General features: G+C 42.7%; 4 protein-coding genes across 5 annotated transcripts in view; 2 read left to right on the top strand and 2 right to left on the bottom strand.

Moving 5' to 3' along the window:
* Positions 1–7,424: 7,424 nt before the first annotated feature.
* Positions 7,425–20,777, bottom strand: LOC141008201 (NLR family CARD domain-containing protein 3-like). The gene is made up of 8 exons (XM_073480449.1): positions 20,653–20,777; positions 17,817–17,895; positions 17,434–17,662; positions 15,493–17,269; positions 15,223–15,396; positions 12,520–12,693; positions 8,279–8,325; positions 7,425–8,139 (listed from the first exon to the last, which is right to left on the bottom strand). The coding sequence occupies exons 1-8, from the start codon at positions 20,700–20,702 to the stop codon at positions 7,595–7,597; spliced, it is 3,075 nt and encodes a 1,024-aa protein (XP_073336550.1). The 5' UTR covers positions 20,703–20,777; the 3' UTR covers positions 7,425–7,594.
* An 11,649-nt stretch (positions 20,778–32,426) lies between these two features.
* On the bottom strand, positions 32,427–40,742 carry LOC141008585 (protein NLRC3-like). 2 transcript variants are annotated; one of them, XM_073481018.1, is made up of 6 exons: positions 40,701–40,742; positions 38,755–40,540; positions 38,485–38,658; positions 37,880–38,053; positions 33,615–33,661; positions 32,427–33,475 (listed from the first exon to the last, which is right to left on the bottom strand). In XM_073481018.1, the coding sequence occupies exons 1-6, from the start codon at positions 40,735–40,737 to the stop codon at positions 32,925–32,927; spliced, it is 2,769 nt and encodes a 922-aa protein (XP_073337119.1). In that variant the 5' UTR covers positions 40,738–40,742; the 3' UTR covers positions 32,427–32,924. The 2 variants fall into 2 exon arrangements, with proteins under 2 accessions (XP_073337119.1, XP_073337120.1); XM_073481019.1 differs by lacking the exons at positions 32,427–33,475; positions 33,615–33,661 and adding an exon at positions 33,695–34,265.
* A 21,716-nt stretch (positions 40,743–62,458) lies between these two features.
* On the top strand, positions 62,459–67,524 carry LOC141008394 (E3 ubiquitin-protein ligase TRIM21-like). Its single transcript, XM_073480732.1, has 2 exons — positions 62,459–62,522; positions 64,643–67,524. Exon 2 carries the CDS (start codon positions 64,645–64,647, stop codon positions 66,283–66,285), a length of 1,641 nt encoding a protein of 546 aa, XP_073336833.1. The 5' UTR covers positions 62,459–62,522; positions 64,643–64,644; the 3' UTR covers positions 66,286–67,524.
* A 328-nt stretch (positions 67,525–67,852) lies between these two features.
* Positions 67,853–71,773, top strand: part of cog5 (component of oligomeric golgi complex 5) — a 60,145-nt gene continuing 56,224 nt past the window's right edge. The window contains exons 1-4 of the mRNA XM_073480521.1: positions 67,853–67,921; positions 68,421–68,560; positions 69,658–69,715; positions 70,471–70,525. Of these exons, the coding sequence (XP_073336622.1) occupies positions 67,876–67,921; positions 68,421–68,560; positions 69,658–69,715; positions 70,471–70,525 (299 nt within the window). The 5' untranslated portion in view covers positions 67,853–67,875. The remainder of the gene's footprint in view (positions 67,922–68,420; positions 68,561–69,657; positions 69,716–70,470; positions 70,526–71,773) is intronic.

Raw genomic sequence — 71,773 nt, 5'->3', positions numbered from 1 at the left:
GGACTTTGATGAACACCCAGTCTCCTGGGTTTATTGGCCCTCCTGTTGATGCTGGATCTGTTGGAGGAGATACTGTAGACATAACACTCTTGTTCTTTATCATTTTTGACATGTAGTCAACAATTGTTTCAGTTAATCCTGAATCATCTCCCTTCGTATTTATTAGTGGTGCTCTGAATGGCCTTCCATATAATATTTCAAATGGTGACAGTCCTGTACTGTTGGGTTGGATGTGTAAGCTTAATGCTACAGCTGGTGGACATGCTACCCAACTTTTCCCTGTTTCCTCCATAGCCTTTCTTAGTTTTGCTTTAACAGGTCCATTGTTGCTTTCCACCAGTCCTGCTGACTGTGGATGATCGCTACAGTGGAACCTGAGTTGGTTTGAAATATTTCAGATAGTTATTGTATTACTTGATTCCTAAAATGTGGACCATTATCACAATAATTCTTCTCTGGAAAACCAAACCTTGGAGCTATTACTGTAGCTAAGACTTTGGCCACAGTTATTGCATCATTATTCACTGTTGGTGTGATTTCTACCCATTTGGAGAACATATCTATTATCACTAAACAGTATTTCTTTCCTTCAGCTCTATTTAATTCGATAAAATCCATACAGATGCATTGGAATGGGTACATGGGTATTCCCATGACTCAATATTGCAGCAAATCTAAATACATGTTTTGACAGAACAGGCTTTCCTCCGAGGCTCTGCCAAATACCTGTTTGTGTCTGTGTGGCTCCTTTGTTTTGCCACGTTTTTCTCTGTCTCAGGTGAGCTGTTTTGCACGTCTCTTAAAATGTCATGGTCTATATGTGTAGGCATCATTTTGGTATAAATGTCATGTACGTGTTGCTGAGTAGCAGCCGCTCGTTTTGCTTCCTCATCCGCTTTTTGATTCCCCATTGAAATAGGGTCTTTGCTTGTGGTGTGTGCGGTTCACTTGCATATTGCAACTTTTCTCGGCAGTTGAACAGCGTCTAGTAGCTGCAAAATAAGATCTTTATGTGTAATAGGTTTTCCTGTGAACGGCACCATGCCTCTATTTTTCCACTGTTGTGCAAACACATGAAGTGTGTTTGCACAACACAGCACAACATACTGGCTCTCTGTGTACACAGTGATACTTTTGGTTTTCCCTATTTTGCATGCCTCATTAAATGCAACTAGTTCTGCTGCCTGTGCAGAGAAATGTGATGGTAAGGAGCTTTTTTTAAAACCTTGTCAGATGTTACTACAGCATATCCACTGATATTTGTTCCATCTGGATTCTTTTTGCATGAGCCGTCTACAAACATCACAATATCAGCAGTATTGAGTGGTACATTGGTGAGATCTACTCTCCGTAATACTCTGCAGGCTTCATACCCAGCAGGGTTGGAATTACTCCTATTCCTAATTTTTCCATTAAGTCTCTCCCTAACAAACTAAGTGGCTCGGTGACTGTGTCCTGTTGCAGATTTTATCTTCATACCTTTACCGTGTTGGAGTGGCAGTCTACCACAAGGATTTACTCATTGAACACGCAAAGTGAAAACGCAAATAGAAAACTAACTTCCTTTAAAAGAACAGGGAAGCCGGTGGCACTACACAAACAAGCTTCTACTAACAGAAAAACACTGGAAGATTCAGTCTGCTGCCGCTCTTCAAACACACACGCAGCATGGACGCTGCTGGATGACCCACTGGCACCAGCCACAACTCTGGCCCCAGCTTTAATCATTCCCCTGATTAACAACTGGAGACAGCCATGCACAATCACCTGCTCTGGTGGGGGAGGGCAGCACCTGGAGGACACAGGAGCACACAGAGGAGAGCAGCCACACCCACACACAACCACACAACCACTGACGGCTCTTAGGCCGTAACAGTGTGTTTGTGCATGACCTGGTTTATTGGCTAGTCATGCCGGTAAATCACTCTCTCGTCTGGCTCTCCCTCCCCCTCCTCTTCCCCTCCAGCCTCCTTGACCTCTGCCCTTTGGAGCTCTACAGTCTCGAGCCCAATGTCCAAATTTGCCACAATTACAGCAGCTCTCATCTCCTTCAAATCTCCGTCCTCCTCCTCTTCCTCTCCCTCTCCAGCCTCCACGGTTGACATTGTCTCGGAAATACACATCAGTAAATGTATTGGCATAATTTTCATCATCGTCATCATCATCATCATCATCATCATCATCATCATCATCATCATCCATGACAAATACTTCACTTGCCTTCTTTATTCCACCTTTCTTGGCTTCTTTTCTCTCAGTACGTTCTCTGCGTGTGCTGCATGGTCGGTCGTAGCTTGTATCCCAGCAGTTCCAACACCTATTAGGTGTTTCTGTACAAACTGTGAGATCTCTGGCTTCATTCCATTCAGGAATGCATTTTTTATCTGCATATTGTAGGGACCGTTGTCAGCATTATCCTGTTGCATACCGCTGTTTGCTGCAAACACTATTTTCAGTCTCTCTAGGTAGATCAACACACCTTCATCTTGCTTTACCATGCACCTTAGTATTCTTTCTGCCTCTAAGGTGTTCAGCTGGAAACTTTCACGCAATCTTTCAAATTGCTCTCCCTGTGTTTTCCCTGGGGTGTGGAACACCACATGCTGCGTCTTTCACGTCACCCTCTGTCCACGCTCTGTACACTCTAACTGTTGCATCTTGCCCATCTCCAGCTCTCGGGTTAGACATTTCTATCATCGGATACGATTCTTCTATGTCAATATTTAAACTCACTGACTCGTTTGGAGGAGAGAGTGTAGGCATGGGAAAAGGGTTACAAGAATCATACCACTTACCCGACCTTGTTGCTGTTGGACTTCCTTCGGCCCTTTTCTGTCGATGTAGGAGAGGAGGGAGTAGGTGCAGAGAGAGAGGGAGGGGAGGGAGTGGAGCTGTGGCTTCAGCAGGAGGCGGCGGTAGTTGAGGGTTGAGGTACGGCGGAGGATCAGGATGGAGACCCAGAAGCACATAATCGTCATCTTCCTGTTTATCTTGGTTGGAGTACAAAACAGGATAAAGTTTGTTACCTCCTGAATCTTTTTCCTTTTCCTTTTTCTCTTTTTCTTCCTGTCTTTTCCTTCTTCTTTACGTTGTCTCACTTCCTTTTCTTTCTGCTTCTGCATTCCTCTCTTTCTTGCTTCTGCCTCATTTAACCAGGCCTTTACCTGTGTAACCTTCTTTGTTCTGCCTCTTCTTACTTCCCTTTGACTTTGCCTCTATTTTTTCTACCAGTTCTCTGCACTCTTCTGCCTGTAACTTTCCTCTAAACCTGTACTTCTTTTCCCACTTTTTTATATATTTTACATTATCTGGTGCTCTTTGGCCCATTCGTTTTACATCTCCTTCATATTGACCCTCGTCAGGTTCACAACAACATTTACAACTATTACAATTTCACATTTTGATCCCCCCCCCCCCCCATTTTTTAAAATGTCATTTTCAATTTTATTCATATTTTTATTTTAACGTTATTTTTTTTTTTTACCAGTCTTTTCATTTTTTTTCCTTATGAGTCCCTGACTCTTTCCTGTGGGGACTCTAACCCTCACTCTTTCCGAGTCGGACTCTAACCCTGACGTCTCTTTGTTTACTCAGGCCTGAGGTATTCATTTAAACCTTGTCCTTCCAAAGACAGATTATTAGGTTCCAGATCTAATTCTAAGAGATCCCTGCTCTCCCAAGTCCCTGACTTGCTTTATTTATTTCTAGAAATGTTTGTTTCTTACCCTCTTGATGATTTGAGTCCCTGACTCAATGCTTGCCTGGCTGGTCCGTCTCCCCTCATTTGGTTAGCCCCGTCACTGTCCCACTCTCCAGGGGACCTGGCCTCCCTGTCCAAACGAGGCTTTAGGAGCCCTGCGGTGGAGGTCTCTTCAGGAGTCTTTAACTCTGCCTTGCAAGGTCTTCAGGTCCTCTGATGTGGAGAGAGAGACAGATGTTGGGGCCCCACGTTGGTGCGCCAGAGTTTGTTAAAATAATTCTGTCATGAAACAAGGTCACAGGTTACAGGTTACAGTGCACGTTAAACAGGCTCTTTGAATAGGGCTGTGTAAAATTTTAATTCACATACCTCTACATGAAGTACAAACTTCTCATCACAGTTTCCCAGCTGAAGTTTGTGTGTGAAAGCAGTACAGGCCTTAAAGCAACATCATGTCACTGCTTTACCTTCAAATAACAGCTTCTAAATCACTTTGATGCTACACTGACTTCTAACAGGGTGAAGCCTCTGGGATTTTAAACAGTCTGTAAGGGAAATTGTCCTTGTTGAAGTTTGAGAGTTGCTGATTCTCTGAAGAGTTTCAGACTGGCTGTGATGAATCAGATCTCTTTCAGACCTGCAGCACAGAGAGAAGAACCACAGAGTGTCTGGACTTCTCTACAACAGAACCGTGGTTACATACTTTATGACAGTTGTTCACAAGCCTTCCCCAAAACAATGATCCTCTGATGTTTGTGTTGATGGTGTCTTCCAGCGGTCCTGTCGTCCTCTCTACCTTCCTGTTAACACCTCAGGTGAAGAGGATCTCCTCTCACATACTGATATGTTCTGATCCATACACTGATACCTCAATCCAAAACCGTTTCATTCCCACAAGACGCCAAAGTTTTATTTTCATCACAAATCTTCAAATGAATCAATAATATTGAGATTTATTTCTTCCTGATGTTAAACAGCGACCTGCCTTCTTCTGTCTGGTTTCAGGATCAAAACTCATTCTGAGCAGATTTTTGAAACAAATGTCGTTTTTACACTAAACTGGTCAGAATCTCACGGCTTCAACGTGTTTTCATTTGTTTTAAGAAAATGTTTGTGTCGCTCAATAACAGCCATAAATGAGTCCATTCAATGTGTTTCTGATTTATATAACTACAGTGTCAACATGTGAAGTTACTGAGAAACACTTCTAATCCTTCAATGACTGATTTATCATTTGGGAAACAAGTCATTTATATAATATTTATCATTGATTGTTCATTTCTGATGAAACTGAAGTGAAAGAGTAAAGATAAAGCAGCAGTTTGTGGGTGTTAGTGGACCGTTAATAACGAGGAAGAAAAAATAAACTGAGGCTTCCTCTGGTTCTGCTGCATCGATGTGAACTGTGAGTCGGACCATGTTACAGAATAACTCTGTGACTCAGTCTGACCACAGTAAATGTTTATTATCTCAGTGAATGATGGACTTTTCTTCTTCTCACTATTATATATTTGACACTGTTACTTTTTGGACATGACTTAAAGGGCCTATTTGTGAAAGTGAGAGTAATTAGTAAGAGTGATGTGACTGTGTGAGGCTCCACAGCAGCCTCAGTTCAGAGGTAAGAAGAGCTCTGGACGAGGACTCAACGAACACACAAGACACTGCTGATCTTCACTCAGTCAACATTTATGTAGAGCTTCATGCAACATTAATAGGGAGTTTTGGGTTAAATTTGGTTATCAGTAATAATTAATGGTTAGATTAGATGGACTTTATTTATCCCACAACAGGGAAATTCACTTGTTACAACAACTCAAGATGCAACAAGTACAGGAAAAAAGTCAGACAAATACACATAAAGTTAAATAGAAAAGAAACAGAAAGAATAAGATATTTACAAAAAACAGTGAGACTCATAACGGCAAAAAAAGTCATTGAGAGTATTTGCCTCTTGTCTCTCCAGTCCTGGTCTCCACCATCTCTCTCTCTCCCTCCACCTTTTCCATGAGCAGATATCTTCTTCAGTCGTCTCCAGACATCCCTGGTGTTGTTCTGCTCCAGCTGCTGCTCCAGTTTCCTCTTGTAGCTGTTTTTTTCCTCCTTATTTCCTGCCTGAGCTCCTTCTGGACTCTCCTCAGTTACTCTTTGTGCCTGATCTGAAAACCCTCTTGTTTTTGTCCAGTAGGGTTTTGATCCCAGAGTTCACGCAGGGTTTGTTGTTGGGAAAACACCGTACCTTCCTGGAAGGCTCAGTGTTCTCCACACAGAAGTGTATGTAGTCTGTGATGCAGTCTGTCAGGCCGTTGATGTCCTCCCCTTGTGGGCTGCAGAGTGCTTCCCAGTCTGTGGTATCAAAACAGTCTCTCAGTCTTTCACTGACCTCCTCAGACCAAACCTTCACTGACTTTTTCTGTGGCAGATTTTTTATTCCCCCTCCTTTCCTCTGACCACCCTGATGATCTAGAAGCCTTCCAGGGCCACAGTGAGTCTGGAGAGAGTCTGTTCAGCCACATCTCCATGTAGCACATGAGGCTACACTCACGATACTCTCTCTGCAGCCGGGTCAGTGCCGTTAGTTCTTCCATCTTATTAGGGAGAGATCTGACGTTTCCCATGATGACAGACGGTCATCATGGTTTATACCGTCTTTTCATCGCCCGACGCTTCACTTCAGCTCTGCAGCCTCTTTTCCTCCTTGAATGGCTCTCCAGCTGAAGTTTATGATAAATAGCAGTATGTAGACTGCTAATGTTACAAACTGACCATCCATGGTTCCTCACTTGCAAGGTGGGTCAGTGCAGCAGAAACAAAAAATGAAGAAATAATCTAAACACACTAAAAACACTAGAAAGACAAAGTAAAAGACAGAGCTGCTGTAACTGGCTGCCAATCTTGCGGTGCCATCTTTTGTTACATTATAGCATATACATTACAATATCAGGGATAATTATTAATTATGATGAATAATAAGATCCAGTTTACATTAGATCCGCTCGGGGCACCACCCTTGAAGAAGGAAAAAGAGCCAAGTCGCCAAATCATAAAAAGGTCCTAAACTGTTTTGAGTCCTTGACAGAGTCAAGGATGGCAACATTCACTCTTGTACAATATTAAATAGACAGCTTGAAGGTTCAAAAGTCTTGTATTCAACACAAAGATGAAAACACACTAACTAACTAACATGTACTATATACAGATATGTGAGTGTGTGTGTGTGTGTGTGTGTGTGTGTGTGTGTGTGTGTGTGTGTGTGTGTGTGTGTGTGTGTGTGTGTGTGTGTGTGTGAGACATGATACTACGTTAGAGAAGATGGTTAGCTGCATGCAAAGACCCTGAGCCTTTGTGAAGCATCATTCAACTACAGTCAAATTAGCCCTGTAGCAATGCAAACTACCAATAACCTGACCTGAGATCACAATAACACCCAAACAGTGAACAAACACGTAGATTCAACACATGTGCATTACATAAACCAGAGTTAAACAGTCCTGTGCTTAGCCGTGCTATGCTATGCTGTGTGCTATCTAGGCCGAGCTCAACGTTACCAATCTTTGAAGAAAAGGTGCTGGTAGTTCCTTGGCTGATGAGCAAAGCAGGAGAAGGTTGTAATTTCAATGTTTAACAACACTGTTCTTGCTGTGCAAAGTCTGATGAAAGACAGATGACGGAGGAAACTGGTCGCTCCTTTCCTTTGCAGGGACAACAGCTCAGTGCTAACTTGCTTCATGTTCCTTGGATTCTGCAGTTAGCTGGTAAGCTTTGCATTGCAGCTGCTGGCGCTAACTAAGCTGGAATACTACTATTTCCTAAAGATTGATGTGACTGTGATCCTGTACAGACTCAACTGTTCAGCACTGACAATGTTTCTGTGACACGAGGAGAATCTGCAGACTAAACACCACACAGAAACACTGAGGAACCAGGACTGGACCTGAATAACCCAAATCCAGGATAAAGAGGTTCAGTGAATGTGGTGTTGAAGGTGTGGAGGTGGATCAGTGAGTCAGAGGAGACTCTGTAGAAGGACAGAGTGCCAGCAAGACAGTCCACATACACTGCTACTCTACCAGAGGAGGAGGAGGAGGAGATGTCTGTTGGTCTGTCATTGTGCCAGACAGAGTAACGACCACCAAAGCACCACAGACTCCAGGACTGATCATTCAGTCCAAACACACAGTCTTCACTGTCTTCACCGTCTCCTCTCCTTCTGATTCTTCTGTAACTCACTGATATACAAACATTTCCGCTCCACTCGACCTCCCAGTAACAGCGACCAGTCAGACCAGTTCTACACAGCAGCTGAATCCAGGGGTCAAACCTCTCTGGATGATCAGGATATGACTGATGCTCTCTCACATGTCTCATCTTCCTGTTGTTGTCAGACAGTTTGATCTTTCTGTTGACTGTGTTTGTGTCGACTGTGAGCTCACAGGAATCTGATGGAGAGAAAAAGACACAACACAGCTGCAGTTATTAATGTATCATCAGTGTGACGATGACATCACAATTGTGACTGAGTGATATCACAGTGTGAAGCTGCTTTGTTTTCATGAATCAAAGTAGAAACACACTCACACTTCCTCAGACCTGGTGTCAACCATCGGACTCCAGCAGGCTCCACCCTGAAAGGAGGAGGGGGGTCAGAGCAGCACATCCTCTTTCAGCATGCAAACATGGACATGACATGACTCATACACAGAAACACAATATGTCCATCAGGCTGCTTCTCCCTGTTCTCCCTGAACCTCTTCACCTCTGCCACTCTCCTCACACACACAGTGAGCCACAGGATGTTGGTGTGTGTGAAAGAGGACGACAACATGTGAGAACACACACAAACCTCTTTTTGGATTTATGACTTCATCTTTATTTTATTGGATGTTGTTGCTGTTTCCTGTGGGCTACTTTACGCTTGCTGTCTGATCCAATGTCAACTTGTGCTCATGTTTGTATATTATAGGACTTTTGTATTTGGACGTCAGAACTTTTGAGGTCAGATTCCTGTTTGAAACTTCGAGGGCTTTTCTGAATCTCACCTGCACAGTCTGATTTTTGTTCTTGCTGTGTTTCTGCTGCTTTGCTTTACTGAGCAAATAAACAAATACAATTTATACGTAATAAATCCATCAGAAAACGTTGGACGTTGGTTCCCGACCTCTGCCACAAAACCAAGTGACAGAGACTCCCAGACTGTTTCCCTCCAGAACCTCACAAGTGTCACTGAACCTGTCTGTGATAGAAACAGCATCATTTCATGTGTTGACATGTTCATGTTACTATAGTTTGGTGCTGGATTGATATCTGATGTATATTACAGCAGTAATAGTTACTGTGAGGAGAACTTCATGTCATGTTTGATGCCATGTTTGATGTCATGTTTGATGCCATTAAAAACTTTCCTGCAAATGACAGAAAATGTCTCTTAGTTTGAAATCTGCTGTGGTAAACATGATGTGTCCAGATGTGACAGAGGAACATCTGACTATGAAGCCAGGAATCTGTCTTTCTTTCTGTCCGTCTGTGGTTCACATGTTTCCAGAACCGTTCATCTAATCTACTTTATACTTGGCAGGTTTGTTGCTGAGGACTCAAAGAAGTGCAGTGTTGACTTTGAATTCAATATTAGAATTTTTTAGGGCTGCGACAACTAACCCATAAAATCCATTATAAAAACAGCTGCCAACCAGTTTCACTGTGGATTAGTTGGTTTACGTTGCGATGCAGGCGGTGTGGCACAGAGCGAGCTGTTTCACTTCATAGTCAAAGACGGTAGAGCGGAAAATATGTCAGGAAAACACATTCAGTGCAGCAGTTCTAGCCAATGGCGCGCCTCTTTTTAGCCCAGGTGATGAAACAGGAAGCTACTCGGAGTTGTGCCGTCTCGTTTCTGAATCGGCTCCGTTACGCATTTGCAATATAGCGGAGGCCACGGAGGCAACAGGAACTACAAACGCTACAGAAGAGAAAAGTGTACGAGCCAAGTCATCAAAAGTGTGGCAGCACTTTATATTAAAGTGTTCAAAGAAAACAGCTACAAGATGTGCAGAGCTGCTCTCACATGGCAGGGTAGCACCACATCACTGAGCACCTGAAGAGAAAGCACGTCGGAGACACTACGGGTGAAGGAGACTCCGCACGGTAATTTAGTAAACCTTTCAAACCCATAACCTGCCTACACTGATCCGTAGTGTCTGTACCTTCAGTCACTTATTGTTCAGTATTTTTAATGAGCAGCAGTATTTGTTTGTTGGACAGGCTGACTGACACAAGTTTGGACAGGATGAACTTTTGGAACTGATGAACTTCATCCATTAGTAAACCTGTTGTTTCTGCAAACACAAGATTAGGGCCCGGCTACATTACAGCTTTCAATTTAAAAAGCAACGTTTAAGACAGAAACACCTTCCACCTGTGCTCTCAGGTTTGTGATGGATCAGTGTCGCCCCCTGTTGGGTAATTAGCTGAAGTACGGTCAGAGACACTGGAGTACATAAGAGGAGTTTTTACAATATTTCATGTCATAGTAAGAGATCGTCTGAAGTCAAGTCTTTATTTCTTCACAACAGAAACTTGTCTGTTCTGTTCAAATATATATTACATTTCCTTTTTATTCTCAGTGCATGGCTCAGGCTGCATTCACAATGTCCATTTATCACACACCTCTCTCAGAGTTGGACAGCAGAGTTGACAGCACCTCCTCAGATCTCGGCTGATTAGCTGGGCTGCTGTAACAGTTATTATTTATGGCTGCAGACGTTAGCTTCAGGTGAAAATGGCCAACGTGATTAGTGATTGTTGTGAGGAAGAAGTCTCGTCCAGTTTGGCTTCACAGCAAGTTCATAAAATCTGACATGTGTCCTGAGATGTCCTTTTAAAGAAATACTTTATTTTATCACTCTCAGATGATCTCTGCCTCCCTCCAACATCCCTCCTACATAAGTAACATTAGCTGGAAGTCCTCCCACAGTTCAAAACATGGAAGCAACGTCACAACGTAACTTTATTGTCCAGCTGAGGCCGAACAATCAACAATCAACATGAGCTGCAGACTCTCGATTCTGCTCTGTCTCTGCATCGTGATGCATCTTATAATGGAGACATTTCCACACTAATACATATACAATACTCTAATACATTTATGTTGTTTTTACAATTTGCGAGTTGTTTGAAAGTGAACTGAACAAGACTAAAGGGGAAAATGTAAGAGCAATGTTTTATTGTTTGAATAAAATACTGGAAATGTAAAAAAAATCAGCTTTTGTCTTTTTATGTGATTAATGGGTTATGAAAATAGTTGTTAGTTGCAGCCCTATAATTAGTGACAACAAACACTACTCTGTGTTGTGTTGTAGGGAGTGAGTCTCTACGGTATGTGACAGAGCTACGAGCACGTTGCTGCAGTCACAGTAAAGTGTGCGCTGATATTACTGTAGTCGGCCATAAAGTGTGTGGATAGACTCAGTCAGTAACTGAAACCATGTGTGTTGTTTGCTGCCACAGAAGAGAAATTTAAAGTCCATTGATGCAACGTTGTCATGGCAACTTCCTCCATTTAACACTTCCTTTACATCCTTCACAATAAAGGTCCTGCATTATGTTATTATTTGAAAGCTTTTATTTTGAAGCAGCAACATCAGCAAACATTAGATTTCCACCAGCAGAACCTGAACACGACTCCAGAACAGCTGAAAGTGAAGCTGAGTCAGCAGCTACGAGCCAGGCTGAAGTACATTACAACAGCATTAAACCAGAGGTCCACCAACTACTGTAGAGAGCTGCAGCTCTGCACAGGTCACATGTCATGTTAATCAATGGAGCCGATGATTGATCACTGAATGTTTTCTTTTCTTTTGTCATTTGATTTTGCTGACGGCGCAAAACACTGAAACTTTCCTGCCCCTGCAGGCTGTTATAACGAGGAACTACCCAAAACCGCCCAAACTCAGCTGGAGCAGCAGTTTCCTCATGACAGGAGCCAAGATGGCACCACTGACCCATCTTAAATTCATCTATGCACTGCTGCTGTTATGGTAATGTGATGGGAATGTTCCACCTTGTGTCATCTAACGTTGTTATTGGACTGTTTTATATCTTCTGTTCACTTTAAACTGATGCCACAGACAGTTGTTACAGTCTGTAGATCGTTTCACACTGAGGCACAAATACACTTCATTGATGATGTAGAATGCAGTTACTCCAGTGTTGATAAAGATCCATGTCAGAACCATTTTAAGTTCAAAGTCAAGCACTTTGGCAAAAAACTGATTCTCCAGTTCAGGGAAAGAGTTTCTATGACATTCAGTGATTCAATTCATTCATGTGTCACAGAAATCTTTTGAATTTGAGGTTCAGTATTTTCTGATCAGACATCTGACACAGAGGGTCTGTTGTTATTATTAATATCATAACACAGCGGTGACGTGGTGGAAATTAGATTTAATGTTAATGTTTTGATAACCCTCTGCAATCAGTGTGGAGTGTGAAGTAGTTTGGATGACGGTTCATCAAGCAGCAAAACCAGAGGCCAACAAATCAAACAGGCACATTTTGAACAGGCACTAAACTAGTCTGAAAAAAGAGGTGTAACTTTAGTGTTAGTGCCAAGACTCTCCTGGTCACTGATCTTCATCTTTTCTTCTCACCTTCCTCTCTTCACTTGTAACTCTTTGCTTCAAGCTATGCTGCCTTTTCTCCTGAACAGAACTGAACAACTGGAGGTGGAGTAAATGAATAGGACCTCCTGACACTGAACCATCTACAGTCCAGATACAGAGTCTCACACTGACTGTCTGTGGCTGCAGCGGGACTCTTCATACCTGAGAGTGTCCAGTCTCCAGCCTGGATCCTCCAGTCGAGCAGACAGAAGCTTCACTCCTGAGTCTCCTGGATGATTGTAGCTCAGGTCCAGCTCTCTCAGATGGGAGGGGTTGGAGTCCAGAGCTGAGGCCAGAGAAGTACAGCCTTTCTCTGTGATCAGACAGCCTGACAGCCTGCAGACACACAAAACAACACACATCACAGATCAGCTGAGGGTCCTGATGATTCAAAATGGGTTTAACGTTTATTATATTCATCATCTTAGTTTTCGCTAATTTATTAATCAGCACTAAACACAGAGTACAACTGAAACTGATGGAAATGCCATTAGTTTTGCAAATACTTGGTCATGAACCAACATATTGTACAGATTAAAATGATGACCTGATGATGGCACCAGATGAAAAGTCAGAGGATCACCAAAGTAATTACAGTTCATCCTGAGGGGAGCATGAATGTCTGAACCAAACCTCATGACAATCCATCCAATGGTTGCTGAGATTAGTAAGTCTGAACCAAAGTGCAGAATAGACTGACAGACCCACATTTTATAGAAAATGCATTCATGGTTCCATCAGGATGAACTGTAATTACTTTGGGGATCCTCTGAATTCTCCTCTTATATATGTATACATATAAATATATAAACACAGTATATACAGTATATATATATATACATATATATATATATATATATATATATATGTATATATATATATATATGTATATATATATATATATATATATATGTATATATATATATATATATGTATATATATATATATATGTATATATATATATATATGTATATATATATATATATGTATACATATATATATATATATATATATATATATATATATATATGTGTGTATATATATATATATATATATATATATATATATATATATATATATATATGTGTGTATATATATATATATATATATATATATATATATATATATATATATGTATATATATATATATATATACAGTCCCTGACAAAAGTCCAAGATCCAAGATGTAGGAATAACAAATAATAACTTGACTTGTAGTTGATCAATTGGAATCAGAAATGGCTTATATGAAAGGCAAAGGCCTCTAGATTATGCTTATTATACCAAAATAAAGTCGGGTATCATTCATTGAGTTTTATCATTTAATTAGGACAGAAAGGTCAGATTTTGCTTGGACAAAAGTCTTGTTGTGTCTTTAAACGATTCAACCAATCACAGATAAGAGCTCCACCTGTGACAAATACTGTAATTAACACATTCCCAGGTGTGTATAAAAAGAACCCCAGCACACTAGACCTTCACGTGAAGTGCAACCTGACCTCTGACAACATGCCAAAGATTCAACCACAGACCAAAGTGCTGATCATCAAGAGCCTGAAGACTAAATCTGCTGCTGAGGTGGCAGACATCTTCAATGTATCCAAACGTCAAGTGGAGAGGATAAAAAAAAGATTTGAAGAAACTGGTGACGTTCATGACAAGCCCAGGTCAGGCAGACCCCATAAGACAACTGTTCAAGAGGACCGTTTGTTGCTTTTCAACTGCAGCAGAGCTACATGAGAACTGGTCACCAGGCCCCTCTGTATCTACAAGAACAGTTTGTCAAATTCTCTCACGCAGTGGTCTCCATGGCCGAATTACTACTCACAAACCAGCATTAAACAGAAGACAACAAAAGAATTGTGTTGCATTTGCCAAGGCCCACAGCTTGCGGAAAGGATGGACAGTGGAAAAGTGGCAGAAGGTTGATTTTTCTGATGAATCATCCATTGAACTGCATACCAATCGCCACAAATACTGCAGAAGACCTGTTGGAACCCGCATGGACCCAAGATTCACCCAGAAAGCAGTCAAGTTTGGTGGAGGAAAAATCATGGTTTGGGGTTACATCCAGTATGGGGGTGTGCGAGAGATCTGCAGAGTGGATGGCAACATCAACAGCCTGAAGTATCAAGAAATTCTTGCTGCCCATTACATTCCAAACCACAAGAGAGGGCAAATTCTTCAGCAGGATGGCACTCCTTCTCATACTTCAGCCTCCACATCAAAGTTCCTGAAAGTGAAGAAGGTCAAGGTGCTCCAGGATTGGCCAGCCCAGTCACCAGACATGAACATTATTGAGCATGTCTGGGGTAAGATAAAGGAGGAGGCTTGGAAGATGAAACCAAAGAATCTTGATGAACTCTGGGAGTCCTGCAAGACTGCTTTCTTTGCCATTCCAGATGATTTCATCAACAAGTTATTTGAGTCATTGCCGAGACGTATGGATGCAGTCCTCCATGCTCATGGGAGTCATACACGATATTAATTCTTTTTCCCAAGGCACCATGACTTTATGTTCTGATGTTATTGTAGCATGATTGTGTATTCAAAATGAAGTATAATTTCTACCGTACAAGACTTTTGTGCAAGCAAAATCTGACCTTTCTGTCCTAATTAAATGATTAAACTCAATGAATGATACCCGACTTTATTTTGGTATAATAAGCATAATCTAGAGGCCTTTGCCTTTCATATAAGCCATTTCTGATTCCAATTGATCAACTACAAGTCAAGTTATTATTTGTTATTCCTACAACTTGGATAAGCGACAAGACTTTTGTCAGGCACTGTATATAAATATATATATATATATAGACCTGCTACAATTGTAAAGTTACATGAAATAAAATAATGAATCCTGACCTGAGAGTTTCAAGGACACAGTGTGAACTCTTCAGTTCAGCAGAAAGTAGCTTCACTCCTGAATCCTGCAGGTTGTTGTTACTCAGGTCCAGCTCTCTCAGACTAGAGGACTGAGAGCTGAGAACTGAGGACAGAGCTTCACAGCTTCTCTCTGAGAGGTTACAGCCACTCAGCCTGGATAAAGAACAATGAGCAGAACAAGAAAATTATTTCTATTTGGGTCAATAACAGCACATTTACTGCATTCTGAAAACACTTCTCCACACTTACAGAGCTTTGTTGGAGGCTTTGACCACTGGCAGCAGCCTCAGAAGAGCCTCCTCTGAAGCAGAGTATTTCTTTAGGTCAAACACGTCCAGATCTCCTTCTGATGACAGTAAGATGAAGACCAGAGCTGACCACTGAGCAGGAGACAGTTTATCTGTGGAGATTCTTCCTGATCTCAGGTACCGTTTGATCTCCTTCACCAGAGAACGATCGTTCAGTTCATTCAGACAGTGGAACAGATTGATGCTTCTCTCTGGAGACAGAGTCTCTTCTAACTTCTTCTTGATGTAACCGACTGTTTCCTGATTGGTCTGTGAGCTACTTCCTGTCTGTGTCTGCAGACCTCGGAGGAGAGTCTGATTGGTCTCCAGTGAAAGACCCAGGAGGAAGCGGAGGAACAAGTCCAGGTGTCCATTTGGACTCTGTAAGGCCTCGTCCACAGCACTCTGGTAGAAGTCTTTTCTTCTGTTAGATGTCTGAGATGTTTGTTCTTTTGCCAGCAGATTGACACCAGAGTTGATGAACGTCAGATGGACATGAAGAGCAGCCAGAAACTCCTGAACACTCAAATGGACGAAGCAGAACACTTTGTCCTGGTACAGTCCACTCTCCTCTTTAAAGATCTGTGTGAACACTCCTGAGTACACTGAGGCTGATCTGATATCGATGTCACACTCTGTCAGGTCTGATTCATAGAAGATCAGGTTTCCTTTCTGCAGCTGATCAAAAGCCAGTTTTCCCAGAGACTCAATCATCTTCCTGCTCTCTGGAGTCCAGTGTGGATCTGTCTCAGCTCCTTCATCATACTTGACCTTCTTCACTTTGGCCTGAACCACCAGGAAGTGGATGTACATCTCAGTCAGGGTCTTGGGCAGCTCTCCTCCCTCTCTGGTCTTCAACACATCCTCCAGAACTGTAGCAGTGATCCAGCAGAAGACTGGGATGTGGCACATGATGTGGAGGCTTCGTGATGTGTTGATGTGGGAGATGATTCTGCTGGTCTGCTTCTTGTCTCTGAATCTCTTCCTGAAGTACTCCTCCTTCTGTGGGTCAGTGAACCCTCTGACCTCTGTTACCATGTCAACACACCCAGGAGGGATCTGATTGGCTGCTGCAGGCCGTGTGGTTATCCAGAGGCGAGCAGAGGGAAGCAGGTTTCCCCTGATGAGGTTTGTCAGCAGCACAGCCACTGAGGTGGATTTTGTGACATCAGTCAGGATTTTAGTGTTGTGGAAGTCCAGAGGAAGTCGACACTCATCCAGACCGTCAAAGATGAACACAACCTGGAACTCTTCAAAGCTGCAGATTTCTTTGGTTTCAGTGAAGAAGTGATGAACAAGTTCCACCAAACTGAACTTTTCCTCTTTCAGCACATTCAGCTCTCTGAAAGTGAATGGAAATGTGAACTGTATGTCCTGGTTGGCTTTGTCTTCAGCCCAGTCCAGAGTGACCTTCTGTGTTAAGACTGTTTTCCCGATGCCAGCCACTCCCTTTGTCATCACTGTTCTGATTGGTTCATCTCTTCCAGGTGAGGCTTTAAAGATGTCTTCTTGTCTGACTGTTGTTTCTGGTCTGTGTGGTTTCCTGGATGCTGTTTCAATCTGTCTGACCTCATGTTCATCATTGACCTCTGCAGTCCCTCCCTCTGTGATGTAGAGCTCTGTGTAGATCTGATTCAGAAGGGTTGGGCTTCCTGCTTTAGCGATCCCCTCAAACACACACTGGAACTTTGTCTGAAGGTTAGATTTAAGTTTACGCTGACAAACTCCAGAATAACTTTCTAAATAAACACACAACAAACAAGATCATTAAGTTATTTATAAAGTAAATAAGACAATTTCCTTCCCCTAAAGATTGCATATATAAACAGATTTTCCATCATCATCATCATCAGTAAACGTCTAATTTATCCATCATGTTAAATCTGTAGAGAAATCCTCTTACTGCTCTGCAGACAGTCAGCCAGCTCCTCCTGCTTCATTCTCCTCAGAAAGTGAAGTGTGATCTTCAGAAATGCCTCTCTGCTGCTCCTCCTCCGCTCTTCATCCTCACCATCCAACACCTCCTCATCCTCCCTCTGACTCTCTAAGCATTCTGGGTAATCTGAACTCAGAACCTTCTGGATCTTCTTCAGCTCGTTCTTCACATAAGTCACAATGTTCTCCTCCAGCAGCTGGAACAGAATATTATGTGAATGAGACAATTTAAAGTTATGGAGCCAAACATCAGATCCATGTTGGACAGATTCATCACTGGTCTGTAAAGTGCAGCATGGAGATTATTGTGAAAAGACCAGAAGTTAAAGTAGTTGTTGTTCATGTACAGACCATAAATATGGAGTCCAGGTGTGTTTGATGCTGCTGGGCAGACTGACCTCTGGGAACCTCTGAGCTCTCCTGGTGGACTCTGTGGAGGAATCATGAAGAATCAGCCACATTATGTCTGTCCACTCAGAGACAAACACAAGCTGAAGGTCCTTTGAGTTAAAGTGTTGATGACATCATTGAATCAGATGGTTTCCTCTGACATCAAAGTGTAGGTCGTGCTGCTGATCTCACTGTGAACCAACAGTCAGTCAGTTTACTGGGTTGGTTCAGCAGCTTGTCTGGTTTAGTCCCTCCAGCTCTTGACCCCTATAATACTGTGGACAGGAACACACAGCTAACACAAGCTAGTTGGATGCTAACTGTCCGGTGCAAATTGGTGAAGAGTCTCAATAAACATGTATTCAATTGAGATTCCAACATTGGAGAATGAAAAAATGGTTCATTATTTAGTTGTTTATTTATGAATCTGATACCAAAGAAATGAAAGTATTGTTTTGTTTCTTGTACCTTTGATTTTCTGCTCAGATCAAAAACAGGATATGAGGGAAAAAAAAGGGCCTCAGTCCAAACTCGATTTTGACATTTAATTTGTCTGATTTGTGTGACCCAAAAGTTATTTATTGACTTTTTTGTGTGTTACTTTTAGGGGTGGGCGATACGGGCAAAAAATAAAATCTCGATATTTTTTGGGATTTTTGCGATAATGATAATCAGTCGATATCCTTTAAAATGTGATTGGAATTGTCTGAGTTAGGGCTTGTGTCCACCAAACGCATTTTTTGCACTGAGAGCGCTCAAAAACTTGTTTAAAATCATCATGCGTTGTTCTAAAGATGTTCTAAATCATCTGAAGTACCGGTAGCTTCGGGACTGGAGGTGCCTGCATTTTCTCTCTACCATCACCACGCGCTGCTAAACTGTTGCAAGGAGGATGCTAGCGAGAGGTCATGTGATCACGTCATGTGATCACGTAGGCCCACTAGTCGTGTGACTGAGGCCCCGTCCACACGGACGAAAACAATCTTTTTTTCCTCCGTCTTCCTCGGCATCGTTTCAAGAATATTTGCGTCCAGACCGATCCACTGAAAACCATTGAAAACGCTGTAGTTCATATTCCAGGCCTATAGGTGGCGCTTGAAATTCACCAAAAACGGAGAAGAAGAGACGGAGCATGTGCAAAAAGCTTGCGCACTGTAAACAAACAGACAGTAGACGTAGAAACTGAACACAACAAGAAGAAGACGAAAATGGCTAGTGAAAGGAAACCAGAATCGTTTGTCTGGACCGATAATGAGGTCGAACTGCTGCTGCGACTCACACTCGACTACAAGGCGAGTAAGTTGCAAGAAACACGAACACAAGCATGTAGTCCGCCATTGTTGTTGTTGTTGTTGTTGTTGTTATGAGACGTCGCGGGGTTCAGAGGTCGAAGGCAAGAGGTCGAGGGGTGGGGCGAATCCTGCCATGCTGTAGAGAGCGTTGCTGCACCGTGTATTAAGCGGGTGTGAGCAGTTTCCGCGTGCGTTTCAATATTTTTGGCGAAGTAATTTAAATACTCGATAATGGAAATTTGCACATCGTCAAAACAACAATGACGATATTATCGCAAACGACATATATCGCACACCCCTAGTTACTTTTGGTGATTATCGACACAACGGCCACACTGGGACCTACGGAAGCGTACTGCATTCACTGGAGAAAACTATCTGCTGTATTTCTGAATTACTGAGATACCCCAACACCCTGTGGAGAGAAACTAGAAGAGAGAAAACCGGCAACTGGGGATTTTTGGGAGTAAGGCCCGGGGGGGGGGAGACATTGGGCGACCAGGAAGCAGGGCCAAAGGGTAAAGCAGGTCTAGTGGGCAACAAGGAAGCTGAGGCAAAGGGCGAAGCAGGTCAGGAGGGCGACCAGATGGCACAGGCAAAGGGCTGAAGCCCTCACCAAGGCTGAGGCTTGATGCCTGTGAAGCAGCAGGACTGGACGTGGGCAGCTGGAGGTCAGATTGTGGATCGGCCAAAGCTGCTAACTGGAGGTCTGCCTGGGCATCAGCAGGGGTGGATAACAGAGGACCAGGATCAGGAGTCAGCTGGGCTGCCGACTGGGAACATTATTAACCCTGTTAATATCTCAAAGACACTGAACAATTTCACTGGTGCGATCTGCAACACCAGAGGGGATAAGACCTTGAACCTAATGTTTGCCAAAGTTAAGGAGGCCACAGCTGCAGCGTTGTGAGGATCATGTTCTTTGACTTCTCCAGTGCCTTCGACACTGTCCAGCCACACCGGCAGGCCTTGAAGCGCTCAATGATGCAGGTGGACCAGGACCTCGTGACACAGATTACAGACTACCTGACAGACAGGTCGCAGTATATCAGGCTGCAAGGCTGCTTGTCTGACATCAGTGTTTCCCACACATTGGCTAATTTCAACACAGAATCAACACCGACCGCCACATATTGCGTTTTGTTTTCTTTTTTTTAACGCTATTGAAAAACGCAGCGTATTCATTCAGCTGCATTTCCTTTCCCTCCGTCTCTCTGTCACTCACGCGTCTCTCTCACACACACACACACACACACACACACACATACACAGCCCCTCCCCTCCGTGCACACCACGTCTGTCTCCATGAAAACGAGATCATCCCTGGAAGTAAAAGCGTGGAAGCTTGATATTTGGTGCAGAGAAGACGGCTGGCAAAATCCATGAGTTCACCAAAGGCTGGTATCTCATGAACACCTGAACACAATCACACATTAACAAGTGGTATAAAAAATATTCTGTGTTCTGAATGAATCAGTCACATATTAATGTTATTAACAGCTCACCTCTTTATATCAGGAGGTTGTTGTCCTTTAAAATGAATGATCTCTTCCATTGACTGGTCACTCTTGAAGGAAACACAGCTGGGCTCAGGTCCATGTTCAGGTCCAGGTCCAGTACAGGCTGGTCTCCTGTTGGACAGAGAAGAAGACCACCAGAGATGTTAATTCACTTTCTAGTCTTCAGACACAGAAGCTTCTGTCCATAAAATAGTGGAAAACATCAGGAATAAACCTCAGAGAATATTGGACCAAACTAATTCAATAAAGTGAAATGAAGAGTTGAAGACTGGTTCTATTGGGCCGCTTTCTAAAGTGACAATATAAATTTAAGTGAAAAAGAACGAAGCTGAAACCAAACATCAGGTTTCAAAAAACATCTTTCTCCACAGTTAAAGCATGAATCAGTCACATATTAATGTTATTAACAGCTCACCTCTTTACAGCAGGAGGATGTTGTCCTTTAAAATAAATGATCTCAACCATTGACTGGTCACTCTTGAAGGACACACAGCTGGGTTCAGGTCCAAGTCCAGGTCCAGGTTCAGGTCCAGGTCCAGGTCCAGGTCCAGGTTCAGGTCCAGGTCCAGGTCCAGTGGTTTTAGAGGGAGGGCCTCCCTCCTCTCTGTCCTCACACTGATTCATGCTGCTCAACTCAGACACACTTTCATCTGGAGATGAAACACAAATCATTCATCTGCATCTTTACATCATGTCTCCTGTCAGAACATCAGCTGCTCCTCCACTGATTGGCTGCTTCATATCAGTGTCACATGAATGCTGCACTTCTACTGTCAGTCCACTAGATGCTGTCATGGAGCCATCAGACTGGAAGTGAGTCCTCTGCTCTGAACACCAGTTTAACCAGCGAGACAGGACTGGAATCACTGTTCAGTAACAGTGGAGAAAAGTACATTTACTCGAGTACTATATGTAACTACAATTCTGAGGTACTTCAGTCACGTATTTCAACTTCATGCTACTTTATAACTTTACTTGACACGTATCTTTAGTTTATTTACACATTCAGATGATCAAGACTAAATATCGTTAATACATTCTGATGTATTATTGTAGATGATATATAAAGTCAATGTTGCTGTTTTTATTCCATGTGAACCATCTGTGTTAATACAACACCCTGCAGTTTACTTCTGCACCACCAGATGGCGCCACATGACTTCTAAAGACAAGTAGAGGAAGATTTGAGCCACATGCTGCTCAACAAGGAGCAGTGAAGTTCATGTGCACACAAGGATTATTTTCATTTCCTTCACACTGTTTTAGAAGAAAGTGTTCAGATGTTGCATTACTCCATCATTTATTTAGTTATTGATTGACTTTTTACTGGCTGTAATATCACATTCACTGCTTTTACTTCACAGGCTTGTGCTTTGTTATCTTCAAGGTTTTCTATCTGTGTGTGAAACCTATTGAGCCTCTTTTTCATCCACTTCTGGGAATCTTCAAGTCACAGCTTGTGACGGTTTGACTGACTGTAGACTAGATGACGTCATCTCCTTCTCTGCGTCGGGACTAAATATTCATTTTAGCTCCTTGGCTCAATACAAACATTATTTCACGTCCAGGTCCGTAAAATCCGAATGAATGTTTTTTATTCCCAGGGCGAGCGACTGTCACTTCATAAGGGCGCGGTCACACATCTCTCTGTCAGGATTCTCTTTCATATTCACAACAAAATGTAGAGAAGTTCAAAGTTCAATATCTCAGAGGGCTGATTTAGATTTAGCTCAGTACAAGTGTGAAGTAGCAGAAACACTCAAGTAGGGTACAAGTACTTCGCGGTTGTACTGCAGCACAGTACTGGGATAATTGTACTTAGTTACTTTCAAAGAGAGTGAGATCCTTCCAAAATAAGACGGCTCGTCTGGATAAAGCTTCCAGAAAACACTAAAAAACTAATTCAAGGGAAATGTGTTTAATTATTGATCACATTTAAGGTCAAAGTGACATAAAGAAGAGACTGTTGGTTGAGTGTCTCCACACCAGGAAGTCAGTCACAGCTGGTGCTGAGGGCTCAGTCTATATAATGACATCATAGTAAATGGTGGGAATCTGCAGGATAACATGTATCTGATCATTATTAACAAGAACCTGAACACCATCATATTATATGTCACATCAGCTACAGTCAACAGCAGTAGGGAGAGGAGGAGGGAGAGGAAGTCTCCAGACTCCCTTGAAAAATCGCTCCATTTTGTGAGTTGTTGAGTTAAGAGAACCTTTATAAACTATGTGAAACACTGTCGATGACAAATTCTTAATGATTCGGGCCTTCTTGTAAATTCGGCACATGTTACAGCCTCGTTTCAGGGGGTGCTGCAGCCCCCTCAGCACCTCAAGCTCCCCCAGAAATGATGCAACACGTCTTCCCCTCGTGTGAATGCAGGTGTAATTGTTTCTAACTTTGATGGGAGGTTGTGCTTCGTCCTCTCATCTCATCTGCACTGCAACTTTATTCTTCCACATTTTGGAGGCAAATATTTTACTTTTTACTCAACTACATCTGTTTGTAACTTTAGTTACATTACAGATTATATGCAGCATCAGAGCAGAGACTGAAAACTTGCATTTCACAACCGACGAAAAGTTAACAAACATTCATCTGAACAAACAGGTCGTCTTGGTTTGTTGACACTACTTCACTTTTTCGACTCAAAGACTCAAAAATAACACTGTTGTTTCTTCACTTGTTTCTTTGATTTTCATGAAGAAAGAAAATACAAGTAAAAACTAGTATTAAACTGATGGACCTTGTAAAATCCTGCAGCTGCACTGCAAATACTGTGTCAGTTGATGTAGAACAGACTGATGTAAAGTAAATGTGTTAGATTTGATTATTGATCACATTTCAGTGGACAGTGACAGAAAGAGGCAACACTTCCTGCTGGAGGAGTGTTCACAGCTCTGACAGCTCATTTAGTGACACACTTACATGTTTATTCTTTCATTACAAAATAAAAGCTTCCATCTGCTCACCGTCCTCTGAATGCTGCTTCCTGCCGTCTCCACATCAACTACTGATGACCAACTAACTCCACCTCTGCTCTTCCTCCACCGTTCTCCTCTCAACATGGAGGATGATGTTTGTAATGACGGCTATTTGAACTCACAGCTGTGAGTTTGTAGAAATGAACAATGGAGCGGCAGATTGTTGCTGTTTCTAGTGTCGCTAAGCTAACAACAGCTTGTTGCTGTCTCTACTGTCGCTAAGCTAATGACAGCTTGTTGCCGTTTCTAGTGTCGCTAAGCTAACAATAGCTTGTTGCTGTCTCTACTGTCGCTAAGCTAACGACAGCTTGTTGCTGTTTCTAGTGTCGCTAAGCTAACGACAGCTTGTTGCTGTTTCTAGTGTCGCTAAGATAACGACAGCTTGTTGCTGTTTCTAGTGTCGCTAAGCTAACGACAGCTTGTTGCTGTTTCTAGTGTCGCTAAGATAACGACAGCTTGTGTTAACGAATCAAACATTTTAAATGTGTTACATTACCTTCAGCTGGAGGTTCACACGGACACAACTGTCTGCGCCACAACGTTCACAGTGAATGTGACTTTGGACTGGCGCCACCCAAAGAGGCTGTTAGAGTTACACATTAATCACATCGTATGAATCATATTTGTGAAGTGTCAGTGAAATCTGATGACTTGTGTTTAATGAGAGTGTAAAGGTCAAATACATGTTTAGTTGTAGTTGCTTTGGTTCAACGAAGCAGCTTCAGTGACTTTTAAAGTCCAACATCACTTTAACTCACTTTCTATGAGGTCACTACACAACAACTCACACACAACTCACAAGTTATCATGAAAAAACATTCAAGTAAAAACTTGTGTTATAAAATCCTTCAGTTTTTAACTAGAACCTCATCAAACACAGTAAAGTTACATGTTAGTGTTTGTGACTGTGGTTCAGTTCAGGTCCAGTTTGAGTGAAGTGTGTTTGACGATGAGTTAATGAGGCGATTAAACTCGTCTCAGTTCAGTCACAGAGTATTATCTGACAGTGGTATTTGTGCTCTTTTGCAGTGTGTGAGATGGATCCACGTCTGTCTGTCAGCTATGCAGACTGCTGTGGGTGTAGACAGCAGTACTTGATAGGGCCCTTCCCAGCGTGGAGCTGACCGATTCTTTTGCCTCAGGACTTTGATGAACACCCAGTCTCCTGGGTTTATTGGCCCTCCTGTTGATGCTGGATCTGTTGGTGGAGATACTGTAGACATAACACTCTTGTTAAGTAAGTGCAACTAGTTCTGCTGCATGTGCAGAGAAATGCGACAGTAAGGAACTTGATTTTAAAACCTTGTCAGATGTTACTACAGCATATCCACTGATATTTGTTCCATCTGGATTCTTTTTGCATGAGCCGTCTACAAACATCACAATATCAGCAGTATTGAGTGGTACATCGGTGAGATCTACTCTCAGTAATACTCTGCAGGCTTCATACCCAGCGGGGTTGGAATTACTCCTATTCCTAATTTTTCCATGAAGTCTCTCCCTAACAGATTCACTGGACACATGTTTGAGACTGCAACCACTGCTAAGACTGTCTGATTTGTTTTTGGATTGGTAATTGACACAGGTCGACTAAGTGGCTCGGTGACTGTGTCCTGTTGCAGATTTTATCTTCATACCGTGTTGGAGTGGCAGTCTACTACCGCCTTCATCTTTTCTGATTATTGTTCTGCATGCTCCTGTATCGCATAGAAAACGAGTTTTATGACTATCAACTAACAGGGTGACTATAGGTTTTTGATTCATGCTCAAAAATACCTCAGCGCTTTCTAGCGAGCATACTTCTTCCTCCTCATCTTCTGTGTCTTGATGTGTGTGTGTGTGTGTTTGTGCATGACCTGGTTTATTGGCTAGTCATGCCGGTAAATCACTCTCTCATCTGGGTCTCCCTCCTCCTCCTCTTCCCTGCCAGCCTCCTTGACCTCTGCCCTTTGGAGCTCTACAGTCTCGAGCCTAATGTCCAAATTTGCCACAATTATAGCAGCTCTCATCTCCTTCAAATCTCCGTCCTCCCCGTCCTCCTCCTCTTCCTCTCCCTCTCCAGCCTCCACGGTTGACATTGCCTCGGAAATACACATCAGTAAATGTATTAGCATCATTTTCATCACCATCATCATCATCATCATCATCCATATAAATAGACAAATACTTCACTTGCCTTCTTTATTCCACCTTTCTTGGCTTCTTTTCTCTCAGTATGTTCTCTGCATGTACTGCATGGTCGGTCGTAGCTTGTATCCCAGCAGTTCCAACGCCTATTAGGTGTTTCTGTACAAACTGTGAGATCTCTGGCTTCATTCCATTCAGGAATGCATTTTTTAACTGCATATTGTAGGGACCATTGTCAGCATTATCCTGTTGCATACTGCTGTTTGCTGCAAACACTATTTTCAGTCTCTCTAGGTAGATCAACACACCTTCATCTTGCTTTACCATGCACCTTAGTGTTCTTTCTGCCTCTAAGGTGTTCAGCTGGAAACTTTCACACAATCTTTCAAATTGCTCTCTAAACTCCCCTGTGTTTTCTCTGGGGTGTGGAACGCCACATGCTGCGTCTTCCACGTCACCCTCTGTCCACGCTCTGTACACTCTAACTGTTGCATCTTGCCCATCTCCAGCTCTTGGGTTAGACATTTCTATCATCGGATACGATTCTTCTATGTCAATATTTAAACTCACTGACTCCTTTAGAGGAGAGAGTGTAATCATGGGAAAAGGGTTATAAGAATCATACCACTTACCCGACCTTGTTGCTGTTGGACTTCCTACAGCCCTTTCTGTCGATGTAGGAGAGGAGGGAGTAGGTGCAGAGAGAGAGGGAGGGGGAGGGAGTGGAGCTGTGGCTTCGGCAGGAGGCGGCGGTAGTTGAGGGTTGAGGTACAGCGGAGGATCGGGATGGAGACCCAGAAGCACATAATCGTCATCTTCCTGTTTATCTTGGTTGGAGTACAAAACAGGATAAAGTTTATTACCTCCTGAATCAGTTTCCTTTTTCTCTCTCTCTTTACATTGTCTCACTTCCTTTTCTTTCTGCTTCTGCCTCATTTAACCAGGCCTTTGCCTGTGTAACCTTCTTTGTTCTGCCTCTTCTTACTTCCCTTTGACTTTGCCTCTTTTTTTTCTACCAGTTCTCTGCACTCTTCTGCCTGTAACTTTCCTCTAAACCTGTACTTCTTTTCCCACTTTTTTATATATTTTACATTATCTGGTGCTCTTTGGCCCATTCGTTTTACATCTCCTTCAAATTGAACCTCGTCAGGTTCACAACAACAACATTTACAACAACTATTACAATTTCCCATTTTGATCCCTTTTTTAATTTTTTTAATGTAATTTTCCGTTTTATTCGTATTTTTATTTTAAGGTTATATTTATTTTACCGGTCTTTTCATTTTTTTTCTCCTTATGAGTCCCTGACTCTTTCCTGTAGGGACTCTAACCCTGACGTCTCTTTGTTTACTCAGGCCTGAGGGATTAATTTAAACCTTGTTCTTCCAAAAACAGATTATTAGATCCCAGATCTAATTCTAAGAGATCCCTGATCTCCCAAGTCCCTGACTTGCTTTATTTATTTCTAGAAATGGTTGTTTCTTACCCTCTTGATGATTTGAGTCCCTGACTCAATGCTTGCCTGGCTGGTCCGTCTCCTCTCATTTGGTTAGTCCCGTCACTGTCCCACTCTCCAGGGGACCTGGCCTCCCTGTCCAAACGAGGCTTTAGGAGCCCTGCGGTGGAGGTCTTTTCAGGAGTCTTTAACTCTGCCTTGCAAGGTCTTCAGGTCCTCTGATGTGGAGAGAGAGACAGATGTTGGGGCCCCACGTTGGTGCGCCAAAGTTTGTTAAAATAATTCTGTCATGAAACAAGGTCACAGGTTACAGGTTACAGTTCACATTAAACAGGCTCTTTGAATAGGGCTGTGTAAAATTTTAATTCACATACCTCTGCATGAAGTACAACATTCTCATCACAGTTTCCCAGCTGAAGTTTGTGTGTGAAAGCAGTACAGGCCTCAAAGCAACATCATGTCACTGCTTTACCTTCAAATAACAGCTTCTAAATCACTTTGATGCTACACTGACTTCTAACAGGGTGAAGCCTCTGGGATTTTAAACAGTCTGTAAGGGAAATTGTCCTTGTTGAAGTTTGAGAGTTGCTGATTCTCTGAAGAGTTTCAGACTGGCTGTGATGAATCAGATCTCTTTCAGACCTGCAGCACAGAGAGAAGAACCACAGAGTGTCTGGACTTCTATACAACAGAACCGTGGTTACATACTTTATGACAGTTGTTCACAAGCCTTCCCCAAAACAATGATCCTCTGATGATTGTGTTGATGGTGTCTTCCAGCGGTCCTGTCGTCCTCTCTACCTTCCTGTTAACACCTCAGGTGAAGAGGATCTCCTCTCACATCCTGATATGTTCTGATCCATACACTGATACCTCAATCCAAAACCGTTTCATTCCCACAAGACGCCAGAGTTTTATTTTCATCACAAATCTTCAAATGAATCAATAATATTGAGATTTATTTCTTCCTGATGTTAAACAGCGACCTGCCTTCTTCTGTCTGGTTTCAGGATCAAAACTCATTCTGAGGAGATTTTTGAAACAAATGTTGTTTTTACACTAAACTGGTCAGAATCTCACGGCTTCAACATGTTTTCATTTGTTTTAAGAAACTGTTTGTGTCGCTCAATAACAGCCATAAATTAGTCCATTCAATGTGTTTCTGATTTATATAACTACAGTGTCAACATGTGAAGTTACTGAGAAACACTTCTAATCCTTTAATGACTGTTCTGATTTATCATTTGGGAAACAACGAGTCATTTATATAATATTTATCATTGATTGTTCATTTCTGATGAAACTGAAGTGAAAGAGTAAAGATAAAGCAGCAGTTTTTGGATGTTAGTGGACCGTTAATAACGAGGAAGAAGAAATAAACTGAGGCTTCCTCTGGTTCTGCTGCATCGATGTGAACTGTGAGTCGGACCATGTTACAGAATAACTCTGTGACTCAGTCTGACCACAGTAAATGTTTATTGATGGTGTGAATGATGGACTTTTCTTCTTTTCACTATTATATATTTGACACTGTTACTTTTTGGACATGACTTAAAGGGCCTATTTGTGAAAGTGAGAGTAATTAGTAAGAGTGATGTGACTGTGTGAGGCTCCACAGCAGCATCAGTTCAGAGGTAAGAAGAGCTCTGGACGAGGACTCGACGAAGACCCGAGACACTGCTGATCTTCACTCAGTCAACATTTATGTAGAGCTTCATGCAACATTAATAGAGAGCTTTGGGTTAAATTTGGTTATCAGTAATAATTAATGGTTAGATTAGATGGACTTTATTTATCCCACAACGGGGAAATTCACTTGTTACAACAGCTCAAGATGCAACAAGTACAGGAAAAAAGTCAGACAAATACACATAAAGTAAAATAGAAAATAAATAGAAATAATAAGATATTTAAAAAAACAAAGTGAGACTCATAACGGCAAAAAAAGTCATTGAGAGTATTTGCCTCTTGTCTCTCCAGTCCTGGTCTCCACCGTCTCTCTCTCTCTCCCTCCACCTTTTCCATGAGCAGATATCTTCTTCAGTCCTCTCCAGACATCCCTGGTGTTGTTCTGTTCCAGCTGCTGCTCCAGTTTCCTCTTGTAGCTGTTGTTCTCCTTCCTTATTTCCTGCCTGAGCTGCTTCTGGACTCTCCTTCTTTGTCCCCTGATCTGAAAACCCTCTTCTTTTTGTCCAGTAGGGTTTTGATCCCAGAGTTCACCCAGGGTTTGTTGTTGGGAAAACACCGTACCTTCCTGGAAGCTCAGTGTTCTCCACACAGAAGCGTATGTAGTCTGTGATGCAGTCTGTCAGGCTGTTGATGTCCTCCCCTTGTGGGCTGCAGAGTGCTTCCCAGTCTGTGGTATCAAAACAGTCCTTCAGTCTTTCACTGGCCTCCTCAGACCAAACCTTCACTGACTTTTTCTGTGGCAGATTTTTTATTCATCCTCCTTTCCTCTGACCACCCTGATGATCTGGAAGCCTTCCAGGGTCACAGTGAGTCTGGAGAGAGTCTGTTCAGCCACATCTCCATGTAGCACATGAGGCCACACTCACGATAGTCTCTCTCCATGATGACAGACGGTCATTATGGTTTATACCGTCTTTTCACCGCCCAATGCTTCACTCCAGCTCCGCAGCCTCTTTTCCTCCTTGAATGGCTCTCCAGCTGAAGTTTATGATAAATAGCAGTATGCAGACTGCTAATGTTACAAACTGACCATCCATGGTTCCTCACTTGCAAGGTGGGTCAGTGCAGCAGAAACAAAAAATAAAGAAATAATCTAAACACACTAAAAACACTAGAAAGACAAAGTAAAAGACAGAGCTGCTGTAACTGGCTGCCAATCTTGCGGCGCCATCTTTTGTTACATTATAACATATACATTATAATATCAGGGATCATTATTAATTATGATGAATAATAAGATCCAGTTTACATTAGATCAGCTCGGGAAGAGGGAAAAAGAGCCAAGTCACCAAATCAGTCTCATAAAAAGGTCCTAAACTGTTTGTAACTCTGATTAATGATTAACTTAATAACTACAACAAACTTACCATAACAGTTGTAATGGTCGAAGGGTTTTTGAGTCCTTGACAGAGTCAAGGTTAGCAACATTCACTCTTGTACAATATTAAATAGACAGCATGAAGGTTCAAACGTCTTTTATTCAACACAAAGATGAAAACACTCTACCTAACTAACATGTACTATATACAGGTGTGTGTGTGTGTGTGTGTGTGTGTGTAAGAACAAAAGCAAAATGGTGGCTGGGTTCAAAGTACCACGCCACATGGCATCGACAAAGGAAGACTACAAACAAAATGGCTGATCAAAAGGGACTGCAAGATGGCTGATCGAAGGTCCAGGATGGTGGATCCCCACTTGTTTCATTGATAGGAGAGAACAAGAACAAAGGTGGGGCTTACACCATGTGATCACTGATATTACATTTGGGTGTGATATGCTCCAGGGTGAAGGAGTGTGTGTATGTGTGTGTGTGTGTGTGTGTGTGTGTGTGTGAGACATGGTACTATGTTAGAGAAGATGGTTAGCTGCATGCAAAGACCCTGAGCTTTTGTGAAGCATCATTCAACTACAGTCAAATTAGCCGTGTAGCAAAGCAAACTACCAATAACCTGACCTGAGATCACAATAACACCAAACAGTGAACAAACACGTAGATTCAACACATGTGCATTACATCAACCAGAGTTAAACAGTCCAGTGCTTAGCCGTGCTATGCTATGCTGTGTGCTATCTAGGGCCCAGTTCAACGTTACCAGTCTTTGTAGAAAAGATGCTGGTGGTTCTTTGGCTGATGAGCCAAGCAGGAGAAGGTTGTAATTCCAATGTTTAACAATGCTGTTCTTGTTGTGCAAAGTCTGATGAAAGACAGATGACGGAGGAAACTGGTCGCTCCTTTCCTTTGCAGGGATAGCAGTTTGGTGCTAACTTGCTTCGTGTTCCTTGGATTGTGGAGTTAGCTGGTAAGCTTTGCATTACAGCTGCTGGCACTAACTAAGCTGGAATACTACTATTTCCGAATTCTTAGACTGGGGAATTCTGGTAAACTGAGATCAGTTCAAAGTCCACTTTGAAATCCACTATGAATGACTTCATCTGTGGGTCCCAACACTGCTCTGAATCTTTTAATCTGCTCTTACTTCCTGTGATGTGATGTCGTCTTCTTATCATCCTTTATTGGTCTCATTCTTTTATTTATCTCTTTATTTGCATCACATTTTTCTTTCTTTCTTTGTTTTTCTGTGATGTTTCCTGTTTTATCTCTTTTATTCCTTTTGCTTGTGATGACTCATACTGACTGTTGGCTTTGACTGTTCAGTGTTTACTCTGTAATGTTCTTGATTTTGCTTGATTGTCAGAGCACTTTGTAAACTGTGTTTAAAGCTGCTGTATAAATGTGTATTCCAGTAAAAATCATATATTTGTGTGAAGCCTCAGCTTGAAGTATTTCTCAGTACTTTCTGAGTTTTCTCTGGCTCTTTATTCAGCATTATTCTGCTGGAATTGGAGGACGTTGACGCCCTCTCCTGGTGAAAAGAAACCACAGCTGTTGTGTATCCAGTGAGCTCATATCACGCTGTTCAGTCTGTATATACCTCAGTCTGTTACATTTCACTACACATATTTCACTGTTTGTCATCCTGGAATCAAATGAGGGAAATCTTCAGTGGTGTTCTGAGGCGGCACAATCACTGACATCTTTTAAATCAGCAGGAAGTCTTTTATTAATGCTGCCACCACGCTGTTTTATTTCAACATGTCTCGTCTGTTTTATTATCATCCATATTGCTCTTTATTTATTGTATTATTTATACATGTCTGCTGTTATTGGCCTCAACTCTGACATGTTTTAATCACGTTTCAACCTTGTGAAGCCCTTTTTAACTGAGAAAACTGCTATATGAATAACGTTTATTGTTATTATTATTATTATTATTATTACACATACAGAACTCAGCACCAGTGTGCTTCAACTAATAATGCAAGTAACCGTCTCAAACAAATGGACGTCAGTGATGATTCATATTTACAGATTCAAATCCAACAAACATCCTCAAAATACAGCCGGACCTCAACAGCCACAAAACACTGAGAGAAACACAATGATTGTCATTAAAATCTGTCTTCTTTCTATATAATAATCACACAGAAATCCACAGATGTTGTGCAGTTTATGACGTCACTACGGACATAATTACATGTGTTAACCAACATGATCAAACTGTTTGTTTCATCATTAGAAACACATGAAACGAGTCAGAGTGTTTCAGGTGGAGTGTCGAGTACATTTCATCATATTTTACTGTCCATTTACAACTTTGTTCACAATGATTCTTCACAATTAAAGCTGCAGATGAGTCAATGTTTTCTGTTTCTGACATTTCACTAATCTTTCTGGATTTTATTGGAACAAGAGCCACAATTCAAAACAACACATGACAGAAAGTACAAGTCAACAGAATTTCCACAATTTAATGGAAGTGGAAGAAGTTTAAAATGTAAATGAAGAATCTTTTCAATCAGTTTGAATCATTTTGTACAAAGTTCACTGATGAATTTATTACAAGAAGCTGAAAGATTGATGTGACTGTGATCCTGTACAGACTCAACTGTTCAGCACTGACAATGTTTCTGTGACAGGAGGAGACTCTGCAGACTAAACACCACACAGACACACTGAGGAACCAGGACCGGACCTGAAGAACCGAAATCCAGGATAAAGAGGTTCAGTGAATGTGGTGTTGAAGGTGTGGAGGTGGATCAGTGAGTCAGAGGAGACTCTGTAGAAGGACAGAGTGCCGGCAGGATAGTCCACATACACTGCTACTCTACCAGAGGAGGAGGAGGAGGAGGAGGAGGAGGAGATGTCTGTTTCTCTGTCATTGTGCCTGACAGAGTAACGACCACCAAAGCACCACAGACTCCAGGACTGATCATTCCGTCCAAACAAACAGTCTTCACCGTCTCCTCTCCTTCTGATTCTTCTGTAACTCACTGATATAGAAACATCTCCCCTCCACTCGACCTCCCAGTAACAGCGACCAGTCAGACCAGTTCTACACAGCAGCTGAGGCCACCAGGGCTCAAACCTCTCTGGATGATCAGGATATGACTGAACCTCCTCCACATGTCTCATCTTCCTGTTGTTGTCAGACAGTTTGATCTTTCTGCTGACTGTGTTTGTGTCGACTGTGAGCTCACAAGAATCTGATGGAGAGAAAAAGACACAACACAGCTGCAGTTATTAATGTATCATCAGTGTGACGATGACATCACAGATGTGACTGAGTGATGTCACAGTGTGAAGCTGCTTTGTTTTCATGAATCAAAGTAGAAACACACTCACACTTCCTCAGACCTGGTGTCAACCATCGGACTCCAGCAGGCTCCACCCTGAAAGGAGGAGGGGGGTCAGAGCAGCACATCCTCTTTCAGCATGCAAACATGGACATGACATGACTCATACACAGAAACACAATATGTCCATCAGGCTGCTTCTCCCTGTTCTCCCTGAACCTCTTCACCTCTGCCACGCTCCTCACACACACAGTGAGCTAGAGGATGTTGGTGTGTGTGAAAGAGGACGACAACATGTGAGAACACACACAAACCTCTGTTTGGATTTATGACTTCATCTTTATTTTATTGGATGTTGTTGCTGTTTCCTGTGGGCTACCTTACGCTTGCTGTCTGATCCAATGTCAACTTGTGCTTATGTTTGTATATTATAGGACTTTTGTATTTGGATGTCAGAACTTTTGAGGTCAGATTCCTGTTTGAAGCTTCGAGGGCTTTTCTGAATCTCACCTGCACAGTCTGCTTTTTGTTCTCGCTGTGTTTCTGCTGCTTTGTTTTACTGAGCAAATAAACAAATACAATTTATACGTAATAAATCCATCAGAAAACGTTGGACGTTGGTTCCCGACCTCTGCCACAAAACCAAGGGACAGAGACTCCCAGACTGTTTCCCTCCAGAACCTCACAAGTGTCACTGAACCTGTTTGTGATAGAAACAGCATCATTTCATGTGTTGACATGTTCATGTTACTATAGTTTGGTGCTGGATTGATATCTGATGGATATTACAGCAGTAATAGTTACTGTGAGGAGAACTTCATGTCATGTTTGATGCCATTAAAAGCAAAAAAAATGACAGAAAATGTCTCTTAGTTTGAAATCTGCTGTGGTAAACATGATGTGTCCAGATGTGACAGAGGAACATCTGACTATGAAGCCAGGAATCTGTCTTTCTTTCTGTCTGTCTGTGGTTCACATGTCTCCAGAACCGTTCATCCAATCTACTTTATACTTGGCAGGTTTGTTGCTGAGGACTCAAAGAAGTGCAGTGTTGACTTTGAATTCAATATTAGAATCTTTTAGGGCTGCGACAACTAACCCATTAAATCCATTATAAAAATAGCTGCCAAGCAGTTTCATTGTGGATTAGTTGGTTTACGTTGCGATGCAGGCGCTGTGGCATGGAGCGAGCTGTTTCACTTCATAGTCAAAGATGGTAGAGCGGAAGATACGTCAGGAAAACACATTCAGTGCAGCAGTTCTAGCCAATGGTGCACCTCACGTTAGCTCAGGTGATGAAACAGGAAGCTACTCGGAGTCGCACCGTCTCCTTTCTGAATCGGCTCCTTTACACATTTGCAATATAGCGGAGGCCACGGAGGCAACAGGAACTACAAACGTTACAGAAGAGAAAAGTGTACGAGCCAAGTCATCAAAAGTGTGGCAGCACTTTATATTAAAGTGTTCCAAGAAAACAGCTACAAGATGTGCAGAGCTGCTCTCACATGGCACGGTAGCACCACATCACTGAGCACCTGAAGAGAAAGCACGTCGGAGACACTACGGGTGAAGGAGACTCGACACGGTAACTTAGTAAACCTTTCAAACCCATAACCTGCCTACACTGATCCGTAGTGTCTGTCCCTTTAGTCACTTATTGTTCAGTATCTTTAATGAGCAGCAGTATTTGTTTGTTGGACAGGCTGACTGACACAAGTTTGGACAGGATGAACTTTTGGAACTGATAAACTTCATCCATTAGTAAACCTGTTGTTCCTGCAAACACAAGATTAGGGCCCGGCTACATTACAGCTTTCAATTTAAAAAGCAACGTTTAAGACAGAAACACCTTTCACCTGTGCTCTCAGGTTTGTGATGGATCAGTGTCGCCCCCTGTTGGGTAATTAGCTGAAGTACGGCCAGAGACACTGGAGTACATAAGAGGAGGTTTTACAATATTTCATGTCGTAGTAAGAGATCGTCTGAAGTCAAGTCTTTATTTCTTCACAACAGAAACTTGAGCATTTCTGTTCTGTTCAAATATATATTACATTTCCTTTGTATTCTCAGTGCATGGCTCAGGCTGCATTCACAATGTCCATTTATCTTTTTATTTAATTTTCTAAATTCAAAAATGTCTTTATTGGCACGATGTAACACAAACATGTTGCCAAAGCAAGCGCACAAACATTGAGAAGATGAAGAAGAAGAACATTCTAGTGTAAAGACTAGTACAGTAGATCAAAACACACCATAGAACTATAACCAAAGCTGACAATAACAGCACAACACTAAATAATAAGTGTCATCACATATAACATGAACAACTCTCAGCTGACTGTCACTCACTGTCCCTCAGTTTGTGGCAGCAGAACATAGACTGCTGCTGGATCACAGCTCTTTGGGTTCTCCCCTAGTAGGACTGTTAATGTTTCTCCATCTACTGGCTCAACAAACCCTTTGTAATCTATTACATGTTTAACATGTGTTTCTCTAATATGTTGATACTTATACTTATATGTTGAGGAAGTGCTGCTCTGTTGTTGTTGTGTTTTATTGTACAGGCCTGATCTGTATTTGCCCTTTACATCAGCAAATATTCACTCAAACAACAAGGCCTGTACTGAGCTCACTGAGGTTCATGTGAATTGTGCTACTATGCATACTGATATTATATAATATTGTGTCTCTCACTTCACAAAGAAACAAGTCAACATGGGTGACTATGTTCTGAGGAAGGACGCCCCATGACACCACAGCCAGCAGCTGTTCTGACTGATGCTATCCTCAGTATGCTGCTAACACACACGAGGCCTCTATCAATGGTGGAGGATGAAGGAGTGCTATGTGCACTTTAGAAAACAAACTATATTTTACTTTTACATTCTTCATGTAACAAACATTTTAGAGGTGTGAATCTTCACCGGCCTCGCGATTCGATTACGATTCAGCTGTCGACGATTTTCGATGCATCTCAGTGTTCGTCATCCTCAATGATCTCTATTACTGCACACGGCTACTTTTCATCATTTAAATTCCCCTTTTATTCACAAAGTCCTTCCAATAATCAGACTACAGCAGGCTACAAAATAAAAGCTGCATCTTTTCAATAATCAAACAAAACATGTATCCATCTGCAGCGTCTTTCACGTGCAGGGCCGGTTTTTGTTATGGGCAATGTGGGCGACCGCCCAGGGCGCAATCTATGTGAGGGCGCACAAGCGCCCTCAAAAAAAAAAAAAAAAAAAGACAAAACAAAACTTGCCAGTTTTCTAGACTACCGCTCATTTCCATGTCAAGTTAGTGGAGTGGGCGCTGGGGCCTCATTGTCACGTCAACTTGCTGCTGAGAGTCACATAGGTTGTGTGTGTCAGAAGAGGTAAGGGGGAGCGGGGCGGGGGATCAACTTGCGACTGCAGAGGTTGGATCAAAGGAAGGGGGAGGGGGAGAGGGATAGACTGATGATCCCAGGCCACATAACACAAACTGCTTCCAAATAAACTGTATTTCATTCCTAAAATTAATATAGACCCATATACCTACATGTAATTAATTGGGTTATGTGAAAAATGTAAAAAAAATAATAATAATAATCTGTGCATGCATCTACGTGAATTTGTTTACATCACGTGACTCCAGTTGTTTCACACTGAGGCACAAATACACTTCAGTGATGATCTAGAATGCAGTTACTCCAGTGTTGATAAAGATCCATGTCAGAACCATTTTAAGTTCAAAGTCAAGCACTTTGGCAAAACACTGATTCTCCAGTTCAGGGAAAGAGTTTCTATGACATTCAGTGATTCAATTCATTCATGTGTCACAGAAATCTTTTGAATTTGAGGTTCAGTATTTTCTGATCAGACATCTGACACAGAGGGTCTGTTGTTATTATTAATATCATAACACAGCGGTGACGTGGTGGAAATTAGATTTAATGTTAATGTTTTGATGACCCTCTGCAATCAGTGTGGAGTGTGAAGTAGCTTGGATGACGGTTCATCAAGCAGCAAAACCAGAGGCCAACAAATCAAACAGGCACATTTTGAACAGGCACTAAACTAGTCTGAAAAAAGAGGTGTAACTTTAGTGTTTGTTCCAAGACTCTCCTGGTCACTGATCTTCATCTCTTCTTCTCACCTTCCTCTCTTCACTTGTAACTCTTGGCTTCAAGCTATGCTGCCTTTTCTCCTGAACTGAACTGAACAACTGGAGGTGGAGTAAACGAAGCAGACCTCCCGACACTGAACCATCTACAGTCGAGATACAGAGTCTCACACTGACTGTCTGTGGCTGCAGCAGGACTCTTCATACCTGAGAGTGTCCAGTCTCCAGCCTGGATCCTCCAGTCGAGCAGACAGCAGCTTCACTCCTGAGTCTCCTGGATGATTGTAGCTCAGGTCCAGCTCTCTCAGATGGGAGGGGTTGGAGTCCAGAGCTGAGGCCAGAGAAGTACAGCCTTCCTCTGTGATCAGACAGCCTGACAGCCTGCAGACACACAAAACAACACACATCACAGATCAGCTGAGGGTCCTGATGATTCAAAATGGGTTTAACGTTTATTATATTCATCATCTTAGTTTTCACTAATTTACTAATCAGCACTAAACACAGAGTATAACTGAAGCTGGTGGAAATGCCATTAGTTTTGCAAATATTTGGTCATGAACCAACATACTGTACAGATTAAAATGATGACCTGATGATGGAGCTAGATGAAAAGTCAGAGGATCACCAAAGTAATTACAGTTCGAAGTTCGAACAGTTCGAATATATATACATACATACACACACACACACACATATATATATATATATATATATATATATATATATATGTATAAATAACCTTGTCTGATCTAGACCTGCTCCAATTGGAAAGTTACAGGAAATAATGAAATAAAATAATGAATCCTGACCTGAGAGTTTCAAGGACACAGTGTGAACTCTTCAGTTCAGCAGAAAGTAGCTTCACTCCTGAATCCTGCAGGTCGTTGTTACTCAGGTCCAGCTCTCTCAGACTAGAGGACTGAGAGCTGAGAACTGAGGACAGAGCTTCACAGCTTCTCTCTGAGAGGTTACAGTCACTCAGCCTGGATAAAGAATAATAAGCAGAACAAGAAAATTATTTCTATTTGGGTCAATAACAGCACATTTACTGCATTCTGAAGAAACTTCTCCACACTTACAGAGCTTTGTTGGAGGCTTTGACCACTGGCAGCAGCCTCAGAAGAGCCTCCTCTGAAGCAGAGTATTTCTTTAGGTCAAACACGTCCAGATCTCCTTCTGATGACAGTAAGATGAAGACCAGAGCTGACCACTGAGCAGGAGACAGTTTATCTGTGGAGATTCTTCCTGATCTCAGGTACCATTGGATCTCCTTCAACAGAAAACGATCGTTCAGTTCATTCAGACAGTGGAACAGATTGATGCTTCTCTCTGCAGGCAGAGTCTCTTCTAACTTCTTCTTGATGTGACCGACTGTTTCCTGATTGGTCTGTGAGCTCCTTCCTGTCTGTGTCTGCAGACCTCGGAGGAGAGTCTGATTGGTCTCCAGTGAAAGACCCAGGAGGAAGCGGAGGAACAAGTCCAGGTGTCCATTTGGACTCTGTAAGGCCTCGTCCACAGCACTCTGGTAGAAGTCTTTTCTTCTGTTAGATGTCTGAGATGTTGTTTGTTCTTTTGCCAGCAGATTGACTCCAGAGTTGATGAACGTCAGATGGACATGAAGAGCAGCCAGAAACTCCTGAACACTCAGATGGACGAAGCAGAACACCTTGTCCTGGTACAGTCCACTCTCCTCTTTAAAGATCTGTGTGAACACTCCTGAGTACACTGAGGCTGATCTGATGTCGATGTCACACTCTGTCAGGTCTGATTCATAGAAGATCAGGTTTCCTTTCTGCAGCTGCTCAAAAGCCAGTTTTCCCAGAGACTCAATCATCTTCCTGCTCTCTGGAGTCCAGTGTGGATCTGTCTCAGCTCCTCCATCATACTTGACCTTCTTCACTTTGGCCTGAACCACCAGGAAGTGGATGTACATCTCAGTCAGGGTCTTGGGCAGCTCTTCTCCCTCTCTGGTCTTCAACACATCCTCCAGAACTGTAGCAGTGATCCAGCAGAACACTGGGATGTGGCACATGATGTGGAGGCTTCGTGATGTCTTGATGTGGGAGATGATTCTGCTGGTCTGCCTCCTGTCTCTGAATCTCTTCCTGAAGTACTCCTCCTTCTGTGGGTCAGTGAACCCTCTGACCTCTGTCACCATGTCAACACACCCAGGAGGGATCTGATTGGCTGCTGCAGGTCGTGTGGTTATCCAGAGGCGAGCAGAGGGAAGCAGGTTTCCCCTGATGAGGTTTGTCAGCAGCACAGCCACTGACGTGGATTTTGTGACATCAGTCAGGATTTTAGTGTTGTGGAAGTCCAGAGGAAGTCGACACTCATCCAGACCGTCAAAGATGAACACAACCTGGAACTCTTCAAACCTGCAGATTCCTGCTTCTTTGGTTTCAGTGAAGAAGTGATGAATAAGTTCCACCAAGCTGAACTTTTCCTCTTTCAGCACATTCAGCTCTCTGAAAGTGAATGGAAATGTGAACTGTATGTCCTGGTTGGCTTTGTCTTCAGCCCAGTCCAGAGTGACCTTCTGTGTTAAGACTGTTTTCCCGATGCCACCCACTCCCTTTGTCATCACTGTTCTGATTGGTTCATCTCTTCCAGGTGAGGCTTTAAAGATGTCTTCTTGTCTGACTGTTGTTTCTGGTCTGTGTGGTTTCCTGGATGCTGCTTCAATCTGTCTGACCTCATGTTCATCATTGACCTCTGCAGTCCCTCCCTCTGTGATGTAGAGCTCTGTGTAGATCTGATTCAGAAGGGTTGGGTTTCCTGCTGTAGCGATCCCCTCAAACACACACTGGAACTTCTTCTGAAGGTTAGATTTAAGTTTACGCTGACAAACTCCAGAATAACTTCCTGAATAAACACACAACAAACAAGATCATTAAGTTATTATAAGGAAAATATGACAGTTTCCTTCCCCTAAAGATTGCATATATAAACAGATTTTCTATCATCATCATCATCAGACTTCAGTAAACGTCATCATGTTAAATCTGTAGAGAAATCCTCTTACTGCTCTGCAGACAGTCAGCCAGCTCCTCCTGCTTCATTCTCCTCAGGAAATGAAGTGTGATCTTCAGAAATGCCTCTCTGCTGTTCCTCCTCTGCTCTTCATCCTCACTGTCCAGCACCTTCTCATCCTCCCTCTGACTCTCTACGAATCCTGAGTGATCTGAACTCAGAACCTTCTGGATCTTTTTCAGCTCGTTCTTCACAAAAGTGACAATGTTCTCCTCCAGCAGCTGGAACAGAATATTATGTGAATGAGACAATTTAAAGTTATGGAGCCAAACATCAGATCCATGTTTGACAGATTCACCACTGGTCTGTAAAGTGCAGCATGGAGATTATTGTGAACAGACCAGATGTAAAAGTAGTTGTTGTTCATGTACAGACCATAAATATGGAGTCCAGGTGTGTTTGATGCTGCTGGGCAGACTGACCTCTGGGAACCTCTGAGCTCTCCTGGTCGACTCTGTGGAGGAATCATGAAGAATCAGCCACATTATGTCTGTCCACTCAGAGACAAACACAAGCTGAAGGTCTTTGAGTTAAAGTGTTGATGACATCATTGAATCAGATGGTTTCCTCTGACATTAAAGTGTTGGTCGTACTGCTGATCCCACTGTGAATCAACAGTCCAGTCTGCAGCTCTGTGCAGCTTTAGTTCACTGTGTTGGTTCAGCAGTTTGTCTGGTTTAGTCCCTCCAGCTCTGATTGTCTCAATAATACTGACGACACCAACACACAGCTCACACAAGCTAATACGATGCTACCTGTCCAGTGAAAGCTGGTCGAGTCACAATAAACGCGTAGCAGGTGAAGTGAGTGAAACATCAGGAAACCAGAGAGAACCCAGAGAATACTGGATCAAGCCAAAGCTGAGGATGATTTCACACTGAACTCAGATTAAAGCTACAACCTTCTTCTACATGGAAGCAAACAGTCACAGGTGCTGATCACAGAAGTTGGTACGGCTGTTTCTTTTATTCTTGTTCTACATGTATCCTGTAGTTTAGAGTTTTTATAGAGGTGAGACTTGTCTCCACTTTGAGCTTCTGCACAGTTTAGTTATCTGTCAAACCCTTCTCTGAATAAAACTGACAGAACAGACTGAACTGTGGGTACATCAGCAGCAACACTGTGGGCCTGTTTTCTAATGACTCAGCACAAATATCCTGACTGTCATTTATAGTCTCTGGTAGCTGAAACATGTTACAACAAAGTCCATTTCAGAGTAGAAAGACTTTGGAAGATCCTCTCTTGATTTGTGTCAGTCAGACTGCTAAAGCTTCAGATTATCCTCAGCTGAACTTTACAAAGTTGTCTTTACACAGAATGACCACTGTGGACTTTGTCCTCCATCACTGCCACTGAAACCACACAAGGAATCATTATCAAAGACCATGAACATCATGAGGACGACTGGTCAGACTGGATTCACTGAGGACAGACATCAGCAGAGAGCAACATGAGGAGGGAACATCAACATTTAGATCATGTTGTCCAACAACTTACCGTCTGTCTGAATCATGCTGTCCTTTAAAATCAATGTAGCGATCAAATGACCGATCACTCTTCAAGGACACACAGCTGGGATCAGGTTCAGGTCCAGGTCCAGCAGTAGCTGGTCTCCTATAGATCCTGTTAGACACAGAGGAAGACCATCAGGATGGAAATTCACATTTTATTCTTCAGACACAGAAGCTGCTGGAGAAACTAGCAGCTATCAACAAGACACGGATCAACACACCAGAGTTCAATAAAACATGAAGCTCCACCTCAAACAATGTAGATTGGCTCCACCTAAAACAATTTATTTAGCTTCACCTCAAACAATGTAGTTTAGCTCCACCTCAAACAATGTAGATTAGCTCCACCTCAAACAATGTAGATTAGCTCCACCTCAAACAATGTAGTTTAGCTCCACCTCAAAAAATGTAGTTTAGCTCCACCTCAAAAAATGTAGTTTAGCTCCACCTCAAACAATGTAGTTTAGATCCACCTCAAACAATGTAGTTTAGCTCCACCTAAAACAATGTAGATTAGTTTCAACTCAAACAATGTAGTTTAGCTCCCCCTCAAACAATAAAGTTTAGCTCCACCTAAAACAATGTAGTTTAGCTCCATCTCAACAAATGTAGTCAAGCTTAACCTAAAACAATGTAGTTTAGCTCCACCTCAAACATTGTAGTTTAGCTCCACCTCAAACAATGTAGATTAGCTCCACCTCAAACAATGTAGATTAGCTCCACCTCAAACAATGTAGTTTAGCTCCACCTCAAACAATGTAGATTAGCTCCACCTCAAACAATGTAGTTTAGCTCCACCTCAAAAAATGTAGATTAGCTCCACCTCAAACAATGTAGATTAGCTCAACCTCAAACAATGTAGATTAGCTCCACCTCAAACAATGTAGTTTAGCTCCACCTCAAAAAATGTAGATTAGCTCCACCTCAAACAATGTAGATTACCTCCACCTCAAACAATGTAGTTTAGCTCCACCTCAAAAAATGTAGATTAGCTCTACCTCAAACAATGTAGATTGGCTCCACCTCAAACAATGTAGTTTAGCTCCACCTCAAACAATGTAGTTTAGCTCCACCTCAAACAATGTAGATTAGTTTCAACTCAAACAATGTAGTTTAGCTCCACCTCAAACAATAAAGTTTAGCTCCACCTAAAACAATGTAGTTTAGCTCCACCTCAACAAATGTAGTCAAGCTTAACCTAAAACAATGTAGTTTAGCTCCACCTCAAACAATGTATTTTAGCTCCACCTCAAACAATGTATTTTAGCTCCACCTCAAACAATAAAGTTTAGCTCCACCTCAAACAATGTAGATTAGCTCCACCTCAAACAATGTAGTTTAGCTCCACCTCAAACAATGTAGATTAGTTTCAACTCAAACAATGTAGTTTAGCTCCACCTCAAACAATAAAGTTTAGCTCCACCTAAAACAATGTAGTTTAGCTCCACCTCAACAAATGTAGTCAAGCTTAACCTAAAACAATGTAGTTTAGCTCCACCTCAAACAATGTATTTTAGCTCCACCTCAAACAATAAAGTTTAGCTCCACCTCAAACAATGTAGTTTAGCTTCACCTCAAAAAATGTAGATTAGCTCCACCTCAAACAATGCAGTTTAGCTCCACCTCCAACAATGCAGTTTAGCTCCACCTCAAACAATGCAGTTTAGCTCCACATCAAACAATGTAGTTTAGCTCCACCTCAACAAATGTAGTCAAGCTTAACCTAAAACAATGTAGTTTAGCTCCACCTCAAACAATGTAGTTTAGCTCCACCTCAAACAATGTAGATTAGCTCCACCTCAAACAATGTAGATCAACTCCCATGAATAAATGGATCATTTCTACATCAAGTATTGAAACCAGCTGGGACTGAAAGGTTTTCCTGGTATTGACAGATAACATGGTAAATGGTAAATGGTCTTGCAATTCTATAGCGCTTTTCCAGTCTACTCACAACTCAAAGGGCTTCACAATACTTGGCACTGTAAATGACATTTACATGTGATAATTGTTTCTAAGAACATGTTTTCATTTAGTTTACTGAAATTCTTTGAAACCAGGTTATTGTTTAATTAATTATATTAGACATTAAATGCGGGACTTTTATTTTGAAAAGCGTCTCGATGTGAGCCGAAATCATCCAGTGTTCCTGTAAATAGTGTGTGTCTGTGTGCTTAAAGTGATGAAGACAATGACTTTGTGTACTAAGCACCTGGTTGATGAAGGGCACAAGGTTTGTGGTCATATCACTTCATGTTATGTTTGGTGTTAGTTTAGATCACGGTAACTTTTATAGTTTTCTACAGTTTATAGCTTGTTTGAGCTAGCGGGAATGCTAGCATGCAATGTTAGCATTAGCTCAGCTATCCTGTCAGGTCGGAAGAACGGGGATGAGGCTGATCGTTTCATTTCTATATTTACATTAATAATACAATAATTAGAATTGAATTGTGTTCAAGGTACAAGGCTACAACAATAAACACTTTGGACCATCAGTTAAAGAGAGTCTGACCATCTTTCAGCCTGGGATGCTACAGGCACCTTAACCCATTCACACACACATTCATACACTGATGGCGGAGGCTGCCATGCAAGGCGCCAACTGCTCATCAGGAGCAATTTGGGGTTCAGCATCTTGCTCAAGGACACTTCGACCTGTAACTGAAGGGAGCCGGGATTCGAACCAGTGTACAGACTGAAATGTGGGTACATCAGCAGCAATACTGTGGGCCTGTTTTCTAATGACTCAGCACAAATATTCTGACTGGACTTTGTCCTCCATCACTGCCACTGCAACCACACAAGGAATCATTATCAAAGACCATGAACATCATGAGGACGACCGGTGAGACTGGATTCACTGAGGACAGACATCAGCAGAGAGCAACATGAGGAGGGAACATCAACATTTACATCATGTTGTCCAACAACTTACCATCTGTCTGAATCATGCTGTCCTTTAAAATCAATGTAGCGATCAAATGACCGGTCACTCTTCAAGGACACACAGCTGGGATCAGGTTCAGATTCAGGTCCAGGTCCTGCAGGGTCTCCCTCCTCTCTGTCCTCACGCTGATTCATGGTGCTCGGCTCACACACACATTGATCTGCAGAGGAAACACAGATCATTGATGTGCACATCACCTGAGATCATGGTTTGGACATTATCATGTCTCCTGTCAGAGATCAGCTGCTCCTCCTACGGTGGCCGGGAGGTGCAAACCAAGATTACAAAATGTGAAACACTTTTACAAAGCTTGAGACAAATTTACATTTTAGAAAACATTTTTACATATCATTTACAAAATTACATTACCATAACACATTTACAACTCCCGAAACAAATTTACATTTCAGAAAACAAATTAACAAGACCCGAAACACTTTAACAAATGGCAAAACAAATTTACAAGCGGCGAAACACTTTTACAAGTCTCGAAACAAATTTACAAATATCAACCATCAACTGGAAAGGGAATGTGCCAACTCCGGGGTTGAACCGGAAGTGATAATGGGGAACAGCCAATACGAGTTTTCGTTGAGTTCATGGACAGCGACCCATGACAGCGACAGAGCCAGTCCACGACAATATTAGAAATTCTCTGACAGAGATCGAGTGATGTTTTACCCATTTTGTGGCAAACACATGAGGCGCTTAACGCGGTTTTGTTTTTCGTGTGGTCGGTCTCTCGAGTTTTTAAATGACATGGACCAGACGGACGGACCAGACTCACAGGGGACATCTCAACAGCCGGATAGTGCTAAACAATCCTTTCTGCGATATAACCTGGCTTCATTCAGTTTGGTTTTCAGAGACCTCAAGCTGATGTGAACACCATGTAAACTGGACATCATATCCACGATGACAGCGTACGAGTGTCCTTCATTAAAATACTGTATGCCCTGCTGCAGCATATCTGGTCCGTCCGTCTGTTCCATGCCCCATAAAAACTCTAAAGACTAACCACACGAAAAACAAAGCTGCGTTAAATGGCTCAAACGTTGTCCACAAAACGGGCAAAACATCACTGGATCGGTGTCCATCTTGGCTGTCCATGAACTCTATCGGAAAACTCGTATTGGCTGTTCCCCGTTATCACTTCCGGTTCAACCCCGGAGTTGGCACATTCCCTTTCTGGTTGATAGTTGATATTTGTAAATTTGTTTCGGGACTTGTAAAAGTGTTTCGCTGCTTGTAAATTTGTTTTGCCGTTTGTAAAAGTGTTTTGTGTCTCGTTAATTTGTTTTCTGAAATGTACATTTGTTTCGGGACTTGTAAATGTGTTATGGTAATGTAATTTTGTTTTATGATATGTAAAAATGTTTTCTAAAATGTAAAATTGTCTGAATCTGACAGGAAGCTTCAGTTTCTTTAATATTCAGTCATTTCAACACGTTTCAGTTCAACAAGTTTCAGTTCAACACGTTTCAGTTCAACACGTTTCAGTTCTGCCTGAATGATCCTCCAAATAAACTTGTTCATCAGAGATGCAACAGTTAAATTTAAACTCTGTCTGTGTTATTAAGACAATAAAGCTGAACGTTGAGTCTTGATAAGGAGCTTAAGTTCAGCGCGGCTGTTAAACTTTAACTTGAGACAAACTGATAAGGCAGCAACATGTTGATGTGAACGTCTCCTCTCTGTCTGTTATATGACTGTATCACTGATCTGGAGTCAGTTGTGTTTCTTCACTCTGAGCTCCTTTAATGTTTTCCTTTTAATGCTTTTAACACTCATATTTCATTTATTTAACTTTTCATCTGAAAAGTAACTAAATGGAGTAAAAAGTCAAATGTCTCCTCTGAGATGTAGCGCAGGAAAAGTACAACGGAGCAGAAATACTTCAACTACAGTACTGGAGTAAATGTACTTAGTTACTTTCCACCTGTGGAAGTTAGTACAGCAGACAAATCCTTCAAAATAAAAGTGTGTCAGTTGATGTAGAACAGACTGATGTAAAGTAAATGTGTTTGATTTGATTATTGATCACATTTCAGTGGACAGTGACAGAAAGAGGCGACACTTCCTGTTGGAGGAGTGTTCGCAGCTCTGACAGCTCATTTAGTGACACACTTACATTTTTATTCTTCATTACAAAATAAAAGCTTTAATCTGCTCACCGTCCTCTGAATGCTGCTTCCTGCCGTCGCCACATCAACTACTGACGACCAACTAACTCCACCTCTGCTCTTCCTCCACCGTTCTCCTCTCAACATGGAGGATGATGTTTGTAATGGCGACTGTTTGAACTCACAGTTGTGAGTTTGTAGAAATGAACAATGGAGCGGCAGATTGTTGCTGTTTCTAGTGTCGCTAAGCTAACAACAGCTTGTTGCTGTCTCTACTGTCGCTAAGCTAACGACAGCTTGTTGCCGTTTCTAGTGTCACTAAGCTAACAATAGCTTGTTGCTGTCTCTACTGTCGCTAAGCTAACGACAGCTTGTTGCTGTTTCTAGTGTCGCTAAGCTAACGACAGCTTGTTGCTGTTTCTAGTGTCGCTAAGATAACGACAGCTTGTGTTAACGAATCAAACATTTTAAATGTGTTACATTACCTTCAGCTGGAGGTTCACACGGACACAACTGTCTGCGCCACAACGTTCACAGTGAATGTGACTTTGGACTGGCGCCACCCAAAGAGGCTGTTAGAGTTACACATTAATCACATCGTATGAATCATATTTGTGAAGTGTCAGTGAAATCTGATGACTTGTGTTTAATGAGAGTGTAAAGGTCAAATACATGTTTAGTTGTAGTTGCTTTGGTTCAACGAAGCAGCTTCAGTGACTTTTAAAGTCCAACATCACTTTAACTCACTTTCTATGAGGTCACTACACAACAACTCACACACAACTCACAAGTTATCATGAAAAAACATTCAAGTAAAAACTTGTGTTATAAAATCCTTCAGTTTTTAACTAGAACCTCATCAAACACAGTAAAGTTACATGTTAGTGTTTGTGACTGTGGTTCAGTTCAGGTCCAGTTTGAGTGAAGTGTGTTTGACGATGAGTTAATGAGGCGATTAAACTCGTCTCAGTTCAGTCACAGAGTATTATCTGACAGTGGTATTTGTGCTCTTTTGCAGTGTGTGAGATGGATCCACGTCTGTCTGTCAGCTATGCAGACTGCTGTGGGTGTAGACAGCAGTACTTGATAGGGCCCTTCCCAGCGTGGAGCTGACCGATTCTTTTGCCTCAGGACTTTGATGAACACCCAGTCTCCTGGGTTTATTGGCCCTCCTGTTGATGCTGGATCTGTTGGAGGAGATACTGTAGACATAACACTCTTGTTAAGTAAGTGCAACTAGTTCTGCTGCATGTGCAGAGAAATGTGATGGTAAGGAGCTTGATTTTAAAACCTTGTCAGATGTCACTACAGCATATGCACTGATATTTGTTCCATCTGGATTCTTTTTGCATGAGCCATCTACAAACATCACAATATCAGCAGTATTGAGTGGTACATCGGTGAGATCTACACTCAGTAATACTCTGCAGGCTTCATACCCAGCGGGGTTGGAATTACTCCTATTTCTAATTTTTCCATGAAGTCTCTCCCTAACAGATTCACTGGACACATGTTTGAGACTGCAACCACTGCTAAGACTGTCTGATTTGTTTTTGGATTGGTAATTGACACAGGTCGACTAAGTGGCTCGGTGACTGTGTCCTGTTGCAGATTTTATCTTCATACCTTTACCGTGTTGGAGTGGGTGTCTACTACCACCTTCATCTTTTCTGATTATTGTTCTGCATGCTCCTGTATCGCATAGAAAACGAGTTTTATGACTATCAACTAACAGGGTGACTATAGGTTTTTGATTCATGCTCAGAAATACTAAAGCACTTTCTAGCGAGCATACTTCTTCTTCCTCCTCATCTTCTGTGTCTTGATGGGTGTGTGTGTGTTTGTGTTTGTGCATGACCTGCTTTATTGGCTAGTCATGCCGGTAAATCACTCTCTCGTCTGGGTCTCCCTCCTCCTCCTCTTCCCCTCCAGCCTCCTTGACCTCTGCCCTTTGGAGCTCTACAGTCTCGAGCCCAATGTCCAAATTTGCCACAATTACAGCAGCTCCTCCTTGAACCGACACCTTACCGTGGTGTAGGGGTTTGAGTACCTGAATGATCCTAGGAGCTATGTTGTCCGGGGATTAATGCCCCTGGTAGGGTCTCCCAAGGCAGACAGGTCCTAGGTGACAGGTCAGACTAAGAGCGGTTCCAGCCCCCTATGACAATCACATCAAGGAAGTGTACGTCGCCCGGAATGGCGTCACCGGGGCCCCACCCTGGAGCCAGGCCCGGGGTTGGGGCTCGCAGGCGAGCGCCTGGTGGCCGGGTCTTTGCCCACGGGACCCGGCCGGGCACAGCCCGAAGGAGCGACGTGGGCCCGCCCTCCAGTAGGCCCACCACCCGCAGGAGGGTTCGGAAGGGGCCGGTGCGGTGCGATTTGGGTGGCTGTCCTGGGCGGGTGCCCCGGCGACCCAATCCCCGGCCGGTGACTCTAGCCATGGGGACATGGAATGTCACCTCGCTGAGGGGGAAAGAGCCTGAACTGGTGCGGGAGGTTGAGCGCTACCGGCTGTAGATAGTCGGGCTCTCCTCCACGCACGGTCTGGGCTCTGGAACCCAACTCCTTGAGAGAGGCTGGACTCTCTTCTACTCTGGAGTTGCCCGCGGTGAGAGGCGGTGAGCTGGTGTGGGCTTGCTCATAGCTCCCCAGCTCAGCCGCCATGTGTTGGAGTTTTCCCTGGTGAACGAGAGGGTCGTTTCCCTGCGCCTCCGGGTCGGGGATAGGTCTCTCACTGTTGTTTCGGCCTATGGGCCAAACGGCAGTGCAGAGTACCCGGCCTTCTTGGAGTCCCTGGGAGGGGTACTGGAGAGTGCTCCAACTGGGGACTCCATCGTTCTGCTGGGGGACTTCAACGCTCACGTAGGCAGCGACAGTGTTGCCTGGAGGGGTGTGATTGGGAGGAACGGCCTCCCTGATCTGAACCCGAGTGGTGTTCTGTTGTTGGACTTCTGTGCCAGTCACAGTTTGTCCATAACGAACACCATGTTCAAGCATAAGGGTGTTCATCAGTGCACCAGGACACCCTAGGCCGGAGGTCGATGATCGACTTTGTGGTCGTGTCATCTGACCTCCGGCCATATGTCTTGGACACTCGGGTGAAGAGAGGGGCTGAGCTGTCAACTGATCACCACCTGGTGGTGAGTTGGTTTCACTGGCAGGGGAGGAAGCTGGACAGACTTGGCAGACCCAAACATACTGTGAGGGTCTGCTGGGAACGTCTGGTGGAACCCTCTGTCGGGGAGGTCTACAACTCCCACCTCCGGGAGAGCTTTGACCAGATCCCGAGGGAGGCTGGGGACATTGAGTCCGAATGGGCCTTGTTCTCCGCCTCCATTGTTGACGCGGCTGTTCGGAGCTGTGGCCGTAAGGTCTCCGGTGCCTGTCGTGGCGGCAATCCCCGAACTCGGTGGTGGACACCGACAGTAAGGGATGCTGTCAAGCTGAAGAAGGAGTCCTATCGAGCCTGGCTGGCTCGGGGGACTCCTGAGGCAGCTGACAGGTACCGGCAGGCCAAGCGTGCTGCAGCACGGGCGGTCGCGGAAGCAAAGACTCGGGCCTGGGAAAAGTTCGGGGAGGCCATGGAGAAGGACTACCGGTCGGCCTCGAGGAAATTCTGGCAAACCATCCGGCGCCTTAGGAAGGGGAAGCAGCACCCCGCCAACACTGTTTACGGTGGAGGCGGGGAGCTGTTGACCTCAGCTGGGGATATCGTCGGGCGGTGGAAGGAGTACTTCGAGGATCTCCTCAATCCCACTGACACGTCTTCCATAGAGTAAGGAGAGGCTGGGGACTCGGAGGTTGATCCATTCATCACCCAAGCCGAAGTCACCGAGGTAGTCCGGAAGCTGCCCGGTGGCAAAGCACCGGGGGTGGATGAGATCCGCCCTGAGTACCTCAAGTCTTTGGATGTTGTAGGGCTGTCTTGGTTGACACGTCTCTGCAACATCGCGTGGCAGTCGGGGACAGTGCCTCTGGACTGGCAGACCGGGGTGGTGGTCCCTCTATTCAAAAAGGGGGACCGGAGGGTGTGTTCCAACTACCGGGGGATCACACTCCTCAGCCTCCCTGGTAAAGTCTATTCCAGGGTACTGGAGAGGAGAATTCGGCCGATAGTCGAACCTCGGATTCAGGAGGAACAATGCGGTTTTCGTCCTGGCCGTGGAACACTGGACCAGCTCTATACCCTCAGCAGGGTGCTGGAGGGTTCATGGGGGTTTTGTGGACTTGGAGAAGGCATTCGACCGTGTCCCTCGTGGCATTCTGTGGGGGGTGCTTCGGGAGTACGGGGTCGAGGGCCCTCTACTAAGGGCTGTACGGTCCCTGTACGACCGGAGCAGGAGCTTGGTTCGCATTGCCAGCAGTAAGTCAGACCTGTTTCCAGTACATGTTGGACTCCGGCAGGGCTGCCCTTTGTCACTGGTTCTGTTCATTATTTTTATGGACAGAATTTCTAGGCGCAGTCACGGGCTGGAGGGGATCTGGTTCGGGAGCCACCGGATTTCATCCCTGCTTTTCGCAGATGATGTTGTCTTGTTGGCTCCTTCGAGCCGGGACCTCCAGCATGTTCTGGGGCGGTTTGCAGCCGAGTGTGAAGCAGCTGGGATGAGAATCAGCACCTCCAAGTCTGAGGCCATGGTTCTCGACCGGAAAAAGGTGGCTTGTTCCCTCCAGGTTGGGGGAGAGTTCCTGCCTCAAGTGGAGGAGTTTAAGTATCTTGGGGTCTTGTTCACGAGTGAGGGAAGGATGGAGCGTGAGATTGACAGGCGGATCGGTGCGGCGGCCGCAGTAATGCGGTCGTTGTATCGGTCTGTCGTGGTGAAGAGAGAGCTGAGCCGAAAGGCGAAGCTCTCGATTTACCGGTCAGTCTACGTTCCTACCCTCACCTATGGTCATGAACTTTGGGTCATGACCGAAAGAATAAGATCCCGGATACAAGCGGCCGAAATGAGTTTCCTCCGCAGGGTGGCAGGGCGCTCCCTTAGAGATAGGGTGAGGAGCTCTGTCACACGGGAGGAGCTCGGAGTAGAACCGCTGCTCCTCCACATCGAGAGGAGTCAGCTGAGGTGGCTCGGGCATCTGTATCGGATGCCCCCTGGACGCCTCCCTCGGGAGGTGTTCCAGGCATGCCCCACCGGGAGGAAGAGACCCCGAGGAAGACCCAGGACACGCTGGAGTGACTATGTCACCCGGCTGACCTGGGAACGCCTTGGGATCCTCCCGGAGGAGCTGGAGGAAGTGTCCGGGGAGAGGGAAGTCTGGGTATCCCTGCTCAGACAGCTGCCCCCGCGACCCGGCCCCGGATAAGCGGCAGATAATGGATGGATGGATGGATACAGCAGCTCTCATCTCCTTCAAATCTCCGTCCTCCTCCTCTTCCTCTCCCTCTCCAGCCTCCACGGTTGACATTGCCTCGGAAATACACATCAGTAAATGTATTAGCATAATTTTCATCATCATCATCATCATCATCATCATCATCATCATCCATGACAAATACTTCACTTGCCTTCTTTATTCCACCTTTCTTGGCTTTCTTTTCTCTCAGTACGTTCTCTGCATGTACTGCATGGTCGGTCGTAGCTTGTATCCCAGCAGTTCCAACACCAATTAGGTGTTTCTGTGCAAACTGTGAGATCTCTGGCTTCATTCCATTCAGGAACGCATTTTTTAACTGCATATTGTAGGGATCATTGTCAACATTATCCTGTTGCATACCGCTGTTTGCTGCAAACACTATTTTCAGTCTCTCTAGGTAGATCAACACACCTTCATCTTGCTTTACCATGCACCTTAGTATTCTTTCTGCCTCTAAGGTGTTCAGCTGGAAACTTTCACACAATCTTTCAAATTGCTCTCTAAACTCCCCTGTGTTTTCCCTGGGGTGTGGAACGCCACATGCTGCGTCTTTCACGTCACCCTCTGTCCACACTCTGTACACTAATTGTTGCATCTTGCCCATCTCCAGCTCTCGGGTTAGACACTTCTATCATCGGATACGATTCTTCTATGTCAATATTTAAACTCACTGACTCCTTTTGGAGGAGAGAGTGTAGGCATGGGAAAAGGGTTATAAGAATCATACCACTTACCCGACCTTGTTGCTGTTGGACTTCCTACGGCCCTTTTCTGTCGATGTAGGAGAGGAGAGAGTAGGTGCAGAGAGAGAGGGAGGGGGAGGGAGTGGAGCTGTGGCTTCGGCAGGAGGCGGCGGTAGTTGAGGGTTGAGGTACAGTGGAGGATCGGGATGGAGACCCAGAAGCACATAATCGTCATCTTCCTGTTTATCTCGGTTGGAGTACAAAACAGGATAAAGTTTGACAGTTGTTCACAAGCCTTCCCCAAAACAATGATCCTCTGATGATTGTGTTGATGGTGTCTTCCAGCGGTCCTGTCATCCTCTCTACCTTCCTGTTAACACCTCAGGTGAAGAGGATCTCCTCTCACATCCTGATATGTTCTGATCCATACACTGATACCTCAATCCAAAACTGTTTCTTTCCCACAAGATGCCAAAGTTTTATTTTCATCACAAATCTATCTAATATTTATCATTTATTGTTCATTTCTGATGAAACTGAAGTGAAAGAGTGAAGATAAAGCAGCAGTTTGTGGGTGTTAGTGGACCGTTAATAACAAGGAAGAAGAAATAAACCGAGGCTTCCTCTGGTTCTGCTGCATCGATGTGAACTGTGAGTCGGACCATGTCACAGAACAACTCTGTGACTCAGTCTGACCACAGTAAATGTTTATTATCTCAGTGAATGATGGACTTTTCTTCTTCTCAATATTATATATTTGACACTGTTACTTTTTGGACATCACTTAAAGGGCCTATTTGTGAAAGTGAAAGTAAATAGTAAGAGTGATGTGACTGCGTGAGGCTCCACAGCAGCCTCAGTTCAGAGGTAAGAAGAGCTCTGGACAGACCCGAGACACTGCTGATCTTCACTCAGTCAACATTTATGTAGAGCTTCACACAACATTAATAGGGAGTTATGGGTTAAATTTGGTTATCAGTAATAATTAATGATTAGATTAGATGGACTTTATCCCACAACGGGGAAATTCACTTGTTACAACAGCTCAAGATGCAACAAGTACAGGAAAAAAGTCAGACAAATACACATAAAGTTAAATAGAAAATAAATAGAAATAATAAGATATTTTAAAAAACAAAGTGAAACTCATAACGGCAAAAAAAGTCATTGAGAGTATTTGCCTCTTGTCTCTCCAGTCCTGGTCTCCACCGTCTCTCTCTCTCCCTCCACCTTTTCCATGAGCAGATGTCTTCTTCAGTCCTCTCCAGACATCCCTGGTGTTGTTCTGCTCCAGCTGCTGCTCCAGTTTCCTCTTGTAGCTGTTTTTCTCCTTCCTTATTTCCTGCCTGAGCTCCTTCTGGACTCTCCTCAGTTACTCGTTGTCCCCTGATCTGAAAACCCTCTTGTTTTTGTCCAGTAGGGTTTTGAGTTCACACAGGGTTTGTTGTTGGGAAAACACTGTACCTTCCTGGAAGCTCAGTGTTCTCCACACAGAAGTGTATGTAGTCTGTGATGCAGTCTGTCAGACCATGTGGGCTGCAGAGTGCTTCCAGGTCTGTGGTATCAAAACAGTCTCTCAGCCTTTCACTGGCCTCCTCAGACCAAACCTTCACTGACTTTTTCTGTGGCAGATTTTTTATTCCCCCTCCTTTCCTCTGACCACCCTGATGATCTGGAAGCCTTCCAGGGTCACAGTGAGTCTGGAGAGAGTCTGTTCAGCCACGTCTCCATGTAGCACATGAGGCCACACTCACGATACTCTCTCTGCAGCTGGGTCAGCGCCGTTAGTTCTTCCATCGTATTAGGGAGAGATCCCACGTTGGGAACTGCCCATTGGTCCGACCACCCATTGGTCCGACCTCCCATTCGTCCGACAAAATGCCCATTGGTCCGACCTCCCATTGGTTCGACCTCCCGTTACTCCGACAAAATACCCACTGGTCCGACCTCCCATTGGTTCGACCTCCCGTTACTCCGACAAAATCAACCACAAGTCGGACCAATAGGAGGTCGAACCAATGGGTGGTCCCTAGTTCGACCTGTCATCCCTACTTTCTGACAAGCGCTTTCATTGCGAGCATGCGTCTCTCTCTCTCTCTCTCTCTGAGAGTTTGTTTTAACTCTGCTGTCCCAATGCTTTGGCAACATTGTATATCACAGTCGTGCCAATAAAGCAAATTGAAAGAGAGAGAGAGAGAGAGAGAGAGAGGGAGAGAGCTCTCGGAAACGCGCGCGCACACACACACACACACACACACACACACACACACACACACACACACACACACACACACGGACGGAGCGGAGCCAGTTTCCTCTCGGTGCCGTTAACCGATTGTGCCAGATGCGCCAGAGCGCGCACCTCTGTGCCAGGCTCGCGCTCTGTGGGGAGATTTGTGTTATTCATCTTAACAGAGATGCTGAACAGAGGGATTAATGCACACATTCACACAGGCTACACACACACGAGCTACCCACAGACACACAGCTGAGGGGCCGGAGAAATGCGCATCTGGTGGCGTGCTCAACCTGGTCAGTGCGTGCTCGTGCACCGGAGCGCCCATGCTGGAGTGTGTACAGACAGCATAATTATGTGGGCGCCACTGTCTAGTCAAAACTGCGATTGTTTGTAATGTTTTTAATGTAACTGATTGTGCTCCTGATTGTTTTTAATCTCTGTAAAGCACTTTGAAAGTGCTCTACAAATAAATGTATTATTATATTATTATTATTATTATTATTATTATTATTATTATTATTATTATTATTATTATTAGCCTATTATTAGAGGGTCCGTCTCCTGTTCTGGCATTTTTCATGTTTTAAGACTAATAAACACAAAGTCTCGGCATCCGAAGGAAGCGATGCGTAAACCGTGGCGGTTTTCAATCACACACTCCAACCCCGCTGCATGGTTGCAACTTTGGAAAACATTATCCAGGGGAAAAAGGTTTAAAACATGGACCAAAACAGCTCCATAATACGCACAAAAATTCAAAAGAAACGGTGGAACAGCAGAATTCAGAGGCATCATCCCAGCCTTTGGATTTTTGTGAGGCACCTGAAAGATGAGCAGCGTCTTGTGGAGGTGACCACCAGAGCTGCCCGACAAGGACAAGCCCGTCCCACACAAAGAAGAAAGTGGCGGCGCTTGGAGGAGACCATTGCTCGTCTCAAAAGGGACTACAGTCAAGGGGTCAGAAACCTAAGGCAGTACTGGGATGCAGTTCTGCACTGCCTCCACAATTTTCTTTGAGTGGGGCGGGAGGTAGGAGAGAGAGGATAAGGGAGGACAGAGGAGCAGGGAGGCAAGAGGGGAGGGAGAGAGGGGATGTGTGGATGAGAGAGAGAGGTGCAAGAAGGAGAGGAGGGAGGAAAGAGAGGAGGAGGATGGAGGAGAGAGGAAGACAGGCAGGACAGAGAGGAGGAGGGAGGACAGAGGAGCAGGGAGGCAAGAGGGGAGGGAGAGAGGGGATGTGTGGATGAGAGAGAGAGGTGCAAGAAGGAGAGGAGGGAGGAAAGAGAGGAGGAGGATGGAGGAGAGAGGAAGACAGGCAGGAGAGAGAGGAGGAGGGAGGACAGAGGAGCAGGGAGGCAAGAGGGGAGGGAGAGAGGGGATGTGTGGATGAGAGAGAGAGGTGCAAGAAGGAGAGGAGGGAGGAAAGAGAGGAGGAGGATGGAGGAGAGAGGAAGACAGGCAGGAGAGAGAGGAGGAGGGAGAAGGAGTGTTGTTCAGTTGTATTTGTTTGTTATTTATGTTTTGTTCTATTAAAGTTCATTTTCAATTGTTGCAATATTTTGTCACGTGATCATTAGAAATCCTGTCTCCAACCGCATCTTGGTCACCAAACATTGTTTGATTCTCATTACAGATTTCAGCTAAATCTAACCTGAGTGGGCCAAAAAAAAATCCCCGTTTCCAGCGTGCGCAAAACGAATTATTCCATTCAACCTGGCAAAGTAAAAATGTTTTTTTAAAAAACGGTCAATATTTCGTTTTTCTATAACCAAAAAATGAAACATTGGTGTTTGTTTTCCTGTTTTCAGCTAAAAACAGAACAAATAATAAACAGGGAAACCAAATAATAAATAATAAATCAACTTTTCTAGCGAGAGAGAGACAGATAGCGCACATGTATACACGTGTGTGTGAGTGAGTGTGTGTGTGTGTGTGTGTGTGTGTGTGTGTGTGTGTGTGTGTGTGTGTGTGTGAGAGAGAGAGAGAGAGAGAGAGAACCCGATCCACCTGTCTGTCAATGAGACACACATGTAAGAGTACGTGCGGTTTATTGTGTTTGTGAAGTTTTTTTCAATGTTTAATTATGGACACTATAATGAGCGCGCAGCAGTGCGTAAAAGCCGTGCGTAATGACAGCTCCTCCCCGGTGAAACACAATAAACTGCACCTCTTCTCTCACGTGTGTCTCATTGACAGGTGGAGCCTATATGAATAATTACATAAATTAATATACGCTGTAACGTCGGGCTTTTCCTTGCTCAGCAGCCTCGGTGAGCGGAGAGAGATAAACACAATGTAAACAGCTGAGAATTTGGACACCCATTTCTCGCAACTTCATGATATGTCTCTCCATTCATGAACATATCATTAATAATAGAGATGTATGGCTCGAGTTAGGTAATTATAACGTATTAAATACAGAAAAAATAAATATTGACCGTTTTTTTGTTTTTGTTTTTTGTTATCCTTTGCAAGATTGAATGGAATAATCGAATGGACGATTGCGAGGTGTGGAGAGATCTGGCACCTTTGATTTTAAATCAGCAGTTGCACATTTCTGCAAAATGCTAAAAAGTAAATTGCCATAAGGCAGAAATAGGTTAAGAGATTTTTCTGGTTTGTTTCCAAAGAGTTTTTACTCCGCTTTATTTCAAACACAGACTGTACAGTGAAAGGACATTTTTTAATTTCAAGTTGGCAGCTCTCAAATATCCGACCTGTCTGTTTAGATTACAGATGCATTAGTCCAGTTCGAACTAATGAGGACCTCCCATTAGTTCGAACTCTCATTACTCCGATTGTCGGAACAATGGGAGTTCGAATTAATGGGAGGTCGAACTAATGGGAGGTCGGACCAATGGGAGGTCGAACTAATGGGAGGTCGGACCAATGGGTGGTCGGACCAGTGCCATGGACCCCTGACGTTTCCCATGATGACAGACGGTCATCATGGTTTATACCGTCTTTTCATCGCCCGACACACACGTGTGTGTGTGTGTGTGTGTGTGTGTGTGTGTGTGTGTGTAAGAACAAAAGCAAAATGGTGGCTGGGTTCAAAGTACCACGCCACATGGCATGGACAAAGGAAGACTACAAACAAAATGGCTGATCAAAAGGAACTACAAGATGGCTGATCGAAGGGTTGGACTCAGGTCCAGGATGGTGGATCCCCACTTGTTTCATTGATAGGAGAAAACAAAGGTGGTGCTCACACCATGTGATTACTGATAGCACATGTGGGTGTGATATGCTCCAGGGTGAAGGAGTGTGTGTGTGTGTGTGTGTGTGTGTGTGTGTGTGTGTGTGTGTGTGTGACGTGATGCTACGTTAGAGAAGATGGTTAGCTACATGAATTCAAATTAGCCGTGTAGCAAAGCAAACTACGAATAACCTGACCTGAGATCACAATAACACCAAACAGTGATCAAACACAAAGATTGAACACATGTGCATTACATCAACCAGAGTTAAAAGTCCTGTGCTTAGCCGTACTATGCTATGCTATCTAGGCCCAGTTCAACGTTACCAGTCTTTGAAGAAAAGGTGCTGGTGGTTCCTTGGCTGATGAGCCAAGCAGGAGAAGGTTGTAATTCCAATGTTTAACAATGCTGTTCTTGTTGTGCAAAGTCTGATGAAAGACAGATGACGGAGGAAACTGGTCGCTTCTTTCCTTTGCAGGGATAGCAGTCCATTTTGGAATCCACAGTGAACGACTTCATCTGTGGGTCCCAACACTGCTCCGAATCTTTTAATCTGGTCTTACTTCCTGTGATGTGATGTTGTCTTCTTATCATCCTTTATTGCTCTCATTCTTTTATTTATCACTTTATTTTCATCATTTTTTTCTGTCTTTCTTTGTTTTTCTGTGATGTTTCCTGTTTTATCTCTTTTATTCCGTTTGCTTGTGATGACTCATACTGACTGTGTTTGCTTTGACGGTTCAGTGTTTATTCTGTAATGTTCTTGATTTTGCTTGATTGTCAGAGCACTTTGTAAACTGTGTGTTTAAAGCTGCTGTATAAATAAAGTGTATTACCGTAAAAATCATATATTTGTGTGAAGCCTCAGCTTGAAGTATTTCTCAGTACTTTCTGAGTTTTCTCTGGCTCTTTATTCAGCATTATTCTGCTGGAATTGGAGGATGTTGACGCCCTCTGCTGGTGAAAAGAAACCACAGCTGTTGTGTATCCAGTGAGCTCATATCACACTGTTCAGTCTGTGTATACCTCAGTCTGTTACATTTCACTACACATATTTCACTGTTTGTAGTCCTGGAGTCAAATGAGGGAAATGTTCAGTGGTGTTCTGAGGCGGCACAATCACTGACATCTTTTAAATAAGCAGGAAGTCTTTTATTAATGCTGCCACCACGCTGTTTTATTTCAACATGTCTCGTCTGTTTTATTATCATCCATATTGCTCTTTATTTATTGTATTATTTATACATGTCTGCTGTTATTGACCTAAACTCTGACATGTTTTAATCATGTTTCAACCTCATAAAGCCCTTTTTAACTGTGAAAACTGCTGTATGAATAAAGTTTATTATTATTATTATTATTACACATACAGAACACATACAGAGCCCCAGTGGGCTTCAACTAATAATGCAATTAACAGTCAAATGGACGTCATTGATGATTCATATTTACATACATTAATATGTAACTGTAATGTTTTTATTGGATTTTGTCTATTGATTCATTCGTTTTTCTGTTTATTGTGTGTTTTTGTTGTTATTTGTGGTTTGTTGCATTTTCCCAAATTATGTAATATGAATAGTTTAAGAGTGTTTGTGTAATGGAGGGGAGGTCTGTGGTTTTCACCTCTCCTGACACATCTGTTATGTTTCAATCATCTCATTTGATCTGATCTCATGTGTGTGCTGATCCAATCCAAAATAAATACATTCATACGTATTAAAGAAACAGGTTTGCTGAAGTTGTGCTGTTGTACTGACTACTTTAACTCTGTGGCAGCTCTTCATTTACTGCATCAAAGGATTGTGGGTATTTCTACCCCTGTTGATTCTTAACAAACAAATGTGGGCCTGAATAAGTTTGTCCCTTTTTTATTTTTGTGGACATCAGGTTTAAAAATCAGCTGAACTACCCAGGGATTGAACCCACAACCTCCAGACTTCACAGCATCACTTCAGCATCCTGAGCTCATGAATCAGTCTTAGATGAAATCACTTTCTTTGAGCATTTCACTTCTTTTGAGGACAAAATAATTGTGTAAAAACCTCGAGGATTTGAACTCAGAACTTTAACAGTGGAAGCGCCGTTATCAGATACTTGTCCTTCTTTTCTTACTGGTTCTGACTCCAGGCTCAAACCCACAACCTCAGAACTTGACAGAACTTATTCAGCTTGCTGAGCCATCGAGTCAGCAGCTTGTTGGTTCCATGTGTACTATTTGGTCTCTGGCTTTTCAGTCCGTCGCCTGCTGTTGGACTTTAGAACTGGTCTGTAACAAGTGGAGCCACCGGGTCAGACAGAGAAAGACTTTTCTCACAGCTGTTTAGTTTCACGGACGAGATTTAAATCCAACAAACATCCTCAAAATACAGCTGGACTTCAACAGCCACAAAACACTGAGAGAAACACAATGATTGTCATTAAAATGTGTTTTCTTCTCATAATAATCACACAGAAATCAACAGATGTTGTGCAGTTTATGACGTCACTACGGACATAATTACATGTGTTAACCAACATGATCAAACTGTTTGTTTCATCATTAGAAACACATGAAACAAGGATGTTGGTGTGTGTGAAAGAGGAAGACAACATGTGAGAACACACACAAACCTCTGTTTGGATTTATGACTTCATCTTTATTTTATTGGATGTTGTTGCTGTTTCCTGTGGGCTACCTTACGCTTGCTGTCTGATCCAATGTCAACTTGTGCTTATGTTTGTATATTATAGGACTTTTGTATTTGGATGTCAGAACTTTTGAGGTCAGATTCCTGTTTGAAGCTTCCAGGGCTTTTCTGAATCTCACCTGCACAGTCTGCTTTTTGTTCTTGCTGTGTTTCTGCTGCTTTGTTTTACTGAGCAAATAAACAAATACAATTTATACGTAATAAATCCATCAGAAAACGTTGGACGTTGGTTCCCGACCTCTGCCACAAAACCAAGTGACAGAGACTCCCAGACTGTTTCCCTCCAGAACCTCACAAGTGTCACTGAACCTGTTTGTGATAGAAACAGCATCATTTCATGTGTTGACATGTTCATGTTACTATAGTTTGGTGCTGGATTGATATCTGATGTATATTACAGCAGTAATAGTTACTGTGAGGAGAACTTCATGTCATGTTTAGTGCCCACAGTGATGAGACAATTATTATCTCTGTATTTAGTCGGGACTAACTATGTTAGAAAAAAGCTTTATTAGTATTGTCATATTAGTGCAGAAGATGACATATTATTAACAGGTCGTTTACACATGAAAACTAAATAGATGCACTTAAAACAATACAGTCTCTTTAGGTCAGACCATTGAACAGCAGACTGGTGTTTCCTCTCAGGCTGAGGCAGGCAGAGACACATCTTGGTGGATTATTTTGGTGCTTCCTGGTGCCTGAAGTTTACCCTCCTCTTTGTGGTGGAGGATTTCTGGACATATGATGCAGGCTCTGTGAACAAATGCATCTCTGATTTCAGAACATTTGGTGCAACAAGTGAGGAAGTGAACTCCTGTCTCATTGGCTTGTACACCACATGTTTTGTGTTCTGTATGCTCACATAACTGTGAAAATGAGTCAACATGTAAGTATCGTGAGTGCAGTGGGAGGCGGAGCAACACTAGAATAACAGATTTACAGCTTTATCCAGAAATGAAAGTGAAAGGAAGTCACTGCTGCAGGAAAGTAACGTCTGTTTCTCTCGAGAAGAGTCCAAGCTTGCGTCTTCTTCTGTAGCGGATACACCAGAGACTCACTGGTAAGTACAGTGAATGATACTGTTTAAACAGACAGCAGCAGAGGACTGCTTTCACTTAAGTACAGTTCACTTTGTCAGTCACAGTCACAGGACATCGGCACTTTAGAGTTGTTATTTCAGAGTGAGTGCTTTGACAGAAAGTTTTTGTGTCATCCGATCATTCAGTTATTTACTTCTAATCACTTCTCCACTTCTTTCAGAGGGAAGGACTGATTTCGTTTTGAATGGGGAATCAATGAAATAGATGTAAATCCAAAACTTGAAAAATCTTTTTCTGTCTTGTGTTTTCGAGACTTTTGTGCGGAGATGAAGGGTTTATGACCAGAGGCAGAAGAACTATGCCCCAAAAGCACCAGTACTGGTAATCCCGCGGTCAAGCCCGCCTCCACTCCCGCTCAAACTAGCCCGCAAATATTTTGTGGTGCCTATATATACTACATATTACGGTAATGCAGTCCAAGAACAGAATTCAAAATAAAAGCACCGACCTATGAAAGCAATTGGCAGTTTCACATTAATTCAGTCAGCCAGTCTGTTAATTAATTGAGCGATTGATTAATTAATTAATTAATTAATTAATTGAGCATTTAAGGAATTCATCGATTGATTATTTCCTTAATTAATTTTACCAGCCTAATTCTGATCATATTGAAGCCTTAGAAGATGGAGGCCGTGGCATTACATCTGTCTGAATAAGTAGTTAAACGTAAAATTAAACATAATATCAGGAGCTTCTAATGAGGAATTTCAAAATTAAAGCCCACTTAATAGTCAAATATTCTCAATATTTCCCTCAAATTCAGATTTACATTAAAGGAAAACTACCTGTTTCCACAGACTAATATGACTTTATTTCTTATATTTTTCTCTTAATTCAGATTGATATTAGAAGGATAATAGAAGGTGCTTTTATTTTGAATTCTGTTCTTACACTGCATTACCGTAATATCTACTATATACGGGCACCACAAAATAACCCGGGGCTAGTTTGACCGGGTTTTCGGAGTGGAGGCGGGCTTGACCGCAGTCAATCACTAGTGGGAGAGGGGGTAAAATATGCAGCATCATGATCACATACACATCCACGCTAGAAGGGATTATGTAAATTAGACAACGACTAGTTGTTTGTAAAGGGATTATTTAAGGAAGGAAATCTTTGGGGAATAATCAGATATTGTGAGTTAGTGAATACAAAACTAAATGTCACTTCTTTGCAAACAGACATGCAAAAGCAGGGTTGGGGGGCCTTACTTTAAAAATGTCTTCTGATACAATTACTAATTATCTGTTAATAAATGTAGTCAGTGATGTCATCCAAGTATCACAATATTAAAGTAAAACATTGTAATCCTGTTAGTGATCCCCTTGTTTACTGAATGTATCTGTAATCTAATCACATCTTTTTTTCTGTAACAGTAATGGAATACTGTTATCTTTATTTGCGTCCTAATTATGTAATCCTGTTACATTTATTCCATTACTCCCCAAGCCTGTGCAAAGTCAACATAGAAGGAAAAGATTGTGATAATGTGTGATGTGTAACATTTTTACAACACAGCAACAAACAATGCCTAGCCTCAGGATATATATACCTAATATACTAATTACCATGCGGACTACAGGTCATCTATGAACACTGGTGATAGGATAGTAAAAGATAATATCGGTCATAAACACTAAATCTCCTCACAAATCATTAAAAGGTCTGATAGTATTCCACTGCTGTGTGTGCTCTGTGAGGTGCATGCAGCAGTCACGAAAATTCAGAAATCTACAAAACTGAAAATCTCCAAAGCAGAAGTTAGACTTCTTTTTTAGTTTTGTATTTTATTTTATTACCGACTTCAGCATGAAAAGACACAGTTATTATCCTTTTCTGATACTTTGTCGAGGAATTGAATAAGAAACAAACTGTAGAGCAGAGCTGGCATACAATTTTTCCTAATACATTTCAATTAAACTTAAATAAATTGTGCAGCTTGATTTGGAACAGTGTACAAGGACTTTTTGAGGTGATCGAATAAAGGATAGTTTTTGGAAGCCTTGGCTAATAATGAGAAGTATGGGGGGAAGTGAGATGATGAAGTTTGATTTTTTCCCCTTTTGGTCTTGTTTTCTAGACATGTATGCTGGCTGTAGCGTCCTCTCTGAAGAGCAGTTTCTGTGTTCCATCTGTCTGGATGTGTTCAACCATCCTGTCACCATACCATGTGGACACAACTTCTGTAAGAGCTGCATCACACAACACTGGACTGTTAATGTCCAGAGTCAGTGTCCCATGTGTAAAGATGTCTTTGACAGAAGGCCTGAGCTGCGGGTCAATCCATTCATATCAGAGATGGCTGATCTGTTCAGACAGTCAACTGTAAAGAAAACCAGAAGCTGCTCAGTCCAAAAAAGAACCAGTTCAGGAGAAGTCCTGTGTGATGTCTGCACTGGAACCAAACTGAAGGCACTGAAATCCTGCCTGGTTTGTCTGGCCTCCTACTGTGACACTCACCTGGAGCCACATTACAGAATCCCAGGCCTGAAAAGACATGAGCTGATTGATCCTGTGGAGAACCTGGAAGACAGACTGTGTAAGAGGCATGATAGACCTCTGGAGATGTTCTGCAAGACGGATCAGATGTGTGTGTGTCAGTTCTGCACCGAGTCAGATCACAAGTCACATGTCTTTATCCCCATGACAGAAGAATATGATGCAAAGAAAGCTAAACTGGGGAACTTAAAGGCTGAAATTGACCAGATGGTCCAGGAGAGAAGACTGAAGATTCAGCAGATCAAACAATCAGTAAAGCTCAGCAAGGAAGACGCAGACAGAGAGACAGCAGACAGTGTGCAGATCTTCACTGCTCTGATCCAGTCTGTTGAGAGAGGTCTGGCTCAGCTCATGGACATGATTGAAGAGAAGCAGAAAACAACAGAGAAACAGGCTGAAGGCTTCATCAAAGAGCTGGAAGAAGATATCTCTGCGCTGATGAAGAGAAGTGCTGAGCTGGAGCAGCTATCGTGCACTGAAGACCACCTCCAGCTCCTCCAAAGCTTCCCATCCCTGAACCCTGCTCCACCCACCAAGTACTGGACAGAGGTCAGAGTTCACTCATCATATGAGGGGATTGTGAGGAGATCTGTGGCTCAGCTGGAGGAGACACTCAGTAAAAAGATGGAGAAGCTGTGTGCTGATGTTCAGCTGAAGAGGGTCCAGCAGTATGTAGTGGATGTCACTCTTGATCCTGACACTGCAAGTCCTTATCTTATCCTGTCTGATGATGGCAAACAAGTAAAGAGTGATGAGATGCAAAATAATGTCCCCGACAACCTAACAAGATTTTCCACTTGTAATGGTGTTTTAGGAAAGCAGAGCTTCTCTTCAGGCAGATTTTACTACGAAGTTCAGGTTAGAGGTAAGACTGACTGGGATTTAGGAGTGGCCAAGGAATCTGTCATCAGGAGGGGAAAAATCAGGTTGTCCCCTAAAAATGGCTTCTGGACTATTTGGCTGAGAAATGGATGGGAGTACAAAGCTCTTGCTGGTCCTGGTGTCCTTCTCTCTCTGAAGTCTAAGCCTGAGAAGGTGGGGGTGTTTGTGGATTATGAGGAGGGTCTGATCTCCTTTTATGATGTAGATGCAGCAGCTCTCATCTACTCCTTTACTGGCTGCATATTCACTGAGAAACTCTACCCATACTTCAGTCCCTGTGGTATTAATGGTGGCATAAATGTTAGCCCCCTGATTCTTCTCCCTCTCAGCCACACAAATTAGATTTACCCTATCACTTAATTTCCTCTGCAAATACTGTCTGATCTTACTGGCAGTGAAACTATGATCCAAAAAGCAGGGGAAACATTGTTCCTTAATTGATTGTGCAGGTTAGCTGTGGTTGTTTATTCATTTTTGCACTGCAAACCAAAAGTAGGACCATTGTCATTGTCGGTGGACTCCCAAAAAAAATAGTCCAGGTCAGTTTAAGGGTCACTGCTTCATTTCTTAAGGGAATTTGTTCCTTCAAAGGTTTTGGGTGAATGTTTTCCAGGGAATCAGTGTAAAAACATGGCAAAATTTGGTACGATGTAAGGGTTCCTGTCTAGACTTCCTTGTAACAATATGATAAGTGGTTGGCAATAGCTTTTGCTGTTGCCAAAAAGAAAAGTTGGTTTTCAGTAAATGGGTGGGTAGTACTACTTAATCCATTCAAGACTGGTTAAATGCCCTATTGCAAACCGCTAAACTGGAAATTACACTAACATTGGCACTCTGGTTGATGATTAAACAATGTGGTAGCCCCGGTTAGCACTCAGGTCCTGAATACTGAGAGAAAACTAATATATTTGTCTGTATACTGAATGTCTTATGTACATTTTTTTTGTTTATCCATTTGTTCAACATTTCAAAATATTTGTTTTTTCTATTGTTTAATTTGCTTTCTGTATTAGTAGGGTCACAGAGCTCTCACAAAGATGTGGTAGACTGATTTTAAAGACTGTCAGATTTGCAGACTCATGCAAGTTGCACATTTATACATTAAACTAGCATTACCTTATACCTTACCACTAACAGTTATCCCTGCTTCGCCTAAATATAACCTAACCCAAGCATCGACTCCAAGTGTAGATTAGGGTACTACAGGAAACACACAGGGCTGTGACACAAAACAGGCAAACCAGTACGCACAATACCGGGGCACATGTACACATTATGAATATCCTTAGTTTCATTTATGTTAATCAAGTCAAAATGTCCACCATGGGATGTGTTGTGACATGAAAGGGCCTTTCTTTTATGATGGTACTGTGTATGTTGTCATTTTGTGTGCCAGTGAAGTGTAATGTTCTTATATTGTTATGTATGGCTAGAATTTTTTTTTACTCATGTAGGTATTGTGATGTTAATGTTGTGTTGTGTATTGTTTTGCTTCATTCACAAATTTGCCTGCATGTCTTTTATTGAGTTTTACATGTACTTTTTTCTTTACTTTTTTTACTGTTATTCATCACATCAATTAAATCAAATAAAAGCACAAATAGTGGGTGACATAAATGATAATCATTGACTTCATTTTTTATTTTTTTTTATTTTTGAATAATAAATAAACGAAAATACATAGTGATCATTTTTTATAATATAATAATACAATTGTGCTATAGTTAAACAATTATATAATAGGTTAATATAGCATTGTATAAATTATAATATAATCTTGTTCATGTTTCCACGTTTATAACAAAGCAAACGCCATGAGAACAGGTCCTGGATGAAGCGGTGTGTTTGTGAATGGGTGGAGCGCAGCCTCAAGGCTCACGCGACGTGTAGCTCCCGTCTCTCAGTTTATACGTCACATGCGGAAGTGTCAACATGGAGGACGGCAGAGAAGCTTCCACGAATTCACTTCTGAAAGACGGTAAATACAAGTGTATGGACGGCGGTGGTGATGCAGACCGTGTTTTAACGTGTTCTTCGACAATTGCAAAGAATTACATCAGTAGCTTTGTTACATTTCCGTATTCGTCTCGCGGCTAGCTACTGCAAACGAATTAAGCAGCTATTACACTTCTTTATTTTTGTAATTGTGACGTGTTTGTTGTTCCGTACAAGTGAAACTCACCTGGAAATACACTTCGTACTGCCTACTTTTGAAAGCATTGGTAGCACATGTAAATTACACCGGTGAAAGTGACGCGATGGAGCTGAGAGGAGGACGTAAACAGTGTGCAGGTCTTCAGTGCTCTGATCCAGTCTGTTGAGAGAGTTCTGGCTCAGCTCAAGAGAAGCACACTGAAGACTCCACCAAAGAGCTAGAAAAGAACTCTGTTTTAGGTGCAATTAAAGCCTGATATTTAGGAATAGTGTTGTAGTGTGAATATACTGAACAGTTTGAGGATGTGCTGCTGTGTTTGCAGAGTGCTATGCTGATTTCCTGGCAGAGGACTTCGATGTGAAGACGTACACCGCTCAGGCTATCCATCATGCTGTTATTGCTGAGCAGCTGGCCAAGCTGGCACAGGGCATCAGTCAGCTGGACAAGGAGCTGCACAGCCAGGTACAGACACAACACACCTCAACACAGCCGCTGACTCACTGCAGAGGCTGAGGGGACGACTTCTGTAAAGATTGTGAAATGCTTGTTGATGACTCAGATCTTAATATTACAGTGCACAATAATTTTGTCATCTACTGGTAAATCAGTGCGCTGCAAATAACCTTAGCTGGGAAATTCTACATTAAACACCAGACCAGACTTGGTATAGGATGGTGCTTACTGGTGTAAGCTTTTGACTCTCACATAGAGGAGTCTGATTCGGTTGTCGAACTCAGACACTTAGTTGATTATTCAATATATAGATTGACAGAAAACTATTAGACAACTACATTTTTAATCAATCACTTTTTTTTGAATACTTTTTTGAGAAAAATGGCAACATTTTCTGGTTCCTGCTTCTCAAATGTGAATATGTTCTAGTTTCCTCTGTCTTTTGTGATAGTAAACTGAATATTTTCGGGGTTTGGACTGTTGGTCAGACAAAAAAAGACTTTTGAAGACTTCAGCTTGGGCTTTGGAAAATGTGATGGGCATTTTTCACTATTTTCTGACATTTTGAAGATAAAGTAAAGCAATAAGAGCAAGCAATAAAAATAATTTTGTGTAATTCCTCAGCTTATAGTGGTGTGAATCACACAGTAACTCACAGATGATAGGATTCACAGCATGTTACCCATAATAATGATAGTATCACGATACAGCGATTCTGTAATAAACCATACACTGCAAGTCAATCATCTCATGATGCATCCTAATATCTGTCTACCTGTAGAACACAGAATACCCCGTAGAAGGCAAAGTGCAGGAATTTTGTATTTGTTCACTGAATCGTGGTGTCAGTTTCACAGAATCTGACATGAAGTGACTTATTGCTTTATCACATAAACTGACTGCAACTTGTCCATGTGCACGTGTGCCATCATTCCATCATTCACTCCATCCACATATGCCTGCCTTCCAGGCAGCACTTGGGTTCACTTAATTTGATTTCATTGTGGAAATGAAGCAGAAACTTTCTTTAAACCAGGTTCTGCAGAGAACACAGTGGTCACTGTAATAGGTGCCCCATCCACATATATTTATACTTCTCTTTCCAGGTTGTGGCCAGACATGAAGACCTACTGTCTCAAGCGACTGGGATTGAGTCTCTTGAAGGTGAGAGCCACATTTACACATGCTACCATATGCTTCCTTACTGCCACTGGTTTCAGTTCATTTCATTGTGCTACCCAAATCAATTGTAGCAGTAGCTTGGTCGAGATAAGTAGCTGAAGTAAAATAATTTGAGCACAAGTGTGAGCAGTGACCATATTGAAAACTCTCCTTGTTGGAACACTCAGGGATGCAATAAAACCCAAATGGGAGATTTGGTAGCAGTGCTATTTATACTTTCCAAGCAGCCAGTGGCTTCAGTTATTGGATTATGAAAATAAACCTATTACTGTATTACACTGAGAAGCATGCTTGATTGTAATTCTGTTATTTTATGGTTGTATAATGGTCATGAAAACAGATTGATTTGAACAGATTACAATATTGTGTTTTATAGCCTGTTTAAAGTAATTAATTGTCAGTGACATCTGTTTGTCCTAGAGGTTTGATTTTATGAGAACATTCACATCATCAGTATAATGATGTTGAGAAACCAACTGTAGAAAAAAAATCTAAAATCTCAGGCTCTCCCAGCAGCATTTGAATGCACATGGAGAGGCTTTTTAAATCGGCCTGAATAGTATTGTCAAGCAGGAGCAGTGAGCTGTTATTAAAACTCTGCCTCTACGATGGCTGTACTTCTCGGATTTTACCACCAGAGAGAGCCAACATCCCTCACATGAAGTCTGCTATTAAAGTAGCTCTTCATACCAGGGTCAAAATGTAGTGAAAGGAAAAGATGTTGTTGTTGTTTTCAGGAGTCCTTCAGATGATGCAGACGAGGATCAGTGCTCTGCAGGCAGCTGTTGACAGGTAAATATGTTTTGCTGTTGCTTTATGTTTGATGTATTAATCTTCGATGTGTATCATGATTGGCTTCAGTGCCTGCTGCTTCACATTCACCTGTTTACAACCACTGTTATAAAAAGGTGAATTAAGTCCATGAAAACTCAAACATTTTAAGAAACATTTTTCTCAGCATAATTAAATACATGTGACTAGATAAGCAGCAATCCTAGTTGAAATGTTTGTGTTTATTAGCAGTATTTAACCAGTGACTTCTTTGGGATTTCTAGTAGAAACTAGTAGAAACTGAGGCCTCTGAAGTGTCTAATTTAAGTCTCACTGTAAACAAGTCACAGGTTTTTAATTTCCCCTGATGTTAAGACAACTTTGTGGAACTCAATTTTGGCACAATTATTGAACAACATTAGATGTGAAGACAAAATGAGATTATATTAAAATGAAGGATCACAATGTACACAGTGGAGCCAAGCCAAAGTGATTCAACATTAAGGACACAGTTTTAATGGCTTCATCATGAAGGAAAATCTATGACAATATCAGCACCACCCGCCACTGTGGCTGATGGATTCCAAAACCAAAACCAGCCACTCCAATTTTTGTAGCAGCCATTTTCTTGTTTTAACTGGTAGCATTTTGTTTAACCATATGTGAAAAATAAAATAAAAGAAGATCGACATTATTCAAGCAATAGGCTATTCTGTCAGGAAAATATTGAACCTCTGACATGGCCTCAAGCTAATTTAGTTGTAACTGAACCTTGACATTTTACGTTACATTTAGCAGACGCTTTTGTCCAAAGCAACTAATTCATACATACTGATGGCGGTGGCTGCCATGCAAGGTGCCGACCATCACATCAGGAGCAGTTTGGGGTTCAGTATCTTGCCCAAGGACACTTTGACATGATGACCATGGGAATTGAACCAGCGAACGTCTGATAACAAGACGCTGGCTCTACCCCTGAGCCACAGTCGCCCTTGACTGAGAGACTAGATGATCATTGTATTGTTTTAATATTATGTGCGCCTATGAGGAGTGCCATCACGTCCAGTTATTGTCCGGACTGTCTCATCTCTGCTGCTGGAAAGCCCAAGTTTCATTTCATGCATGTGCACATGAACACATGAGCACGTGTGATGGGGTTATCTTTTCTGCAGTTGATAAAGACTGTTTCCCGTTGGTGTTTATTAAACGTTATAAATAGCTTTTCACTCTCACGTTTGCTAGGCACAAAATCAAAGAACACAGCCCCCA

The sequence above is a fragment of the Pagrus major genome, chromosome 14 (assembly GCF_040436345.1).
Source record: "Pagrus major chromosome 14, Pma_NU_1.0".
Lineage (NCBI taxonomy): Eukaryota > Metazoa > Chordata > Actinopteri > Spariformes > Sparidae > Pagrus > Pagrus major.
This window is presented reverse-complemented; position numbering and strand designations above follow the sequence as displayed.

Excerpts from the sequence above, each read along its gene's own strand:
- LOC141008201 (XM_073480449.1), bottom strand. The coding sequence starts at position 20,702 with ATGGAAGAGATCATTCATTTTAAAGGACAACAACCTCCTGATATAAAG. Across the intron at positions 17,896-20,652 it reads CAACCTCCTGATATAAAGAG|AGTCCACCAGGAGAGCTCAG; the intron begins GTGAGCTGTTAA and ends ATTCCTCCACAG. Across the intron at positions 12,694-15,222 it reads TGTGTCCTTGAAACTCTCAG|GCTGTCAGGCTGTCTGATCA; the intron begins GTCAGGATTCAT and ends GTGTGTCTGCAG.
- LOC141008585 (XM_073481018.1), bottom strand. The coding sequence starts at position 40,737 with ATGAAGCAGGAGGAGCTGGCTGACTGTCTGCAGAGCA. Across the intron at positions 40,541-40,700 it reads GGCTGACTGTCTGCAGAGCA|GAAGTTATTCTGGAGTTTGT; the intron begins GTAAGAGGATTT and ends GTGTTTATTCAG. Across the intron at positions 33,476-33,614 it reads GACACCAGGTCTGAGGAAGT|ATTCTTGTGAGCTCACAGTC; the intron begins GTGAGTGTGTTT and ends TCTCTCCATCAG.
- LOC141008394 (XM_073480732.1), top strand. The coding sequence starts at position 64,645 with ATGTATGCTGGCTGTAGCGTCCTCTCTGAAGAGCAGTTTCTGTGTTCC.